This window comes from Nicotiana tabacum, chromosome 6, assembly GCF_000715075.1.
Source record: "Nicotiana tabacum cultivar K326 chromosome 6, ASM71507v2, whole genome shotgun sequence".
NCBI lineage: Eukaryota > Viridiplantae > Streptophyta > Magnoliopsida > Solanales > Solanaceae > Nicotiana > Nicotiana tabacum.
This window is the reverse complement of record NC_134085.1, coordinates 159,798,579-159,870,667: the sequence shown is the minus strand read 5'-3', so window position 1 is coordinate 159,870,667 and position 72,089 is coordinate 159,798,579. Positions and strand designations below refer to the sequence as shown.

The 72,089-nt window shown below is 38.2% G+C and overlaps 1 protein-coding gene across 10 annotated transcripts; it reads left to right on the top strand.

Moving 5' to 3' along the window:
* The first annotated feature begins 22,951 nt into the window (after positions 1-22,951).
* LOC107798456 (protein virilizer homolog) lies at positions 22,952-71,557 on the top strand. 10 transcript variants are annotated; one of them, XM_075255710.1, is made up of 20 exons: positions 22,953-23,141; positions 23,326-23,411; positions 23,491-23,539; positions 23,774-23,840; positions 24,009-24,487; positions 24,573-24,672; positions 26,657-26,790; positions 27,225-27,292; positions 27,392-27,608; positions 29,564-29,671; positions 41,318-41,481; positions 41,627-41,826; positions 41,989-42,144; positions 42,417-42,613; positions 42,706-42,775; positions 44,161-44,841; positions 68,178-68,314; positions 68,930-69,104; positions 69,181-70,578; positions 70,706-71,557. In XM_075255710.1, the coding sequence occupies exons 1-10, from the start codon at positions 23,130-23,132 to the stop codon at positions 29,609-29,611; spliced, it is 1,260 nt and encodes a 419-aa protein (XP_075111811.1). In that variant the 5' UTR covers positions 22,953-23,129; the 3' UTR covers positions 29,612-29,671; positions 41,318-41,481; positions 41,627-41,826; positions 41,989-42,144; positions 42,417-42,613; positions 42,706-42,775; positions 44,161-44,841; positions 68,178-68,314; positions 68,930-69,104; positions 69,181-70,578; positions 70,706-71,557. The 10 variants fall into 10 exon arrangements, with proteins under 10 accessions (XP_075111814.1, XP_075111815.1, XP_075111811.1 ...); XM_075255709.1 differs by lacking the exon at positions 44,161-44,841; XM_075255711.1 differs by lacking the exon at positions 44,161-44,841 and having other exon boundaries at positions 41,315-41,481.
* Positions 71,558-72,089: the final 532 nt, after the last annotated feature.

The following is a 72,089-nucleotide window of genomic DNA, read 5'->3' as shown; positions in this document are numbered from 1 at the left end:
CCAACCCCTACTTCGTCTAGTTCACAATCGTCTAAAAGAGCTGCGGGCTTAAAAGCACTTAAATCTTTGACGGAGTTCAGGGGTTCTCAATGTGATAATTATGATGAAACTTCACATCTAAATGAGCTTCAAGTTTATTTGTCGCAGGTACTTGAAAAGGAAAATCCAGACGACACTTTTGATCTTTTCGAATGGTGGAAGACAAGGGAAAAACATTTCCCGGTTCTTGCAAGGATGGCTCGGGATATTTTATCTATTCAAGCTTCAACTGTTGCATCAGAGAGCGCTTTCAGTCAAGCAAGACTTCAAATAGGTGATCATAGAGTGTCAATGAGGGAGATCTTGGAAAATCTGTACTGTTTAGAGATTGGATCCGCTCGGAAAGAAGGAACTTTGGAATTGCGGAATCACAACTGGCGATAGATGAAGCTTATGAAGAAATGATGGCGGAAATTGCGGAGGATGCTGCTTCGCCCGGAAGTGGTGATGAACAAGCTTCTTTTCCACCACCACCAACGCAACCTCCTCCGAACCTTGAAGGATTTATGAAATTTGTTAGAGATACAATGTAGATTATGGTGTACCTTGTACTTTGGCATATCTTCTTTTAGTTTTTTTCCCTTTTAATGGTGGTATTAGTACCTTGTTGTGCTCATTCCATTGGGGGGAGGAAGACTAAGAAAGATATGTCATTTTTGGTAATAAAAATTATAAGACATGCCCTTGAATATATTTTTGCAATATTTTTTTGGTCTTTAACTTGCAATTATTTATAAGCTATAATATATATACATAACATACAATATATACTACAAGAAAATATATAAGGTAATATATACACATAACATACAATATATACTACAAGAAAATATATAAGGTAATATATACACATAACATACAATATATACTACAAGAAAATATATAAGGTAATATATATACATAACATACAATATATACTACAAGAAAATATATATATATATATACATAACATACAATATATACTACAAGAAAATATATAAGGTAATATATACACATAACATACAATATATACTACAAGAAAATATATAAGGTAATATATATACATAACATACAATATATACTACAAGAAAATCTATCTATATATATATATATATATATATATATATACATAACATAATATATATAATATACTATACTAGTATACTATAGAAGTCTTCAAAACAAGATTTTTCAAAATTCAAAATGAGGGCCCCACCTCCAATGACCACCAACTGCCATATTGCACAAATAGCCATTTTTTTCAATTTACAAAAATGATTTGATTTCTATGTATTGAAGCACTTTAATAATTTGATTTCTACATATATATTATTTATATAGCCATGATATGGTTTACAAGAAATTGCCTTAAAAAAAACCCGGAAATCAAAAGGCCCGTTAGGCCCGCTAAGCCCACGAGCCCGGCCCGTTTAGCCCAGGACCATATGGGCTTAGGCCCGTCACGGGTTGGTTCCACTCGTTGAGCCCACGAAGCCCGGGACCATGAGGTTCGGGACCGCCAGAGACCGGGACCGCTAGGCCCAGGCCCGTTAAACCCGCCCCGTTTGGCTCATTTAGGCCCGGCCCAAGGTACAACATTATCCAGAAATATAATATCTGCAACAAATCTAGTTCCTTTTTTTCCGAAAAAAAGGAAGACAAAAACCAAACAAATGAAATTTAGACTTATAAAAAACAGATGTTTTTAATCTCCTTACCGAGTTCCATATTGAAGTCATTCTTAGAGTTATCGTGAACGCTATCCTTCTGAGGTTACCGATCACTCTGTTGGGTTATGTTTCCCTTTGCTCTTACCTTTCTTTGATTTTCCTGAAAATCTTGTTCATTGCCCTTCTTGTTAATAAAATTTTGTATAGATAACTAGTTTTGTCAAATCTTTACTCTTTTATTCCTTCTTCTTCTTCTTGTGAGTAGGTAAGGGGTTTCCTCCCTTTGTCTGTTGCTTTGTTGTCATCTTCCGCGTTATGGTCTGACACAGCCTGCACGGTGGACTTGTTTGTGGATATTGTATCATACTTTCAGGCCATTGTTCTTTCTCCTCTTTCTACTTGCTCAGGTTTGATTTATATCAGTTGATAGGTTCGATTTTTCTAACTGAGTTCTGAGGCAGTGTTTCTTCAAAAACCTCAAAATCTTTTGTTATATACACTTATTCACAAGAACCTGAGAGTAATTGGTAAGCAGCAACCCAATATGCACTCAGCTGCAGTCTATTCAGAAACTCTCTTAGCCCTTTCTGCAGCTGATAATCACTTAACCTCTCTCAGATCCAAACACCCATATTCCATATATCTCATATGTTCTCTACATCTTTAACTAATAAATCCCATTACTCAACTCCTGAATACAGATTAAGGTTGTCCAACAGGCCGGGCCGGGCCGGGCCGTCCCGCGTCCTGTCCTGGTCCCGTCCCGTCCCGCTCCAAGTTAAATGGGATGGGTCAATGTTAAACGGGATATGGGATGGGACGGGACGACCATTTCGTCCTGTTTATCCCGTCCTATTTCGTCCCGTTTTGTCCCGTCCCACCTGTCCCGCTTGTCCCATCCCATCCCGTCCCGCCTGTTCCAGCTGTTCCGCGAGTTTTTATGGTATATTTGTGGAATTTCTGTTGTATTTGGTTAGCATAAAACAAATCCAACTTATGCACCGGCCATTAATGAAATGATTGCAAAATTTAAAAAGTATTTTTTTCTCTATTCCCCAAGTTTATTTAATTTCCACAATACTTAATCGATATTTAAAATTAAGAGGTGCAAAGGGACTTGTTCGTAAAATTTATCAAAATTTAGCAATTCAAGAATATGAACAACCATCTCTCGAAGACTTCCAAGCTAACATATATTCTTATGTTAGAATCTAGATCAATGTTTGATAAATATAAATCTATAGAAATAACAAGTGGTGAAACTGCTCCTTCTACTTCTAAGTCTAGAGTAGAAATTCTTATGGGAAGATATTGATGATATAACATGTTTTGATTCCTCTATTGATGATGAACTTAATTCTTAGCACCGGAGAATGCTTTTAGCTCAACAATATTTCAATTCGGAGATCATAGACATTCATTAGCAGAGGACAACCTAGAGATTTCCGTATTATTTAGAGATTGGATTAATACAGAAAGAAGAAATCTTGATTTTGAAAAATTAACACTAGGGAAGAAGAAAAATACAATGAGATACTTAGCATTGGGACCGATGATGGCATGGAACTCATAGAACATCAATCAACATTCAACACTGCCAATTCCAGAACAATGTCCGAGAGATATTATTGATAAGTTACAATATAGGAGCTTACAAATATTAGTATGATAATTTGTAATTGGCTACTAAGAGGCCTAATTCAAACAGAGCCCTTCCTAGAAGGTGGCTGCGTAGATTAGGTGCTCTTCAAAAGAATTATATTCGTATTTGAGATTTGAAAGTTCCATTAATAAAATAAAAGGCTCTAAGCATTGAATTTTTTTTATGAATTGTCTTAGTTACTTAATAGTTAATACTTTGAAATTATATCAAATAAATTATAACTCTATTATAAATTTACAATTACTAGAATATTTCATTAAAAGTCTTTTGTTTAAATATTTTATAGTAATTCTTTACTTAGTTTTCTAATTTTTGTTTTAACATAAAAACATTTAAGTTTATTAAATAAGTCAAAAATCTAGCCGTTGCTAACTTTAAAAACATAGTAATTTTCAAAAAACTAGACGTTTTTTTTAAAAAATACACTTAAGGCCCACGAACCCGTCCCGTTCTGTCTCGTCTCATCTCTTCTCGTCCCGTCCCGTCTCGTTTGTTAGCGGGACGGGATGGGACGACCGCTTTGTCCCGTTTGTCTCGTTTCGTCCCGTCCCACCACTGTCCCGCTTAAATGTCGTCCCGCCCCGTTAATTTCGTCCCGTCCCGTTGGACAGTCATAATACAGATCCCACAAGAACCTGGCTCAGGAACTCTGTTTCCCTTCAACAGTTTTCCCCAACTGCATGCAGTCACCACAAGAACCTGCAGACAGTTGTCAATCAGAAAACAATGCTACCATGCTTTCCCATGCACCCACACTCATTCCCAGATCCCACAAGAGCCTGGGGATTGAGTGATTGTTCACTAACATGTTTGCTACTTTTTGCAGGTTTAATAAGAAGACTTGTTCATTTAAGGCACTTTCAGTCAGTGGTATTACCATCCCAGATGCTCATTCTATTTAAAGTGCAACAAATGGCCCAAGTCCCTTATCTCACCTTCACACACAGTCTCTAGATTCTGTGCTATTAGGTACAATACAACACACACAACATGCCTCCAGTACCCAATCAACAAATGCCCCAATTCTGTTGCAACAACTTTCAGGAAACTTCACATGCTCCTGAATCATTACAGCAACCTCGTCAGCAACAAAGCTTCAGCACAGCTCTTAGGCAGGAAACTCCTAGGGGCCAAGACCTAACAATCATGCTCTGCACACTTAGCACAATCTAGCAACAAATAATCTACCATGGCTTTGACTTAGCCAATCACCAGAATCCACCAGAAGACCATTGGCTAATTAGGACAAATAACGCAAGCCAAAGCTCACTCTCCCATATCATCAGCAACAAGCAGCAAACTTTATGCTCAATTCATCATGCCCCCCTTTTTTAATACAAATCTTCAACCTGGATTTCATGGATCTCATTGTCAAAGCAAGGTTGAAGATAGCTCCCTCCAGTATCACATGTAATTTGTCATTCTCTCTAGGGAACTTCTACATTTTCATTAGATGTAGACTTGTTTGTATTTGGAAGATAGTCTTTCAACTCAAAATCTTGGTAGAATTAGGTTTACATGTGCTCTTTTGTATGGTTGACCTAGATTTACTTCACTCTGATTTTGTACATCTAATTGATTATCAATGTTTGATAGTCAACTGGATCATCATCATAGGTCTAATTCCGGGTTCTCTCAGGTCATTATGTTTACATGACCAAGTGCTTATGTATTATATTTTTGGAGGTCAGGTTTATGTCCCCCTCCTATGTTGTACTTCGCTTATTATTTATGAAATTCAACCCTAGGCACAATTCCTAGTGGATTCAACTAAAAAAAATATACACTTATTCTGTTTTCAGGGTTGATTTTCCTCGGTCGCGACCTTGAAGTTGCCACTACAATAATTCATGCCTTAAAGGGTGTTGATAATATCACGACCCAACCCGGTACCTTACTCAATCGAGTACCAACATAACATATCTTTCTTATTATACTATCTTGAGTAAATGAGCCAGAAACTCGTCATGAGATAACAAGAATAAAACGTAAGGGAATACTCAACATATGACAACCCAACATGATATACAAACTTATACATGTGACATACAGGCCTATAAGGACGACATGACCATTTGTAAACTCAACACATAGGCCAACAAGGCCATATAATAAGGTCGACATGACCATTTGTAAACTCAACACATAGGCCAACAAGGCCAATCAAGTATCCATAAACCCGACATCTGTCTACAAGCCTCTAAGAGTACATAAAATAAAAAAGGTCAGGACAGGGCCCGCTATACCAATCAATATATATCCAAAGCATACTGACCAAATAGGCAACTCCGGAGCAAGTGGAGTGCACCAACACCTCCACTGAGCTGATAGCCTACTAGGAAAACTGTCAACCTATCAATCGGGAACTACGGGCATGAAACGCAGCGTACCCAAGCAAAAGGATTGTCAGTGCAAATAAAGTATCGAGTATGTAAGGCAGGAAAGTATAAACAAGAACATTAATGTAAAGAGAGATAGAGGAAATACAACCTGTAACATATGAGTGCCTCTGGGGATACTAACATGAAATGCATAATACATATATATACATAAACTTTTAAAACATAAGCCTCTATAGGAATCATCATCATCATCATATCGTACCTGGCCTCAAAGAGGACTCGGTAAAAACATACCCGGTCATCATAAGGCTCGGTAGAATCGTACCTAGCCACGTGGAGCTCGGTAAATCCAACTGATCAGTAGTTTCACAATAGGTGCCGTACCCGGCCGACTATAGTGAGGCTCGGTAGAGTAAAATAGATACTATATATAATGCATGCTAGACTCATGGAATCACGTTCTAATCCTTTTGGAGTGACTTAAGATCGTTGCACCTTCGATTAACATTATTGACATCCATACCCTAAATATGAACCTCACTAGGATTCAAGGATCATACACACTTGCTTAGAATAACTTTATAATGAAAGAACAACATGGACAACCTTAGTTCCTAGGAGTAGATACTTTATGAATTAGCGTAACGTTTATGTTCATGTCACTTTAGATCATGCCAAAAAAAGAAGTAAGTGCCTTAACATACCTTAACCACGTTGAGTCCTTAATACCTCCCAAGCAACTCTTCAAACAACTCAATTCAATCTACCATTGCATAAGGAGATTCAAAATCAATATTGAATAAAGGCTAAGTTTGCAACATAAACTTGTAGCTCGTTTATATAAATTCGGGCAGCATCTCCCCTGTAACAAGAGCCTACACCAATACCATATACCCACAACAATTACCAGAGAAATCCAGCAATACATAATTATCAATAACAAGACACCATAAAACAACAATAAGTCACAACTATTTTACGACGAGCGGCAAACTCCAATTGGAATTAGTATATCCCATATCACCCCTTATAAACTTTTTACTTTAACTTAATAGTATCATTAATATGATAATAAAGTCATTCATCAATAATTCCAGCCTCATACCATATATCCATAACAAAGAAAACGATCCACAACTCCAATTATTCTCAATTAGCAACTTTATCCACTAGTTCATGTCTAGTTCATCCATTTAACTCAACCGATGCCAATATAACCTTAAGCACCTGTATGAACACAATATAATTACCTCCTACAGTAGATGCAAGTCAAAATTCATGTTATATTTGTCACACCTCCTTTTTCCGCACCCGCGGGGGCGCAGGGGAGTTTTTTCCAATTAAAGGACAATAGAAACAGGATTTGTTTATTTATTTCAGAGTCGCCACTTGGGAGATTTAGGGTGTCCCAAGTCACCAATTTTAATCCCGAATCGAGGAAAATAATGACTCTATATTATAGTCTGCGTACCAGAAATCCGGATAAGGAATTCTGTTAACCCGGGAGAAGGTGTTAGGCATTCCCGAGTTCCGTGGTTCTAGCACGGTCGCTCAATTGTTATATTCGGCTTGATTATCTGATTTTATACAAGTATGAACTTATGTGCAAATTTTAACTTTTAACCGCTTTATTATTATTGTTTTTACAAGAATGTGAACATCGCTTAAAACACGTCTTTGGACTGTGTCACATGAAATGCACCCACAATCCGGAACGCATCTTATTTGATGTTTTGAGATTTGGCTTTGGGTTGCATGAAATGCACACCCGAGCTTAAGAAAGTAAATTATTAAACACGCGCCTAAAGAGACTATCGCGTTATTATTTTGCGGAGGCCGTGAAATTCGCTAAACGACCCTCCTGAATTCTAAGTAATTTTAAACAAGTATTTACTGAGGGCCCCGCAAGTTGCATTTTTTTGTTTGTCGAGGCTCGTCCCATTTGTTATTTTAAAAATGAATTTGCAACGTCATGAAAATGCATCTCAGACCACGTCACAGTCAATGCACCCGTGATTAGAGACACATTTCGATTTCGTTGAGATTTAGATTTGGGTCACATAAATGTGCACCCGAGTTTAGGAGAATTAAATTATTAAAGGCGCGCCTAAAGCAACTAGCGCATTATTATTTTGGGTAGGGCCGTGAAATTTGCTAAACGGCTCGTCCCGGAATCTAAGTATTTAATATATACATTTAGAGGGCCCCGCAGCTTGTGCATTTTTCGAGGCTCGTCTCATTTTTATTAAAGGCAAGCCTAAAAACAATTATGATTTTCTACCCATGACGTCATTTGAGGTTGAATGAAAACAACGATTCTAATAAGTAATAATATCCATGGTAAAATGAGAAAAAACGATTCAACCAAGAAGACTCACAGACCGTTCATACGTTCTCACATTTACTTTAAGCATGCGGTAACTATCTATAAAATAAACATTTTTTAACAAAATAACAAAAATTGCATTCGACATTCATCAATATCAAATACTCTCATTCGCGTTGAATCATAACATGCAAAATGAACAAATTAAACAAAGGAACGAAGAACACCAACCTTCGAACCTCGACAATTCTAGAACGGCAAACAATGCCTCCTACGGAACTCGAACCGGACTTCACTCGACGAGGAACAATGATGAAACCTCGGACGAACACCTCGACGTACCGGACCTCGAAGAACCAAAGTCGACCTCGATGGACTGCACGACGATAGTGAACGACCAACGATAACTGGGCTGATTGGCCGTCGACTGGTGGTGTTTGACGACGAGGGGTCAGCTGGGGCGTTGCTGGATAGGTAACAATGGTGGGTCGTTTGGTGGTATTCCGGACGTGAGGATGGGTGTTTGATGGTGTTCCGACGTTGATGGATTAGGGTTCCTTGCTAAGTTTTTCTTGGTGAAGAAGAAACAGCTATGGAGGAGTGGTCATGGTCGACGGAACTGGCGTTGGTTTTGGACAGTCGACGATGGAGGGGGGGGAGCTGGAGGTTGACGGTGAATTTGACGAGTGAAGCAGCGAGGGTGGACTGCCGGTGGTTGTAGGACGTCGGGTGGTTTTTGCGTTGGGGGGGGGGTAGGGATCGTTTACAGTAGGTGTTTGGACGTGGGGGGTGGTGGTTATGGCGTTCGTTTGGTGGTGGTGCTGAACTGGGTTGGGGTCACTGGTTTTGTCGGACGCTTGGTGGGTTTTCCTTCTTCTTCTTTAGGAAGAAGAAGCTTGAACAGTGGAAGGGTCGACGATGGATGAATTAGGGTTCAGTAGGTCTTTTTGGTTTTCAAAGGAGGAAGAAGAAGCATGAACAGTGATTTTGGTTTTTTCTCCCTCTTTTTCAAAAGTCCGTTTGTTGGTCCTCTTTGTCTGTGTTTTGTAATGCTTTGCCAAGAAAAATGAGCCCCACGCGTGGTGGGGTTCAAGGTTTATGTCCCCCACGCGTGGTGGGGTTCCCCATGTGTCCTGGATACGATTTATTATGGGTTAGGTCCGAAATTAGGCCTAAAACCGGGTAGTTTGAACCCGAATATTATTCTTTTGCCCGGACCCGAGAAATAGAAAAACGTTGCTTAACTAGTCCTATGTAAGCAAAATAGCTACTAAAATAAGACTAATTATTTAAAACAAAACTATATTATTTTTTTAATATTTTTTCAAGATTTAAAATAACTACAAAATATTAATAAAACTATTTTTTTTGTAATTTTCGTTTTTTATATAAAGATAGAATATAAAGTAATATTTTTGTATTTTTCCAAAATTAAAATGACTATAGAATATTAATAAAACTATTTTTTGTAATTTTCGTTTTTTAATAAAGACAAAAATATGAAGTAATATTTTTTGTATTTTTCAAAATTATAATGACTGCAAACATTAATAGAACTATATATATATTTTTTGTAATTTTCGAATTTATATAAAGTACCAAAATAAAGTACAATTTTTGTATTTTTCAAGTTTATGAGAGATACATAAACTAAAATTTATATATATTTTTTGAAATTTTTCTTTTTGCAACGAAATAAAGTAAAAATAGTTAAAATAGCTATACTAGACCCAATTTCACATATTCACGCTAAAAATGTGAAAATTCTCGGGGAGGGTCAAAAATCACGTGCTTACAGCTGCCCCTCTTTGACTGGAAACACGAAGAGTTTTCCGACAAAGAACGACTAGACGTGTTTTTGACCCGACCATTACTTGGACGGACTACACTTAAGGAAAGGGAGGGAACGTGACCGAGCCTTGGTATCTGAGCTGCCTACATATCCTTGGTTATACAGGAATCAGGCCACGTGTAGTTCGGGATGAGAGAGATAGTGAAGTGTACCGAGGTGAAGAGCCGATCGAGGTGCCGTTCCGTTGAGGTTCCGGTCCGCGGTCCTGTCATTACAACAAAAATGAAAACTGAAAAAGACTAACTAAGCCTATTAGCTACTAGTTACAATGATTCCTATCTCTTAAGTCTTCTGAAACTTGGTCTTGAGTCTTGAATGGTGCTTCATACAGACTTTGGATTTGAACCTTGATACTTGCTAGTTGTAGGTGTTAGTTCTTTGAGCAGACCACATCTGTTCTCCACTTCCGTATTTTCTCCTTTTTTGTTTTTCTCTTTTCTTGTTATTCTTCTTTTTTTTTCTTGTTTTTTTTTTGTGACCAGCTTCTGTTGATCATCCCAGACTGTTGATTCGCGTTCTTGAGGCGAGCTTCTATCTTGGATTGAATGCTGGGGATTTTTGTTGTAACCCTCTGCTTTACAGTGGGTCACTGCTTGATCTTGAAAAATGTTTCCCCGTTCTACAGGCGGACTCCTGACTTCTTCTATCTTCGACACGCAACAACCTTCGTTCTACAGGCGGGTCCCTGACAATCAAAACAAACAAAACAAACAAAATTTCCTAACCCAGTTTGTACTGGGAAGATTTGTGAGTCGTTAGCAAAATCGTAACTCACTTACACTACTGATGCAATGATGAGAGTAAACTAAAGACTAGGCTAGGATGTGCATCTCCTATGAGTAAAACCAAAACTCTTGCTAGCAAATGTGTCCGCTAAAATAAAAACCTCAATGACTCAAACTAGAAAGTGTGTCTTCTATGGTTGAATCGGAATGAGCTAAACTAGGAAGTGCGTCTCCTAAGGGTGAAAACTTCAGTGACTAGAACTAGGAAGTGCGTCTCCTATGAATACAATCTCTATTAGGAAGTGCGTCTCCTACGGGTAAACTTCAAAAAAACTGGACTAGGAATTGTGTCTCCTATGGTCGAACTTAAAATGAATCAAACTAGGAAGTGCATCTCCTAGGGGTGAAATCTCAATTCCGGAAGTGCGTCTCCTGAAATAAAATATAATCTAAAAAGCCAAACTCGGGAGTGCGTCCCCTAAAGCAAAAGTATAACCTGAGTGAACCAGACTAGGAAGTGTGTCTCCTAAAATAAAATAGTCTTAGGAAGTGCGTCTCCTATGGGTGAAACCTTAATGATTTTGAACTAGGAAGTGCGTCTCCTATGGATACAATTTTTCTTAGGAAGTGCGTCTCCCACTGGGTGAAACTATTCTTAGGAAGTGCGTCTCCTACTGGGTAAAACTTGCTTAGGATGTGCGTCTCCTTGGGAAGTGCGTCTCCTATGGTAAAACTGAACTTAGGAAGTGCGTCTCCTATTGGTAGAACTGAACTTAGGAAGTGCGTCTCCTATGGTAAAACTGAACTTAGGAAGTGCGTCTCCTATGGTAAAACTGAATTTTAGGAAGTGCGTCTCCTATTGGTACAACTATTCTTAGGAAGTGCGTCTCCTACTGGTAAAAACTTGCTTAGGAAGTGCGTCTCCTATTGGGTGCAATAAACTTAGGAAGTGCGTCTCCTACTGGTGAAACTAAACTTGGGAAGTGCGTCTCCTATCGGTAGAACTGAACTTAGGAAGTGCGTCTCCTATTGGTGAAATTTAACTTAGGATGTGCGTCTCCTTAGGAAGTGCGTCTCCTATTGGTGAAACTAATCTTAGGATGTGCGTCTCCTGTTGGTACCTGAACTTAGGAAGTGCGTCTCCTATTGGGTGAAATAAACTTAGGAAGTGCGTCTCCTATTGGTACAAATGGATCTAGGAAGTGCGTCTCCTATTGGTACAATGGATCTAGGAAGTGCGTCTCCTATTGGTACAATGGATCTAGGAAGTGCGTCTCCTATTGGTACAATGGATTTAGGAAGTGCGTCTCCTATGGGTAAAAATAAACTTTAGGAGGAAATACATCTCCTATGGGTAAAGACGTGGAATGTATGCCTCTGTTATCTGGGCGGGCTCCCAACTTCAATACTTAAAATAAAAAGACTGAATGTATGCCTCTATTATCTGGGCGGGCTCCCAACTTCAACACTAAAAATAAAAAGACTGAATGTATGCCTCTATTATCTGGGCGGGCTCCCAATTTCAACACTTGAAATAAAAGACTGAATGTATGCCTCTGTTATCTGGGCGGGCTCCCAACTTCAACATTTAAAAGTAAAGACTGAAATGTATGCCTCTGTTATCTGGGCGGGCTCCCAATTTCAACACTTGAAAAGTAAAAACTGAAATGTATGCCTCTGTTATCTGGGCGGGCTCCCAATTTCAACACCTAAAAGTAAAAAGACTAAATGTATGCCTCTGTTATCTGGGCGGGCTCCCAACTTCAACACTTAAAAATAAAGACTGAAACCAACATATCCTATTTGAGGGCGGATGAACCCAACATATCCTATTTGAGGGCGGACGAACCCGACATATCCTATTTGAGGGCGGATGAACCCAACATATCATATTTGAGGGCGGATGAACCCGACATATCCTATTTGAGGGCGGATGAACCCAACATATCCTATTTGAGGGCGGATGAACCCGACATATCCTATTTGAGGGCGGATTAACCCAACATATCCTATTTGAGGGCGGATGAACCCAACAGATCCTATTTGAGGGCGGATGAACCCGACATATCCTATTTGAGGGCGGATGAACCCAACATATCCTATTTGAGGGCGGATTAACCCAACATATCCTATTTGAGGGCGGATGAACCCAACAGATCCTATTTGAGGGCGGATGAACCCGACATATCCTATTTGAGGGCGGATGAACCCAACATATCCTATTTGAGGGCGGATGAACCCGACAGATCCTATTTGAGGGCGGATGAACCCGACATATCCTATTTGAGGGCGGATGAACCCAACAGATCCTATTTGAGGGCGGATGAACCCGACATATCCTATTTGAGGGCGGATGAACCCGACAGATCCTATTTGAGGGCGGATGAACCCGACATATCCTATTTGAGGGCGGATGAACCCAACAGATCCTATTTGAGGGCGGATTAACACGACATATCCTATTTGAGGGCGGATGAACCCGACATATCCTATTTGAGGGCGGATGAACCTGACATATCCTATTTGAGGGCGGATGAACCCGACATATCCTATTTGAGGGCGGATGAACCCGACATATCCTATTTGAGGGCGGATGAACCCAACATATCTTTAAGACTTGAAAATGTCTTACCTCGAATACTTGCTGGGGATTGGGATGAATTTTCATTTTCTACCTTCCCCATTTTTTATTATTATTCTTTTTTATTTATTTATTTATTTATTTATTATTATTATTATTATTAGCTTCCTCCTTTGAAGTCTAACCGCTGAGGATACCGACTTTCCAACCTTGTGTTGGACCCCTCGCAACTGCTAGGGATAACACTGTTGAGGAATTATTTACTTACCTGTTGGGGGGTAAAATGTTATCAGCTGGGGGTACCTGACTTCCAGAAAATTTTCTAAATGGAAGGAAAATTTTCTGCCCCAGTTTGATAATATCCCTTGTGGCATGCGTTTCTGCCTCAATGTCATTTCCCTTACCTGTTTCAAATCAAACAAAATTGTTAGTTTAAAACATGGTGGTTGGTTGTGATACTCCTGCTGGGATGGTTTTCCCTTTCTCCCTCCTTGCTATGTGTTCCACAACTTGTTGGGGATGATATTATGTGCTGGGGATAATCCCTTCCTGCTGGGGATATCCATCTTCTTTTGTGGCATAGCTCGGAAACTGGCATTTTCCCGACCTTTTAGTCTAGTATGGATTTCGCCCAATCATGCTCACTGCTTTCCTTGCTTTGTTCATGGGCCTTGGCCTTGAGGCTTATAACTTTTGATTAAGGCAATGGTATCCCTCTTGACGCTTGTCAATCCTTCTGTCAATTCCCTTTGCTGGGGATATCTTTTTTGACACTGGCCTCGCGCTTGTTCCTCGCTGACTTTACCATTTGGATATACTAGTCAGATCTCATCTTGGAAAGCTGATGGCATATTTTGAAATCATTTCATACTTGTTCTGACCGGACAGACTCTATTGGGGAAATTTTTTATGAAAGGAGAAAGATAAAAGATACAAAACAAAAGACAAAGGAAACGATGACTCTTTTACAAAAGAAACTATAAATAAAAATCTATCAAACGCAGATACCGACTCTAATGGCCATGACATGCATATAGGGCCTATCCTTTACCGTCAATCATCTTTTAAGATCTTCAATTGGCGATTCCCCCTCTGATTCTCAATCTTATTCGACTTGTAGTGCCCGAAGGGTTTTCACTATCAAGTCTCTCTCATTTTTGGGTTCTTCTCTCAGCTTTCCTCGCCTTATGGTGCCTGTGAAGGTTTTCACCAATAAGACTCTCTCGTTTTATATCTCTCTCCAGCTGGGGGGATTTGGAGTGTTGCCGGTATGACTCTTTCTGTTGGAGATTAGAGTCCTTTCTGTTGTGGAACAGAATGTTATGTTCACCGGTAAGACTCTTCATTTGTCCGACTTGGCATTTTTTAAAGACTGATCAGAAGGTCTTTCTTTGGACCGTAACGTGGGTTTTGGATAGGCTAGAAAGAAAGGGTATAAAAGGCTCAAAAATATATGAATTTTGGGTTATTAGTTACAACCTTCGGAATTAGATTTATTTACAACAAACGCAACTTTTGCCCCAGTTTCTTGCTTGGGGATATTTTAATTGATTTTTTCCATTTTTCAAAACTATGACCGAGCCGTGAAGCGCCTACGTATCCTCTTTGAGGAATCAGGTCAAACGTAGTTCCCAATTCCTCTTTTCCATTTGACTTTCTTTTTTTTCTTTGTTATCAATTTTCTCATTTCTTATCTTTCTTTTCTTTTTCTTTTGCTTTTTTTTCTCTTTTTTCGTTTTATTGTTTTCTTTCTTTCTCTTTTTTTCGTTGTTACTGATTCCGAACGAGGGATACGAAAGAAAAATAGATAAGGCTCAAAAGGGGTAACGAAGGATAAAGTGTTTAGGTAGAAGAACAAAATGCCTTCGTCATTTCAGTCTTCAAAACATGCCAAGTGCAAACAACACACTTTAAATTTGTAGTCTCTTCTGATGGTGCTGGACTTGACAATTATGTTAAACATTTTATTTTTCCTTTGTCATTTCTAAGCACCGTTGGGCGACACTCTCATTATCATGACCGACCCTCATGCCAATTTGGCGAATCTTGCTTTTAACGGTTTTCTTTGTGCTTAACTTGCCCCAGTTCCACATGACTCGAGCTCTGAATAATCTCAAACCGTCTTTGTTTTCTTTAAATGGTCTGATCGCCTTTCCAGGGTTTGGATTAACTTTTAAGATTAGGCCCAAACTGGGTGCGCATGTTATGTCCCTAGAATCGGCATCGAACAAAAAATGGTAAAAGGACTAAACAAAAAGATGACTGGAAATAATAAAAGACCGGACTTTGTATTAGACTACCGGTGAAATGGTTTAAATAACAAACAAACAAAACAATCCAGAACAAAATCCTAAAAACAAACTGGACAAGACAACATCCGACCCATAACCCTAATAATCCGAACAACAGAAATGACAACAAAATGATCCACCACAAGCTTCTCTCTTGCTGACCCAGGAACAAAACGTCCTCCCACTTTATCAAAATTGGCATTTTAGCCACTGAGCTTTGCATCAATACTGCCGAGACCATTACCAGCTTCAACCTCATCAACCTCCGTCGGCAAATTCTCGAGGAGGTTCGAGTGCTCCATGTCACTGTTATTAATCGCAACCCGCCCTTCTCGGATCATTTTCTCTACTTCCCTTCTCCAGCTATGACAGCTCTCAATGTTGTGCCCTATGACATTGGAGTGGTAGGCGCATCATGCTGCCGGATCAAAGCTCCTTGCAAGCGAATTTATAGTACATGCGGGGAGTGGCTCAATCGAACCAGCATGCCTTAGCCTTTCAAACAGACTGGCATAAGATACCCCGATGGGGGTGAGAGCCTTTCCTCGTTTCAGCAACCTCTTCATTCTTGCATGTTGACAGGGCCGGAAACCTGATCTAGATGGCTTTTGATGGGCTTGTATGGGTGGGTAAGCATTTCGTGGAGTCGGGTCCCTGGGAAATGAGGTATGGCTTTTAAGGTCACGGGGAAAGAAATGGTGTTGGGGAGCGGAGAAGCATTGAGGAGTGATGGAGCTACTCGGATAGCTAGGAAAGCTGCCATAAGTGGGTTGGGATGGAGAGTATGGGGGATCTTCCATTATGGTGTTGGGTGCTTGGGAATTGACCGAGTTCAAGAGACTTGGCGGTGGAGGGGGTGGTGCTTTTCCTGTTATCCATGCCTGATACATGTCTGCCACATGCTGTCTCAGCATTTTCACTTCTTCTACCAACCCGTTGTTCCGTTCGACCAATTGTTGTCGGTCATCAGTACCGACCCACTCGGTTCTGTGGTTCTGAGCCATTGTCCTTTGATTTTGCTTTGCAGGGAGGAGTTACCACAACCAACCACTCTCTATATATGGACATATCAAAGGGAAGTCATCACGTTAGTGTTAGGGCATTGGACAGACAATCATATATCAAAAATGTACCCAAGCAGTTAGGCAATTGTGCCCCCGGAAAATCTTCCACACTCTCTTTTATTTATTTATTATTATATATTTATTTTATTTTATTTTTTTTATTTTATTATTTTTTCATTTTAGTGGTGGTCGAATCTTATGGAGATTGCCTACGTATCATGTCCCCGCATGAATCAGACCTTGCGTAGTTCAGACCATAAAAGATAAACAATAATGAACATTTTTTCAATTTCATATTAAAACAAACTGGGTTTCAAGGATTTAATTATTAACCCACAACTTGAAAATCGAACAAACCGCATATTCTAGTCAAAAGATTTATAAACTTCAAAACAAATGGCCAACTTCCTTCCTCCGTTTGCTAATTTTAACCAAATGGTTATTTTTTGCAAATGTGGCCCCTTCCAATTTTCACATGAATTTTGAGGCCGGGGAGGGGTATTTTATAACACTTTACACATTTGTCCATTCTTTTACGAAAATAACCTTTTGACAACTGAAAGATACTCTAAGGCTATTTCGGCAAGAACGGTTTAAGACGCGGCCGAAGCTGGCTCGGCTTATTATGACAAAATTCAAACGGTATTCACCTTACCGCTGACTCTTTGTTTTTTTTCCAAATTATAATGAAAACTTAGTGCTGCAAACACGGCCCTTCAGCGCCTCGGGGACGAAGATTTTTAAGGTTGTGTGGGTCAACTGGACCAAATCTTAAAAAATGACCCAAAGATGGCTGTTTATGCAAAGTCAGCCTTCCGGCGTCCCTTTCGGGAACATTCGGCTATGTCTTGATAAAACAGCGTCACCCGACTTCTTTATGGCAAAATTAAAATTTTGACATGTTTTTCTTTTTATTTGTTTTTGGCTATTTAGCAAAAAGGTGGGTTGGACATCACCCGACTTATTTATGACAAGATTAAAATTTTGATTTTTGGCTATTTTAGCAAAAGGTGGGGTTGGACCCGATGAGGGTTGCCTACGTATCTCACATCCAGTGAGAATCAAACCCGCGTAGTTCGGGCAATCAAGAATGAGTAGAGAAACTAACTCTTTTTTTTGTGAATTTGTGAAAGAACTGCTTTAAGAACTATTTAAAAACTGTTTGATTGGTTTTCTTTTAAAAAGAAATACTTCTAAGATATATTTTTGAATTTTCATTTGCTTTTTTTTTATTCTAAAGAAGAAGAAAATATTTTTCGGAATTTTACCTTTAATAAAAGAAATGCTTTTTTTTTTGAATTTTGAATTTTCTTTTCAATTTTGAAAGAAGAATCAAAATATTTTCGGATCTGTTTTTTTTATTATTATTATTATTTACACAATTAGCGAGACTTTCTAAAGAAGTCAATAATGGAAAATATATTCGAATTTTTTTTTTGTTTTTGAAAATTGGGGTTCTAACAACTTCTCTAAACCTTTGGCAAGACAAATGTACTTGCAACACATGAAGATATATATACATTTTTGGAAATAAAGGAAAACTTTTTGGATTTGTTATATATAACATATATTTGCAATAATTAAACCCCTTTCAACGCCCAACTCTTTTTTTTTTATAACCTAAATAAACTTTTGGACTTTTTGACATTTTTTCAAAACAAGACTGCTAATAAACAAACTAATAAGACATTTTTCTTTTTTGAATTTTCATGCTTTGTTTTATTTGTATTTTTATTTTATTTTTTATATTTATTATTTCTTTCAAAAATGTGGCATGGGAGACATAATGATTTCCAAGACTTTTTGGATTCCGCAAATGCTCCCCATGCGCTTTTCCCAACATATGAAGCGTGGGGGACATATGGGAATTCCAAGACTTCTTGGATTCCACAAATGTTCCCCATGTGCTTTCCCAAAAAGCAAGCGTGGGGGACATAGGGAATTCCAAGGCTTCTTGGATTCCACAAATGTTCCCCATGCTTTGATTAAAATAACATCATGCTGGAAATGACCAAATGACCCATTCGCCCTTGACTAAATACAACATGTAGCACATAGGATGCCGAAAGATGGTCTATTATTTTCAGGTTGCTTGTCCTAGACGGACCCAACCCCTATGTTGAGTCCCCTAAGTCAAATGCACATGATGCAAATAAACGTTCCTACTAGGGATCCGGCATGTGGCTTTGTTATACTAGGTTCAAAAACCTAGGTCGGTGTTCTAGACAGTGTACCCGAGCGGACAACTCGAGCTGAGGAAGGAGCTCCTTTCCGGGAACCAAAAGGCCAGCCGGCTTAGAAACTTTCCGAGCCTCTTTTATTTAGGGTATGACACTAACAGAATAGGGAGTCTCAACCAGTAAGCACATCCCCGGAGGTAAGAAGAGAAAGGTTTCGGCACAGTTTATATACAGTTCAAATAATATCAAAGCGGTAAAAGCAGCATTTAGCACATTAGGCTCAAAACATGTAATAATCAGATAATAAATAAAGCCAAATAATAACAATTATTCTAAGCTTGAATTCTTAACCCTGAACCAGTGGTTCTAGGTGGACAATCCCCAGCAGAGTCGCCAGAGCTGTCACACCTCCTTTTTCCGCACCCGCGGGGGTGCAAGGGAGTTTTTTCCAATTAAAGGACAATCGAAACGGGATTTGTTTATTTATTTCAGAGTCACCACTTGGGAGATTTAGGGTGTCCCAAGTCACCAATTTTAATCCCGAATCGAGGAAAAGAATGACTTCATATTACAATCTGCGTACCAAAAATCCGGATAAGGAATTCTGTTAACCCGGGAGAAGGTGTTAGGCATTCCCGAGTTCCGTGGTTCTAGCACGGTCGCTCAATTGTTATATTCGGCTTGATTATCTGATTTTATACAAGTATGAACTTATGTGCAAATTTTAACTTTTAACCGCTTTATTATTATTGTTTTTACAAGAATGTGAACATCGCTTAAAACACGTCTTTGGACTGCGTCACATGAAATGCACCCACAATCCGGAACGCATCTTATTTGATGTTTTGAGATTTGGCTTTGGGTTGCATGAAATGCACACCCGAGCTTAAGAAAGTAAATTATTAAACACGCGCCTAAAGAGACTATCGCGTTATTATTTTGCGGAGGCCGTGAAATTCGCTAAACGACCCTCCTGAATTCTAAGTAATTTTAAACAAGTATTTACTGAGGGCCCCGCAAGTTGCATTTTTTGTTTGTCGAGGCTCGTCCCATTTGTTATTTTAAAAATGAATTTGCAACGTCATGAAAATGCATCTCAGACCACGTCACAGTCAATGCACCCGTGATTAGAGACACATTTCGATTTCGTTGAGATTTAGATTTGGGTCACATAAATGTGCACCCGAGTTTAGGAGAATTAAATTATTAAAGGCGCGCCTAAAGCAACTAGCGCATTATTATTTTGGGTAGGGCCGTGAAATTTACTAAACGGCTCGTCCCGGAATCTAAGTATTTAATATATACATTTAGAGGGCCCCACAGCTTGTGCATTTTTCGAGGCTCGTCTCATTTTTATTAAAGGCAAGCCTAAATACAATTATGATTTTCTACCCATGACGTCATCTGAGGTTGAATGAAAACAACGATTCTAATAAGTAATAATATCCATGGTAAAATGAGAAAAAACGATTCAACCAAGAAGACTCACAGACCGTTCATACGTTCTCACATTTACTTTAAGCATGCGGTAACTATCCATAAAATAAACATTTTTTAACAAAATAACAAAAATTGCATTCGACATTCATCAATATCAAATACTCTCATTCGCGTTGAATCATAACATGCGAAACGAACAAATGAAACAAAGGAACGAAGAACACCAACCTTCAAACCTCGACAATTCTAGAACGGCAAACAGTGCCTCCTACGGAACTCGAACCGGACTTCACTCGACGAGGAACAATGATAAAACCTCGGACGAACACCTCGACGTACCGGACCTCGAAGAACCAAAGTCGACCTCGATGGACTGCACGACGATAGTGAACGACCAACGATAACTGGGCTGATTGGCTGTCGACTGGTGGTGTTTGACGACGAGGGGTCAGCTGGGGCGTTGCTGGATAGGTAACAATGGTGGGTCGTTTGGTGGTATTCCGGACGTGAGGATGGATGTTTGATGGTGTTCCGACGTTGATGGATTAGGGTTCCTTGCTAAGTTTTTCTTGGTGAAGAAGAAACAGCTATGGAGGAGTGGTCATGGTCGATGGAACTGGCGTTGGTTTTGGACAGTCGACGATGGAGGGGGGGAGCTGGAGGTTGACGGTGAGTTTGACGAGTGAAGCAGCGAGGGTGGACTGCCGGTGGTTGTAGGACGCCGGGTGGTTTTTGCGTTGGGGGGGTAGGGATCGTTTACAGTAGGTGTTTGGACGTGGGGGGTGGTGGTTATGGCATTCGTTTGGTGGTGGTGCTGAACTGGGTTGGGGTCACTGGTTTTGTCGGACGTTTGGTGGGTTTTCCTTCTTCTTCTTTAGGAAGAAGAAGCTTGAACAGTGGAAGGGTCGACGAAGGATGAATTAGGGTTCAGTAGGTCTTTTTGATTTTCAAAGGAGGAAGAAGAAGCATGAACAGTGATTTTGGTTTTTTCTCCCTCTTTTTCAAAAGTCCGTTTGTTGGTCCTCTTTGTCCGTGTTTTGTAATGCTTTGCCAAGAAAAATGAGCCCCACGCGTGGTGGGGTTCAAGGTTTATGTCCCCCACGCGTGGTGGGGTTCCCCATGTGTCCTGGACACGGTTTATTATGGGTTAGGTCCGAAATTAGGCCTAAAACCGGGTAGTTTGAACCCGAATATTATTCTTTTGCCCGGACCCGAGAAATAGAAAAACGTTGCTTAACTAGTCCTATGTAAGCAAAATAGCTACTAAAATAAGACTAATTATTTAAAACAAAACTATATTATTTTTTTAATATTTTTTCAATATTTAAAATAACTACAAAATATTAATAAAACTATTTTTTTTGTAATTTTCGTTTTTTATATAAAGATAGAATATAAAGTAATATTTTTGTATTTTTCCAAAATTAAAATGACTATAGAATATTAATAAAACTATTTTTTGTAATTTTCGTTTTTTAATAAAGACAAAAATATGAAGTAATATTTTTTGTATTTTTCAAAATTATAATGACTGCAAACATTAATAGAACTATATATATATTTTTTGTAATTTTCGAATTTATATAAAGTACCAAAATAAAGTACAATTTTTGTATTTTTCAAGTTTATGAGAGATACATAAACTAAAATTTATATATATTTTTTGAAATTTTTCTTTTTGCAACGAAATAAAGTAAAAATAGTTAAAATAGCTATACTAGACCCAATTTCACATATTCACGCTAAAAATGTGAAAATTCTCGGGGAGGGTCAAAAATCACGTGCTTACAATATTTAGCTTACAACAGCTCAACACACCCCAATCGATTCATACCCAAAATGGCGACTATAGTAGTGTCAAACACCCCGAAAATATTACAAAGAATGACTAATCCATCATTTAGTCATTATGTGGTGTTTCTCCGCACCATTTCTCCTGCAGAAACTCCATCAAATATCAGCAAAATATACAGCCCCAAAATATACACGAAACAGCCCACAAAACAGTCCATTACAAATCAAATAACTCGAACTCACGACTTCCGATCACCGTCCCGTGAGTTCTAACTATTATGTAATGACTTAATCAACATTCCTTGATATTTAAGATCTTACAACCAGAAATTAGGCATTTTTATTAATTTCAAAATACCTTCTAAAACTCAAACTATAAAGAAAAAAAGGTGATATAGCGATACTTACGTCGCAGGGATCATTTTGATGTTATCGCTACTTGATTTCGCGCCCCGGATGGTAGTATCGTTGAAAATCCTTATGGAGGACTTGAGGGTGAGTTTAGGGGTGTTATATAGTTGAGATCTCTGGAAAAGTAAAGTAAGAGACGAGACAGAGAGATAAACATCCCATTTTCTAAAAGTCAAAAAGGTACCACATGCCACTTTCTCACTGGCCCTTTTTCAAACACTTATATCTTTTTATCCGGATGTCGTATGAACGAACTGTTAAGAGCGTTGGAAACTACATTCAAAGACCTTCAATTATATGTCCCAAAAAAACATTATATAGCACACGAAATATATTTCTCAAAAAAATTCAATTACAAGGCAAATCCTTAGCCGGTTTTTCCGCAACATAGATCCGATTTTTCTCAAACTTTATACTTCATATACAAACATCATATATAGTTATATCATGGCTTTAAACTCATTTAAATTATGGTTAACAAGTCTCATATTCATCTTAATTTACTTAACACTTCGGCAAACCTTTCTTATCCTTGTAGAAGGATTTCATACTTTTTGAGTTTACATTAGATAATCCTATAATGATAGTAACGTCTGAAGTACGGGGTGTAACAACATGTACCCTTATGAACATTTATCCTTGAATATTAACTCTCAAAGGCTTGCAAAAAAAAATATGGGACGTAAAATCACTTTATATAATTTCCAAGAGGATCTGCTTACATCAACGGACTTACGGCGTACTTTCACGTGAAGTTGCACTGATCATTGAGATGCATTTGAAGGTAGTGAGTTCTGGTTATTGTTGAAATCAATATGTTCCTTGTTTCTCTGTTCCTCTAAACCCTTCTGCGTTATAGAGACAAGAAAGAAAGCAACGAAACAAATCTTCTCCTCATTCCTCAAAGTTCTTTGTGTTTATATTTTCTCTCCAGTAATCAACTGTATTTCCTCTTGTACATGTCGCAGATTAATGCCATAGACCGTTTAACCACATCAAGTCCAAGCTCTGAAGATTTGTTGTGGGTAGTATGGCAGCTTTGTGGTCTTGCCAGGTAGGAACCTTTTTTTATTTTATGCTGAAGGTTTACAATCTCTCAGCCTTTTGACTAATGCTTTTGGGATGTTCTTCAGATCTGATTGTGGGCGCCAGGCTTTGTTGGCTCTGGTTCATTTCCCAGAGGTAATAGGCTCCTATTCTGCATCAATCTAATAAAGTGGAAATGTTTCAAAAGCTTCATGTGTGAGTTTTACTGGCTAACGCAGTTATTATCGTTAACCTTAATATCCATAGCTTATCATTTAGTGCTTCATTTTGAAACTCTAAAAACAAGTTTTCCCTTGCGTCGAGTGATATGCATTTGCCCATCTCTGGTATTATATTTACATGACCTGGAATTTCTTTTGTCTTGTGTAGGCTCTTTCAGCTTTAATTGCGATACTTCACTCAGTCAGGGAATCGGATCCAGTTGCCCCAAATTGTGGTACTTGAGAACTCCATTTAGCAGCAATTTTCACCTCAAGAAAAAATGGAACTGATGCTACTTTACTTTTTAAAAAAAGGGAAAAACTGGAATTGATGCTACTTTATGCTGATTACATTGAATTTTCAAAGTGTTCACCTCATGTCTATTAACTTCTTGATTTTGTAGGAGCTTCACCCTTGAACCTTACTATCTTTCACTCTACTGCTGAGATTTTTGAGGTCATTGTTTCGGACTCAACTGCGTCTTCTCTGGGGGCTTGGATTGGACATGCTAAAGAACTTCATAGAGTCTTACATTCCTCCTCTCCAGGATCCAGCAAAAAAGATGCTCCTGCAAGACTTTTGGACTGGATTGATGCTAGTGTGGTGTACCACAGGAGTGGAGCAATTGGTCTTTTACGATATACAGCTATCTTAGCTTCTGGAGGAGATGCTCACATGGCCTCAACAAGTCTTTTGGCATCTGATGGTATGGACGTTGATAATGTCATTGGGGATTCTTCCTGTACTGATGGTAATATCATAGAGAATATGCTTGGGAAACGCATCACCGAGAAGGATTTTCCTGGGGTTGTTCTTCGTGACTCATCTGTTGTTCAGCTGACGACAGCATTTCGAATTTTGGCGTTTATTTCCGATAATTCGGTATGACATTATAGGGGTGTCATTCTGATCATATTACATGTCATTAGGAAAAACTCATCCGTAATATTGTTGTTTGTTAGTGAAGGCTGTCACTGCTGCTCTTTATGATGAAGGTGCAGTCATGGTTATCCATGCAGTTTTAATCAACTGCAGGCTCATGCTTGAGAGGTCCTCAAACATATATGGTCAGTTTTTCCAACCATTATGTTTGCTTGAATTATAAGATTCAGCTATACTTCGGCAGCTACATATTGCTTTCCTAACTTCTGACCCCATATTGGATGTAAAAGTTTTCATTACGTACTCTGGACATCACATTCTATCATACACTGAAATTATCCGAAAATACAAAAGAAGAAGAGAATAAAATAAATGTTCGACCATATTTTGTGATATGGAACACTAGTAAAAACCCCAATCAGTAGAGCTTAGGTTTATGATGCACATAATCTGTTTAATGAATTGGTTATGCTTTGGAATGAAGTATCAACTTCTCTTATGAAAGCAGAAGTTTTACATTGTTTAATCAAATCAAGTATTTTGTGCTTTCTTTGTGTTGCTCGGAGTTTTTTCGTGTTAATTTGGTTAAAACATTTGATATACGAACTTCTTTTGGGTAATAGTGGTGTCAAGGTCAATCAGTGTGCAACTCAATTAATTCATTGGGTATATCGGTTTGAGACTTTGAGTGGTTGTGAGATGGAAACTATGGGAGAGAAATATTGACAGAGGGGAGAAAAGGTTTGCAGTGGTTTTAGTTTTTGGTAATCCTACTCTTCATTTCTTTTTTCGGTTGTTTTTCCTTTATTGAAGTGGTCAGGGAGTATGATGGCCAGTTAATTGAAGACTGGTCGATGACCCATCAAGTATCCAAAAGGGAAAATAATGTTGGAAGTGTCTATTGGTGAAGATGCCTTCTTCTTCTACCTTTACCTTCCTCCTTTAAACGCTTGGTAGTTGATCTTACCATGGAACTGGGGAGAGGATTGGTACTCCCTTATGCCAAAAGAAAAAGATAGTGGAACATGTGGATGCACCCGTCTTTCCTGGATATGGTCCATGCTTTGTTGAGAGGGGATGGTGTCCAGTAGAGAATTTAGATCTTTCTTGATTGTCAAAAAAGTATGGACCATTTTTCGGTTTGTGTCTATCATCCTTGCTCCAAGTGTCATATTTATCGTTTTTCCCATCTTCTTAACGCCATTCAATGAATCTACTTAGTTAATAAGAAAAGGTCATATTAATCTTTATCATTCCAATTTTATCTGACGTCTTGAAGGGACAGTAGAAAATATAGATCTTAAATCTATTTTTGGAGTCGCTCCCATTATGCAGTGACACGCGAACAGGGCCAAGCTTCACATGGTCTTAACACAGTGTTTCTGTAGAAAATATTAGATAGCAGTTCCCCTAATTCTCTTCCACTGTGACCAAGAGTCCCAGAAAAACAAAAGAGGAAAACTCATCCAGCTTATTTGTCAGCTCTATTGTTCAAATCATATTAATATGCAAATTATATGCTTTTCTTATTTGATGGTAGTAAATGGGCATGCTTTGGAGCTTCTTTTTCTGACAGATGTCTCTCAGTTTGACCCTAATGCTCTATGGATTTCGTTCTTGGAGAGCCATGTAGGAAGATCAAGCCAGTGTTGTCAAAGGCGCGCTTAAGCCCTAAAGCGAGGCTCAAAACATGTTGAGCGCATCGCCTCGCTTTGCAGGCACTTCAGTGTCGCATCAAGGCTCTAAGGCATACTTTCCTAGCCAATGTGTGTAATCCTGAAAATGCAATACTGAATAATTGATATTTCACTTTATCTTTATTTTTTCTTCAATTTTTTTGTCCATATATTTGTTATTCATGCTTATAATTATTGGTCTTGGACTACATATACATATTTCCAGTTGCGCCTTTTTTCATTAAAGCCCACGCTTTATTTGCGCTTTCCGCTTAAAGCCCCAACAGACCTTAGAGCTTTTTTGCGCTTTTCGCCTTTGATAACACCGGATCAAACTTAGGAAATCCTTTATCATGAATATTTTGCTTTTATTTGATTGTGACATCTATCATCAATTCCCTTCTCTATTTTACTTTCCCTTTTTTCCTGACTTCAGAAAGTATATGTTGTCATACTTTACAAAATTTTCGTGTTTCTATTTTTCCTTGAGCAGATTACCTAGTTGATGAGGGTACAGAATGCAATTCGACTTCGGATTTACTACTGGAACGTAATCGTGAACAGACCCTTCTTGATTTGCTAATTCCCTGTCTGGTGCTGTTGATTAATCTGTTGCAAAAGCTAAAGGTTTGTAGTGACTATTTTAGGGGAGAAAGTACTTGCTGTTATATTTTCAAGTTGCTTCCTCCAGTGCTGGTCTTCAAATGCTTGCGCATCATCTCTTCGGTTCCTCATCGAAACTTGGTCGACCTTCCGAGGGCATTGCTGTATTTATGTCTTCAAACAAGGACATCTCTATCCTTCATAAACTATTAGTGAGGGCTTATATTAGGACATTTTGCTCCTGCCAATTCTAATGCAGAAGTGTTATAGGATGTTTGGAATAATTGCTGTCTATAGTACTGTTAGATCTACTTCTATGAGCAGCATCCCTTTTTCTGCACATTTGTGGTTTGGTGGTTACCTTTTTATAAGCTAGATGATCATTTATCTTTTCCCAAGTTCTGCATTGCACAACATATTCCTGACAGAGGCAAGTTGTTTTCTTACTCAACTTGTAGGAAGCTAAGGAGCAGCATAGGAATACTAAACTAGTAAATGCTCTTCTACAGTTGCACAGAGAAGTGAGGTAAGGAAACGTCTTACACTTTCATCTAAGTTCCAGCAATTCTTTTCACCTAGTTTCTCCTTCTTTCTCTATTTAACTATTTTTATTCCTTTATTGCAGTCCAAAGTTGGCCGCCTGTGCAGCAGATGTATCCTATCCTTACCCCAGTTTTGCACTTGGGTTTCAAGCTGCTTGCCATCTTCTTGTTTCTGCATTAGCATGTTGGCCAGTTTATGGTTGGACCCCTGGCCTTTTTCATTTCCTCCTAGATAGTCTTCATGCAACTTCAGTATTGGCGTTAGGTCCCAAGGAAATCTGTAGTCTGCTTTGCTTATTGGTATGTGATGCTTGATAACTCGGATTCTTGAGCAGCAAGCTTGATATTCATTTTTTTTTCTTCTCTAGATCATATATGTGTTAGGGATATAATATATATGTCCTAGATCCAATATCATATTTGATGATTTGAACATATTTTTTATATATGACATTTGATATTCTTTTATCATAGTTATTATTAATTATTTGATTAACTTGATAATGTCATTGATTAAATTATTGAGATTTGACATTGTGATGGAGATCATGATAATGAGAGTCAAGTTTCTTATAATTTAATCTAAATTTGTTCTTGATCATAGGATTATTAATTTGGACATTGGTAATCTGGTAAGATCAATATTTATGTGATCGTTTTTATTGGATAAAGATTAGTTGATCTCATTAACTAATTCGCATAGATAGATGATGCATATAAAGATATGATTCATTGGATAATTCCTAATGGTTAGAATTACCATAAATTATTAATAGGATATTCTCTTGAAGAATGTGATGTAAGAATTTCCTTTGACCTGAGATCGTCATAGTAATTGACAAGTTATTTATTGTGCTTTGATACTAGACACATATGGCCCTAGGGCAATAGTTGAAAGGATATTGGGTACGGTTAAATACTTGTAGAAATAGTGATTGATCCAAGATGGAATCTGTCAACTCTTGGTAATGAGTTTAAGCTTCATGTTGTCATGAATTATAAACGACCAAACTACGACCTTGGTCAGGGCAATAGAATGAAAGAAGAAATGAGTTTCTTAGGTCATTCAATGGTCGATTATATTTGACATGAACACATGATTGCCTATTTGGATTTGAAAGTTGAACCATATCCTAGGGTGATCCAGAGCTATAAAGACAGAAGGAATTACTACATTATTCTTCTACTGGTTCTTGAGAGTAAATATACTTCATGCTATCCGGTCGTTAAGGAGTGTTGCTAGACGTCACCCTTGATTAGTATGTTGATGTGATCAATTTGCTACTGGTTTAGTAATGAACTTATGGGGGGTCGCACACTAACGAGTGTTCTGATCTTTGCTAAAGGTTTAATTGCTTTATTATTTGGTAATTAAATTAAAGAATTTAATTAGTCAAATAAATTTAGTTATTAGTCCAAATGAAATATTATTATATTCTTTGCTAGCACAGAGGATATAATTAATATTGTGAATAAACTGAAGTTTTCTATTTGGAATAGAAAATTAAATTATATATATGGATTAATATTTAGTTGCATATATAATATGATTAGTTGGTTCTATAATCTAATTTAGAATTGGATTAGAAAATCACATGTGGCTTTCATGAAACCCATTTGAAATGGGATTAAGTTTTCCTACAGGAAAATAATAATCCAATTATGAATTGGATTATCAATTGAAAGTCCATAAGGACTAACCACGCCTGCCGACAATTCTTTTGATTGGAATTGAAATTTATCCTAGGGCAGAAATCCTATTAATATTGTGAATTGGTTTTCACACTCATCATGCATATATGAAAGTGATTGTACCTTTACTATATAAAACAAAATTGTAAAGAAAGAAAAAGGTCCAATTATTATGTGAATTGGTTTTCACACTCATCATGCATATACCTTTACTATATAAGACAAAACTGTAAAGAATGAAAAGGTCCAATTATTATGTGAATTGGCTTTCATACTCATCATGCATATATGGAATGTGATTGTACATCTACTATATATTGTAATGAAAGAAAAAAAATTCAAGACTTGTTAAGACAAGTCTGTCTTTTTGCCCAAACCGTATAGGAAAAAGTTGGCAACTTAGGCGTATAAATATCATACAAAATAAAGTGTTAAGACACTTAATTTTTTTGGAGTGAGACAACAAGAGATATATTTGACAAAGTAATTACTTTCTTTGTCAAGAAGTTGGCTTGAAGTTTTGAGAAAAATTTCAGCACACAATTTATTCAATTTGTTTGCAGGTTTTAATTGATCTAAGAGTTGATAGCAAAGAATCGGTCTCGGTGTGAATACACATAGAGTCTTCGCACAATCGAAGAAAAATTTTGAAACGAGACTTTCTTCACCAGGTATGTCTTAGATCCGATCTTTGACCTGTAAATATATTTTAAACACGAAAAGTTCTTCCTAGGATTGTTATTATCTTCTGTTGCGTGTTACGAACATATATATGCAGTCCTACAGTGGTATCAGAGCCGTGGTTTATTGTGTCTAAAATTTATTTACGAAATATTTAATTATTATATTTGAAGAGTTCAAACCATAATACATGTGTCTTATGCAATAGTCAAATCGTTTGAATGTTGATATTATTTTATTGTGGATAAAATATGCATTCATATAACTATTGAGATAGTTCATAACTTGAATTTGAAATTTTGTATTAGATACAATGGGAGTCTATAATAGGTTACATGATTCTATTGTTAATTTTTTAATTGTTATTAGTTCATGAGATGTAAATTAATAATAATATTCTAGCAACAACAATAACAACAACTCAGTATAATCCCACAAGTGGGGTCTGGGGAGGGTAATATGTACGCAGACCTTACCCCTACCCCGAAGGGTAGAGAGGCTGTTTCCAGGAGACCCTCGGCTCAAAAAAAGCAACAGGAGACGATATATTAGTACCATAAAAATGCATAATAAAATAACAGCTTTATAAGAGATATGAAATACAGAATACGAAATACGAAATAGATGGCTGGTATAGTAAAAACTAGCAGGTAAAGCCCTGCATCAATAGACGACCAATGACATTCTTAGTCTAACTCCTAACTGGCTAGTCTCACTCTATTGTGCTGTAGAAATATTCACAACTTTCCCCTAACCTACAACCTTAATGCTCGACCTCCATAATTCCTTGTCAAGGGCCATGTCCTCAGTAATCCTAAGTCGCGCCATGTCCTGTCTGATCACCTCTACCCAATACTTCTTAGGTCGCCCTCTACCTCTCCGCGTGCCCACTACAACCAGTCGCTCACACCTCCTCACCGGTGCATCAGTGCTTCTCCTCTGAATGTGCCCGAACCATTTGAGTCTTACTTCCCGCATCTTGTCCTCCATGGGGGCCACGCCCACCTTCTCTCGAATATCTTCATTCCTAATCTTATCCATCCTTGTATTCCCGCACATCCACCTCAACATCCTCATCTCTGCTACTTTCATCTTCTGGATGTGTGAGTTCTTTATGGGCCAACATTCAGTTCCATATAACATGGCAAGCCTAACCACTGCTCTATAAAACTTACCTTTTAGTAACGGTGGCACTTTCTTGTCACATAAGACTCCTGATGCTAACCTCCACTTCATCCACCCCACCCCTATACGGTGTGTGACATCCTCGTCAATCTCCCTGATCCCCTGAATAACCGATCCAAGGTACTTGAAACTACCCCTCTTGGGAATGACTTGAGAGTCAAGCCTCACTTCAACTCCCGCTTTCGTCGGCTCAACCCCAAATTTTCACTCGAGGTATTCCGTCTTCGTCCTGCTCAACTTGAAACCTTTAGACTCAAGAGCATGTCTCCAAATCTCAAGCCTCTCGTTGATGCCGCCTCGTGTCTCGTCAATTAGAAAAATATCATCAGCAAATAGCATGCACCATGGCACCTCCCCTTGAATATGATGAGTCAGTGCATCCATCACCAGGGCAAATAGGAATGGGCTGAGCGCAGACCCTTGATGCAACCCCGTAATAACTGGAAAGTGTTTAGAGTCGCCTTCTACTGTCCTAACCCGAGTCTTAGCTCCAACATACATGTCTTTAATCACCTTAATATAGTCAACCGGGACTCCTTTATCCTCTAAGCATCTTCATAAGACCTCTCTAGGAACCCTATCGTACGCTTTCTCCAGATCAATAAACACCATATGGAGATCCTTCTTCCTATCCCTGTACTGTTCCACCATCCTCCTAATAAGGTGGATAGCTTCTGTTTTAGATCGCCTTGGCATGAACCTGAACTGGTTGTCTGAAATAGACACTGTCCTTCGCACTCTCATTTCTACCACTCTCTCCCAAACTTTCATGGTATGACTTAGTAATTTGATGCCCCTATAGTTGTTATAGCTCTGGACATCACCCTTGCTCTTATACAACAGAACCATTGTACTCCACCTCCACTCTTCAGGCATCCTATTAGACTTGAATATAACACTAAACAATCCAGTAAGCCATTCCAAGCCTGCTCTACCCACACACCTCTACAGTTCATTCGTCTGGCCCGGTAGCTCTGCCCCTTCTCATCTTACGCATTGCCTCCATGACTTCATCGATCTCAATGTCCCTACAATTACTTAATTCATGGTGACTGTCGGCATTCTTCAATTCCCCAAGTATAATATCCTAATCCCCTTCTTCACTTAGAAGTTTATGACAGTAGGTCTGCCACCTCCCTTTAATCTGGTCATCTCCCATCAAAACTTTGCCGTCATGATCTTTTATGCACCTCACTTGGTCCAGATCCCGAGTTGTCCTCTCTCTTGCCTTAGCGAGTCGGAATAACTTCTTCTCCCCACCTTTGTTCCTTAGTTCCTCATACAGACGAGCAAAAGCTGTCGTCTTAGCCTCCGTCACTTCCATCTTCGTCTCCTTCCTAGCTACCGTATACCTTTCACTGTTCTCTCTCTTCTCCTCCTTGTCAGTGCTCCCTACTAACCGCAGGTAAGCCGTCTTCTTTGCTTCCACTTTACCTTGGACAACTGCATTCCACCACCAATTTCCTTTGTGGCCACCATTGTGGCCCATAGATATCCCTAACACCTCTCTCGCCGCCTTTCTTATGCAGTCCACCGTCGTCGACCACATTGTGTTTGCGTCTCCACTACTTCTCCAAGCTCCCATTTCCGATAACCTTCCTTCCAACTCCTTAACTTTATCCTTAGTTAAGGCGCCCCACCTAATCCTGAGGCGTCCTTATACTGACCTCTTCTTCCTCCTTATCCTAATACAAATGTCCATCACCAAAAGCCTATGCTGCATTGAGAGGGTCTCACCTGGGATAACCTTGCAGTCCTCGCATAACCTTCTGTCGCATCTCCTGAGGAGGAGATAGTCAATCTGAGTCTTCGCCACTGAACTTTGGTAAGTAACCAAATGTTCATCCTGCTTCGTAAAACTCGAGTTCGCAATGACTAGATCGAAAGCCTTGGCAAAGTCCAACAGCGAAATGCCCCCTCCGTTCCGCTCCCCGAAACCAAAACCGCCATGCACCTCAGTGTACCCACCTGCAGATGACCCAATATGATCATTGAAATCCCCTCCTATGAATAACCTCTCAGAAGGCGGTATACTACGAACAATCTCATCCAACCCCTCCCAAAAGCGCCTCTTAATATCCTCATCCAAGCCTGCTTGCGGTGCGTACGCGCTAACGACATTTAAAGTACCCTCACCCACCACCAACTTAATAGTCATTAGTCTATCATTCACCCGCCTGACCTCTACCACGGACTCTCTAAGATGGCTATCTACCAGGATACCCACTCCATTCTTACCCCTCAGGACACCAAAGTACCACAACTTATACCCATCCAAGTTTTTCGCCCTCGATCCGACCCACCTAGTCTCCTGGACACACGTTATATTAATCTTCCTCTTTTGAAGGATTTTCGCCAACTCTATGGATTTACTTGTTAGTGAACCTATGTTCCATGACCCGATTCTCAACCTATAGGCTCCCTTGCCCCCTCTACCTCCCCTGCTACCCGTCCCACCCCCTAACCCCAACCCCACACTCTGCCCCACCCGAGGACATGCCCTTATTCTATCATCCCCGACTGCAGCCACTACACCTACAACAATCTAGAGAAGACTCGCTAGTGCACAACAAATCAAACTAGAAGGAAACAAGTGGTAACTAGTATCCTAGTTGGAAGGTTTAACTATTGTGAAGTAAAGTATCAGTAATTTAGCTAACACCAAAAGGGAAATAGTAAAACAGGAGGTACCAACTCCCGATAACAAAACCTGTGGCTGATTTGCTGTACCCAATGTAGTTGTACGCTCACGCACCACTTCCTATCGCCCTTTGCTGACACTCGCCCAGGTTGCTCTCCTTCGCCAGTGCTCGTATGCCCAACTTGTCTCCAATACTTCGAGAATTCCTAAAAACACAGAAAATACCATTACCCAAAAACCAGAAGAAGCTATCACCGCTACCACTGGTATAGCCCCAACAATATAAAATGTACAAAGAAAGGAGAAGAAGAAAACGAGAATATAAGGGGGTGGGGGCAGATTTGGGACGCAAAAGGAGTGGGGCAAGAAGACCCGATACAGTCAGTTAAAAAACAATATGTACTCCTTTAGATATGTCTACTTGAATATACAGAGAAGACTGCTGAGAAGCACTTGAAAATTGGAGAAGAAATCGCAGATAATCGGCAAACAACCACACTTGGGATCGTTTTCACTAGATTGGAAGCCACCCACACTGATTCAACTCCAAAATCTAACTAAATATGACTGAAAAATCACCTAAACTAATTTATCATAAATTTCTACACTATAACCCTAAGATTTCTATGTAAATCGAAAGAAAATCTTAGGGAAAATGGGGGAAATAGTGAGAGGATTTGAGGGAGTTCGATCTCTCTCGATCTGAGAAATTTCTATACTAGGTTTCTCTATTTCTACACTAGGTTTCTCTTTAATGAAAGAGAAATGGGAACTCACTAGGTTGAAAATTTCTATGTTTCTCTCTTTCTACACTAGGTTGAAAATTTCTACGTTTCTACACTAGGTTTCTCTTTAATGAAAGAGAAATGGAAAGAGAGAGTGTGAGTGTGTATGTGTGTCGCTGGTGGAAAGGGAACTCACCGGAGAAGTCGCCGACGGTGCTGGGATAGCTGGAAGAGGGCAACGACTTGAGCGAACTGGAAGAGATTTCGAGGAAGAGTTTAACAGTTACTGACCTTTTTGCGGGCAGTGAACTAGGGTGTGCCGTTATCGGATTCTAACCTCGAACTTGTTGTACTTAGGTAGTTGTTTTATGTGATAAACATGTTAGAGGATGTTGAATTTCATTTTTATGTCATGTGATTGTTCATTACATAATTTTGAATTATTTATTACATGTGATGTAAATTAATTTAGGACTAAGCATGTAGACAACCTGAACTAAATTCACATACTATAAAAGATTTGATCTTCATGTTATTAAAAATTATTTTAGTAACAATTCCCTCTTACTAAAATTTGAGTTCTTAAATAATAAAATATAAGATATTTTATTATAGAGCTATCCATCAAGGTAAATAATTTTACTTATTTCTTGTTTATAAGGAGCGGCCTGACTACCAGGAGACTTATAGTTCGAGAATATGTTAAAATTATTTATTGCATTAGATGTATGGATTGAAAGAATTATTCAATTTTACACTAGACGCCTGGACTACCCGGAGGAGTATAAAATTTAATAAGTTCTTTGGTGTCATGATGGTTGAACTCAACTATACCAATAGGATCGACCTGACTACCAGGGGACTATTTGACATAGAGCTATTTAAGGAAAATTGTATGGGGATACAATTGGTAAGAGTACCTACCTTTAAAATATATATGAGAAACGACTTGACTTCCAAGGGGCTCATACATATTGTTAAAGGATTTCTTTACTCCACTAACAGAAATAAAGATTTCGTAAATTATAATGAGGGCAAATAGTTTAAAATAATTAGTGGAAAAATCATATAGATAAAAGTCCATGTCTTTATGATATATGCAAATATGTTCTTATATTATTGCCTTTTATTTTCTATATTTTAGATTTCTCAATATGTCTGTTATATCACTGCGCGAAATACTTGAGACCAACAAGTTGGTAGGACCAAACTTTGATGACTGGTATAGAAAATTTGAGAATTGTTCTCATGCATGAAAAGCTTATTCATGTGATCGATAAGCTTGCCAAGGAAGTCCCAGATGAGAATGATGATGATGCCACCAAGATTTATCAGAAATACTTGGAAGAATGTCTTACTACCAAATGCATCATTCTTGCTTCTATGAATTCTGAACTACAGAGGAAACATCACGATATGGATCTAACTGTAATCATTGAACATCTTAAGAAGATGTTTGGTACACAAAGCAGGACAGCTAGATACCAGCTATCTAAGGCTTTAGTTGGATCCAAATTGACTGGAAACTCTCCAGTTGGACCCTATGTCAATCGTATGATTGATCTTATTGAAGAACTTGAGAAGTTGGGGTGCAAACTGGGTAAAGAGCTTTCTCAAGATTTAATCTTACAGTCACTATCAGAATCCTTTTCACAATTTGTTGTTAATTTCAATATAAATAAAATGGATTGTGATCTTCATGAGATGCTCAACATGCTGATTGATTATGAGAATCAACTTGCATCTGAGAAGAAGAAAGGAACCGTTATGTTGGTTGGAAACTCTTCTAAGAAGAAGGGTAAGAGTAAAATTAAACCCAAGAAGAAACCTATTGCGCCTAAGGGTGGTGTGACCAAACCCAAAGGCAAAAGAGGCAAAGGTAACCAATCTGACGTTGAGTGTTTCCACTGTAAGAAGATAGGACATTGGAAGAGAAACTGCCCGAAGTATCTTGCAACTCTAAATGATAAGAAACAAGGTAAGACTCAACGGAAAAATGATTTCAAAGTTTCTTTAACTACTACTGATGTTTCATTGTGGGTATTAGATACTACCAGTGGCTATAACATCTGCAATATGTTGCAGGGGTTTCGAATAAGTAGAAGGTTGAAGAAATGAGAAATTAATCTACAAGTTGGAAATGGTGCAAAAGTTGTGGCTATAGCTGTAGGATCAATTTTTTTAATAATGCCTACGGGCAAAGTACTTATGTTGGATGATTGTTATTACGTTCCTAAATTTGTTTCGAACATAATTTCAGCTTCTATGTTAGATAAACGTGGTTTTCACATAAATATAGGCAATGGTATTTGCTCTATTTATTATGGTGATAATTTATATGTGAATGGCTATCTCCAACATGATGTTTATATCTTACCTAATGTGAATTCTAATTCAATTATGCATGTCTCAAGTCTTAAGAGAAAAGGAGATGATCAAGTAAATCATACATACCTTTGGCATTGTAGGCTTAGTCATATTGGAAAGAAAAGAATTAACAAGTTGTACAAGGAAGGGTACCTTGACAAATATGATTTTGAATCATATCCACCTTGTGAATCTTGTCTCAAAGGAAAAATGACCAAATCTCCATTTACTGGAAGTGGAGAAAGAGCTACTGAATTATTGGGACTAATTCATACAGATGTTTGTGGTCCCATGAAAATTCAAGCTAGAGGTGGATATTCTTACTTTATCACCTTCACTGATGATATGTCAAGATATGGATATGTGTATCTTATGAAACACAAGTCTGAATCTTTTGAAATGTTCAAAAGGTTCCGTAGTGAAGTTGAGAAGCAGACTGGTAAAAGTATCAAAGTACTAAGGTCTGATAGAGGTGGAGAATATCTTAGTAAAGATTTTACTAGATATCTCAAAGAGAATGGGATTCTCTCACAGTGGACACCTCCAGGAACACCACAACACAATGGTGTGTCTGAAAGGAGAAATCGAACCTTATTAGATATGGTGAGATCTATGATGGGGTTCACTGATCTTCCAATAAATTTATGGGGATATGCTTTGGAAGCAGCAACATACTTACTTAATAAAGTTCCCACTAAGTCAGTCTCTACAACACCATATGAGATATGGAAAGGATGTAAGCCTAACCTTAAACATATTAAAGTTTGGGGTTGTCCAGCTTATGTTAAGAGACTACAGTCTGATAAACTTGACTCAAGATCAGATAAGTGTAGGTTCATTGGGTATCCCAAGGAAACAATGGGATATTATTTCTATCACCCTTCTAACCATAAAGTGTTTGTGGACAGAGGAGCAACATTTTTGGAAAGGGAATTTCTTTTAGAAGGAAATTATAATGGAGAAATAGAACTTGATGAAGTTTAAGAAACTAATGAATCAACACAATGTAAAGATCATGAGACCCAAGTTGAAGAACCTTTATTGGATGTTTTGAAGTTGCCAAGAAAGTTTCCATCTTCAACGGTTGAAGTTCAAGAACTAAATGAGGTTCAAGAACAGGTTAATGAACTAGTTCCAAACCAAATTGAACAACAACCAAATCCAGCCCAAGGTGAACAGGTTGTACAAGTACCTCTTCGAAGGTCTACACGAGAACGTCATGTACCAACTAGATTAAATTTATTGGTACAAGATGATGTATCAAATGAGGTTGATCATAGTGATAATGACCCTAAGACCTATGAAGAGGCTATACAAAGTTCCGATTATGAGAAGTGGCAAAAGGCCATGGAATCCGAAATGGAATCCATGAAGGAAAATAAAGTATGGACTTTAGTTGAACCTTCAAAGGATATAAAACCTATAGGTTGTAAATGGGGTTTTTAAGAAAAAGATTGGAGCAGACGGAAAGGTGGAGACCTACAAAGCCCGTCTTGTTGCTAAGGGATGTCGTCAAAAAGAAGGAGTTGACTATGACGAGACTTTCTCTCCCATGGCAATGCTCAAATCTATTTGGATTTTGCTAGCTATAGCAGCATACTATGATTATGAAATATGGCAAATGGATGTAAAAACAGCTTTCCTTAATGGTGAGCTAGAAGAGGATGTGTACATGACACAACCTGAAGGTTTCACATCTTCGTCTGATCATAATAGAATTTGTAAGCTACAAAGCTCTATTTATAGACTAAAGCAAGCTTCTCGAAGTTGGAATATTCGCTTTAACAAGACAATTGAAAAGTTCAATTTTGTAAGATGCGAAGAAGAACCTTGTGTGTATAAAAAAGTTAGTGGGAGCACAATTATATTCTTAGTATTATATGTTGATGATATATTGCTCATAGGGAATGATATACCGGCACTGCAAATTACCAAGATTTGGCTATCGGAACAGTTTTCCATGAAAGACTTGGGAGAAGCAGCTTATATATTAGGAATAAAGATCTATAGAGATAGATCTAGGAAGCTGCTTGGACTTTCCCAGTCTTTGTACATTGATACCATCTTAAAGAGGTATAACATGAATAATCCCAAAAGAGGCTATCTACCGATAGGCACTGGAATTACTCTTAGTAGGGAGGATTGCCCTAAAACACCTGAAGAGAGAGAACGCATGAGTAGGATCCCATACGCTAGTGCAGTAGGAGCTATCATGTATACCATGACATGTACACGTCCTGATGTGGCTTATGCACTTGGAGTGACTAGACGATATCAGGCAAATCCTGGTGAGGAATATTGGAAGGTGGTGAAGACCATTCTTAAGTACTTAAGAAGGACTAAAGACTAATTCCTCATCTATGAAGATTCTGAGTTGAAACTTTAAGGTTATACTGATGCAAGTTTCTCTTCAGATAGAGATGATAGCAAATCTATTTTTGGTTATGTATTCACCTTAAATGGTGGTGCGGTGAGTTGAAAAAGTTCCAAACAAGCTACAGTAGCTGATTCAGTGAGTGAAGCAGAATATATAGCAGCTAGTGAAACTACTAAGGAAGCTGTATGGATGAAAAAGTTCTTAACTGAACTTGGTGTGGTTCCTTCAATAGAAGGTGCGGTTCCACTGTTGTGTGACAATACTGGAGCCATTGCTCAAGCAAAAGAACCAAGATCACACCAAAAAGTCCAAACACGTTCTGCGAAGGTATCACTTGATAAGAGAGATCATTGAACGTCAAGACGTCGAGATTCAAAAGGTTGATGGAAAGGAAAATGTTGCAGATCCATTCACTAAAGCTCTTGGCGCAAAGGAGTTTGACAAACACAAGTGGAAATTGGGGATGAAGTACAAGAGCGATTGGCTCTAATGCAAGTGGGAGATTGTTAGGGATATAGTATATATGCCCTAGATCCAATATCATATTTGATGATTTGAACATATTTTTATATATGGCATTTGATATTCTTTTATCATAGTTATTATTAATTATTTGATTAACTTGATAAAGTCCTTGATTAAATTATTGAGATTTGATATTGTGATGGAGATCATGATAATGAGAGTCAAGTTTCTTATAATTTAATCTAAATTTGTTCTTGATCGTATGATTATTAATTTGGACATTGGTAATCTGGTAAGATCAATATTTTTGTGATCGTCTTTATTGGATAAATATTAGTTGATCTCATTAAATAATTCGCATAGATAGATGATGCATATAAAGATATGATCATTGAACCAACTCATTGGATAATTTCTAATGGCTAGAATTACCATAAACTGTCAATAGGATATTCTCTTGAAGAAAGTGATGTAAGAATTTCCTTTTACCTGAAATCATCATATTAATTGACAAGTTATTTATTGTGCTTTGATACTAGACACCTATGGACCTAGGGCGATAGTTGAAAGGATATTGGGTACGGTTAAATACTTGTAGAATTAGTGATTGATCCAAGATGGAATCTGTCAACTCTTGGTAATGAGTTTAAGCTTCATGTTGTCATGAATTATAAACGACCAGACTAAGACCTTGGCCAGAGCAATTGAATGAAAGAAGAAATGAGTTTCTTAGGTTATTCAATGGTCGATTATATTTGACATGAACACATAGTTGGTTGCCTATTTGGATTTGACAGTTGAACCATATCCTAGGGTGATCCAGAGCTATAAAAACAGAAGGAATTACTACATTATTCTTCTACTGGTTCTTGAGAGTAAATTGTATACTTCATGCTATCCGGTCGTTAAGGAGTGTTGCTAGACGCCACCCTTGATTAGTATATTGATGTGATCAATTTACTACCGGTTTAGTAATGAACCTATGGGGTCGCACACTAACGAGTGTTCTGATCTTTGCTAAAGGATTAATTGCTTTATTATTTGGTAATTAAATTAAAGAATTTAATTAGTCAAATAAGTTTAGTTATTAGTCCAAATAAAATATTATTATATTCTTTGCTAGCACAGAGGATATAATTAATATTGTGAATAAACTGAAGTTTTCTATTTGGAATAGAAAATTAAATTATATATATGGATTAATATTTAGTTGCATATATAATATGATTAGTTGGTTCTATAATCTAATTTAGAATTGGATTAGAAAATCACATGTGGCTTTCATGAAACCCATTTGAAATGGGATTAAGTTTTCCTACAGGAAAATAATAATCCAATTATGAATTGGATTATCAATTGAAAGTCCATAAGGACTAACCACGCCTGCCGACAATTCTTTTGATTGGAATTGAAGTTTATCCTACGGCAGAAATCCAATTAATATTGTGAATTGGTTTTCACACTCATCATACATATATGAAAGTGATTGTACCTTTACTATATAAAACAAAATTGTAAAGAAAGAAAAAGGTCCAATTATTATGTGAATTGGTTTTCACACTCATCATGCATATACCTTTACTATATAAGACAAAACTGTAAAGAATGAAAAGGTCCAATTATTATGTGAATTGATTTTTATACTCATCATGCATATATGGAATGTGATTGTACTTCTACTATATATTGTAATGAAAGAAAAAAAATTCAAGACTTGTTAAGACAAGTCTGTCTTTTTGCCCAAACCGTATAGGAAAAAGTTGGCAACTTAGGCGTATAAGTATCATACAAAATAAAGTGTTAAGACACTTAATTTTTCTAGAGTGAGACAACAAGAGATATATTTGACAAAGTAATTACTTTCTTTGTCAAGAAGTTGGCTGGAAGTTTTGAGGAAAATTTCATCACACAATTTATTCAATTTGTTCGCGGGTTTTAATTGATCAAAGAGTTGATAGCAAAGAATCTGTCTCAGTGTGGATACACATAGAGTCTTCGCACAATCGAAGAAAAATTTTGAAACGAGACTTTCTTCGCCAGGTATGTCTTAGATCCGATCTTTTACCTGTAAATAAATTTTAAAGACGAAAAGTTCTGCCTAGGATTGTTTTTATCTTCCGCTGCGTGTTACAAACACATATATGCAGTCCTACAATATGTACATTCAAGAACGACTTATTCGCAGAGGAAGGTGTCTGGCTCTGGGAAAATGGAACACCCACATTGAGTGTCCTTAGAACCTTGGCTGTGAGGACCTTATTAGTGCCTAAGAAGGAGAAGGAGATTAATTGGTTCTTGCAGGCTGGATTCCGGGAGAAGCTGCTTGCCCAGTTGAATCCGCACTTGAGCAAAATTGCTCAGATTATTCTATATTGCTCTGCCAGTGTATGTAATTATTTGTCAGTCCCTTTCTATTATTACGTCTGGCTTTAGTGGTTCAATGGGCAGTTCGGAGAAAATTCCCATTTATCCTTTTTTTTGGAGAATGAATATTTTCATTTATCCTTGATCTGCAATTTGTCTAATGATTAAGGTGCAATTTATCAGACATTGGTGGTCATCCAAGACATGCTTCGAGTGTTCATTATTCGTATTGCATCTATAAGCGCTGATAATGATTCAGTACTTCTACGGCCAATGATATTGTGGATTCGTGATCGTCTTTCTGAAGAATTGCCATTGTCTGATTTGGATTCTTACAAGGTCATATTACTTTCCCTCTTTACATGCGTCTTGGCAACAATATTGTTTCTGATTTTTTCCAGGCTGTAAACTTCAACTTGTTTTCGTATGATTGCAAACGATTTTCTTTCAGGTTCAGCAATTGCTCTCCTTTCTGTCTCTACTGCTAGAGCACCCACATGGAAAGGAGTCTGCATTCACAATAAATTGAATCTGCATTAATAGTTTTACATATGTATCTGTTACTAAGCAGCTGAATGCTATATGCTTACTACATTTCTTGTGTTCATCAGCGATAATTCTTGAAGGAGGGCGGCCTTCAGATGCTAATGAAGGTTCTTGAAAAGTTTTCAGCTGCTGCTAGCTTTGATGCGAAACAGTCAGCTCAGAAAGGGTTTTCACTTCTTAGTTGGTGTGTTCCTGTATTCAAGTCTATTCGACTAGTTAGTGAGTGCAGGGCTTCTCCGCAAACCCCAGGAATAGTTGAGAGGTTAGCTGGGGTTGCATGTACAGCAATCTGGTTTCTTGTTTAGCTCTTTCTGTTGATGCTTATGTTTCTAGTGTGCTTGTTGTATTTTCCAGACACATCCTTGAAGATATGACTGCTGAGGAACGTTGCTTGCTTTTGTCATTGCTCCTTCGATTTTGCAAGGTATTTCCTTTTTTGTTATCTGTTTTGTTTATGGCTTAGATGTGGTACTCATGGGCAACTGTGCATCTATATGAAACCGTGGTTTATGACTATTTATTATTTGCTTTCTGGAGTTCAGTTCAAGATTTTGGTTCAGCTTCTGAAGTTTGGCACGATTCAAATTTCTTTGGATTTTAATTTGTAGGTTATGTTGCACTGTATCTAATAGTGAGGGAACACTGACATTTTCTTCCTTCTCTCTTGTTCGATTGGGCTGGATGGGGGCCATCAGTTTTAGTTTTCTTGCAATTTATTTCGCTTTGTAATTAGTGCATTATAGTATTTGCTTCTTCCTCGGTCCTTTGGGAAAATTAAAGCCTTTCGACCCATGAACTAGTACTAATAATTGCTGTTTTTTTTCTAGTTGAAAATCTTGATTCTGCTGATATGACTCTTTATGTTGATATATTGATACAGGCGTCTTTTTGGTTGACCAACTTTCTTTTTTTCATTCTCACACTATTATATTTTTAAATTTTCTGTTTTTATTTTCAAAATGTGCAAAGTTTTATAGTAATGGTTGCAGACTTCTCTATATCTGATTCCTAAAGGGAGGGGTTTAAGGATTGGGGGAAAACAAAGAAGGTAAATAAGATTCAGATTTAGGCCTTTAGATGTAAGCTCCAAGTTAGAGCAAAAGGTATTATAAGACGGAGTACAAAGAATAATGGAAGGGGTGTATTGGGAAAAATTAGAGTTTGCATATTGAAGGTGACGTGTCATGACACGTGGATTAGTCAAAAAGTCAAAGAATTATAATTAGCCAAGAGGCACGAGCAACAACAGATACGAGAAAAGGGGATGAAAGAGATACAAGTAGTTATTCAAATAGTTCGGCGCCCGTACCTATTTAAGTCATTCAAAGCTCAAAGATCAAGAAGAATCAAGGAAATGAATCTGACAACGCATGAGAGTCCAAATTCAGTATTTAATATATATTAAATACCTGGTACGTTAGAGAATTTGTATTTGATATAAATGATTGAGTAACGTTTCTTTTATTGTCATTTATTGCTCATAATTGCCTTATTAAGACAAAGGCAATACACATATCTCCAAAAAACCATTATAAAAGGGAGAATGCTGAACATTTGTAGACACAACATACTATTGGAATACATTGAACTACTTTCTTCTGCTCATCTTGTTATTAAAAGTCAATTTCTTTTATACATTTCTTCGATTATCAGTAACCCGTGTTCTTCTAAAATTCTAGCTTTGACTAAGATTCTATTTTTTGGTTAAACAAATTGGTTCCGTTACCGGAAATCTGATAATCGATTTTCTTTGCACTTAACCTTCTTTGTTGCATCAACTATGTCGAATAACGATGACAATACTCAAAGAAACCAAGAAACCCAACAAAACTAGGGAGATCCACAAAATATCAACATTCACGATCCTGCTCCACAAGATTCTCTACGACAATCTCGCGAGGGTTCTCCTGATGAATCTCAAACAAACGAGTATGCTCAATTTCAGAACATAGAAGTCATTGATGAAGCCTTGCAGAAATTAATTGCTGCACAGGTCAACAAAGCTATTGCGGTGCTTGTTAACCAGTTACCTGTTGCAATACCCGCACCTACTCCAAATAATAATACTGTAGAAATCCCTCGTTCCGGGCTCGTTAACTCAGGCAGCGGTGGAACCCCCAATAACTCACATGAGGGAGAACCAGGTAATACAATTAATTCTGATTTGCAAACTTAAGTACTAACCTTGCAGAAACAGCTCAAGGAGCAAAGTGAACGCATAGAGCAGATATCTGGGGTGCCACCTATAATGAAGGGGGTAGATATGGATAGATACTCACAACAACCCTGGAAGCCAAGTGCTGCTCCGCTCCCAATCCCAAAAAAGTTCAAAATGCCTGATATTCTAAAGTATGATAGAACAACAGATCCACGAGACCATGTGACTGCCTTCACAACGGGTGTAAAGGGCGACGATTTGACTAAGCAGGAGATTGAATCGGTTCTAGTCAAGAAATTTGGCGAAACACTCACCAAAGGAGCACTAACATGGTATTCTCTTCTACCTGAAAATTCTATAAATTCTTTTACTGAGCTTGTAGATTCTTTTATCAAAGCACACTCGGGAGCTCAAAAAGTGGAAAAGAATGGAGGATATTTTCAAAATCAAGCAAGGAGATTCAGAATTGCTTAGAAAGTTCGTGGACAGATTTCAACGTGAAAGAATGACATTGCCTCGCGTACCCGACAACTGGGCAGCTATAGCCTTTACGAGCAATTTGAATGAAAAAAGTTCGGAAGCTACGAGGAGGCTCAAGGAAAGCCTTCGTGAATTTCGAGCTACAACATGGAATGATGTTTACAACCGGTATAGCACGAAGTTGAAAATTGAGGAGGATACTGTGCCACGATCTCAAAAAGAAGAAAATGTACGTTCGAAACGGGCAGAGACCGACAAAAGGTTCGGTAAAAACAGGTACGAGCCTTATATGGGACCTGCGGGAAAAGACTCACGATCAAAACAGGACGACCAAAGGCACGATCACAGACCAAGGAATAGAGAAGCAGGTTCTTCATCGAGATTTAGGAACTAGCAAAACCGTTATAAGTTACAGGATGATGACAGAAGTTTAAAAGCGAGATTTGGAGGTTACAACTTTAACGTTAGCACTTCTGAGCTCGTAGCCGTTTTGAGAATTATGGGAGATAAGGTTCATTGGCCAAAGGAAATAAGATCGAATCCAGACAGGCGCAACCCTGACCATTGGTGCGAATTCCATAATGACCATGGGTATAAAACAGCAAATTGTAGATTTTTACAAAGTGAAGTTGATCATTTATTGAAATAAGGATATCTCACCGAGTTATTCAGTGAGAAGGGCAAACAAGCTTATATGAAAAACAGGCAGGAGCCTCAAAAGCCCCTCTCTCCCAAAAGAACTGTTAATGTTATAAGTGGGGGTGAAGACATCAATGGTGTATCATATACTGCAGCCAACAAAGTTTCCAAAGTAACTATTACCCAAGGGAAATGGATGCGGCAGGTTCTAGAAGAAGATATTACATTCAATGATGCAGATGCTGATGGCGTATTAACTCCTCATAACGACGCACTGGTAATATCTCTAATTGTGTTTGATACTAATGTGAAACGAGTTTTAATTGATCCAGGTAGTTCCGTGAACATTATTTTGCTGCGAGTATTACGTGAGATGCAAGGTGAAGAGAAAATAATACCAAAGGCGCATACTCTATCTGGATTTGATAATTTCAGTGTCGTTACAAAAGGAGAGATAACACTCACCACATTTGCTGAAGGGATCGTGAAGGATACAAAGTTCCAAGTAGTAGAGATGGAAATGGCTTACAACATGATTCTTGGGAGACCGTGGATCCACGAAATGGATGTTGTTCCTTCAACCTTGCATCAGGTTATTAAGTTTACCTCGCCATGGGGAATCTGTCAAATTCGTGGAGATCAACATACGTCCAGGACTATCAACTCCGTTGCAGACACAAGCACAAGAAGTGAAGATAAATAGCAATTACAGAAGGTAGTTGAGGACATCACAACACAAACCTCAACTGAACAAGGACGGACAGATGTAGATTCAAGGCCTGATACCATACAAGAACCAGAAGTGTATGAAAATATCAAAACAACGATAGAGGAATTAGAGCCTGTCATGTTATATGCTCAATGGCCTGATAAAAAAGTCTATGTTGGGGCTAATCTTGACAAAGGAATGAAAGGTAAGTTAATTGAATTTTTGAAAGCTAACATGGATTGCTTTGCTTGGTCCCACTCAGACATGACTGGAATTCCACCGGAGGTAATGACTCATAAACTAAATGAGGATCCATCATATCCTCCTGTGAAGCAAAAGAAGAGAAAGCAGGGATTTTTCAAGAATCAAGTGATTCAGGAAGAAGTCCACAAATTGTTAAAAATTGGTTCCATTCGAGAGGTAAAGTACCCTAATTGGTTAGCTAACACTGTTGTGGTTCCAAAGAAAAATGGTAAGTGGCGGGTCTGTGTAGATTATATAGATCTTAACAAAGCCTGCCCTAAAGATTCTTTTCCGGTACCACATATAGATCAATTGATTAATGCAACTGCAGGTCATGAATTACTAAGTTTTCTAGATGCATATTCAGGGTATAATCAGATCAAAATGGACTCGGAAGATTAAGAGAAAACTTCATTCATAACAGACAGAGGGACTTACTGTTATAAAGTAATATCCTTTGGTTTAAAAAATGCAGGGGCGGCGTATCAGAGGTTGGTAACTAAAATGTTTCAAGAATATTTAGGAAAGACTATGAAGGTATATATATATATGATATGCTTGTTAAAACTCAATATTCGAAAGATCACATATCACACTTATCTGACACATTTTCAATTTTGCGTAAATTCAATATGAAGTTAAATCCCGAAAAATGTGCATTTGGCGTTACATCAGGTAAGTTTTTGGGTTTTTTCGTTCCTAACCGTGGAATTAAAGTGAATCCTACACAGATTAAAGCCATTGAAGAAATCCCTGATATACTTACAAACAAAAAAGAAGTTCAAAGGTTAACAGGGAGAATTGCGGCTTTGGGGAGATTCATATCAAAATCATCAGAAAAATGTTTCAAATTCTTCTCAGCTCTTAAGAAGCATGATCATTTTGAATGGAACGAAGAATGTCAGTAAGCACTTAGAAATTTAAAAGCTTACTTATCAAATCCACCTCTGCTGGTAAAACCAAAAGCTGGGGAAAAGCTACTCATCTACCTCGCTGTTTCAGAAGTGGCGGTAAGCGCTGTTTTGGTCCGAGAAGAGCAAGGTAAATAATTCCCTATCTATTACGTGAGTAAATATTTATTAGATGCGGAGACAAGGTATCCACAATTAGAAAAACTTGCCCTTGCATTAATCATGACATCTAGAAAGTTAAGACCTTATTTTCAGTGTCATCCTATCATTGTGGTAACTACCTACCCTTTACGTAACATATTACACAAGCATGAGTTATCAGGTAGGTTAGCTAAGTGGGCAATAGAGTTAAGTGAATACAAAATTGCATATCAACCAAGAACTGCTATAAAATCACAAGTATTAGCAGATTTCGTGGCTGATTTTAGTCATGGAATACAGTTAGAAGCAGAGAAAAAATTGCAGGTGTTCAATGGGGCTAACCCAGGAACTTGGACTTTATTCACTAACGGCTCGTCTAATATGAGAGGGGCAGGATTAGGAGTCGTATTGGTACCACCTACGGGCGAAACCATTCGGCAAGCTATCAAATGTCATTCCATAACTAACAACGAGGCGGAATATGAAGCTATAATTGCAGGTTTAGAATTGGCACGAGAGCTTGGCATAAGTCAAATTATAATCAAAAGTGATTCACAACTCGTGGTCAATCAAATACTGGGGACTTATACATCCAGGGAGGCAAGGATGCAGCAATATTTGGAGAAAGTACGGGAGTTCATAAAACAATTCCAAGATTGGAAAATTAGACAAATACCCAGGGACGAAAATCTTGAAGCAGACGCCCTAGCTAATCTCGCATATGCGACTGACGTGGCAAATGATGCAAATGCCTCAGTGATACATTTGTTTCATTTAGTTATTGATCACGATGATAACGAGGTAAATTTTAGTAATTTAACTTGGGATTGGAGGAACGAAATGTGGCTTTTTTGCAGAATGGAACCGTTCCTAATGACAAGAAAAAGGCTTGTGCGCTTCAAAGAAGAGCTGCTCGGTACTGCTTAAAACAAGGCAATTTGTATCGTAAAATGATTGGTGGTCCATTAGCAAGATGTCTTGGACCTGCGCAAACAGAGTACGTAATGAGAGAAGTGCACGAGGGTCATTATGGGAATCACGCAGGTGGAAGATCACTGTGAGAACCTTGATTAGGGCAGATTATTACCGGCCCAAAATGGAAGAGGAGGCAGAAAGTTTCGTGGCTAAATGTGATAAATGTCAAAGGTATGGTAACAATATACATAGACCCGTGGAATTGTTACATCCGGTCACTGCACCGTGGCCATTTATGAAATGGGGAATGGATATCGTGGGTCCACTACCGCAAGCAAAAAGACATGTAAATTTTTTTACTTGTTCTCACTAATTATTTTACTAAATGGGTAGAGGCAGGTGCATTTAAACAGGTGTGAGAAAAAGAAGTTAGAGATTTTATTTGGTGGAATATCATATGTCGATTCGGCGTGCCAAAGGAGATCGTATGTGATAATGGCCCTCAATTTATTGGAGCTCAGATCACGGAATTTTTTCAAAGCTGGCAAATTAAAAGGATTACGTCAACACCATACCATCCAGTGGGTAATGGGCAGACAGAGTCAACAAACAAGATTATCATTAACAATTTGAAGAAGCGCTTATAAGAAGCAAAAAGTAACTGGCCTGAAGTATTACCTGGGGTTTTATGGGCATATCGAACAACTGCTAAAACAAGTACGGGTGAAACACCATTCTCGTTGGTTTACGGAGCCGAAGCCTTAATTCCAGTTGAGATAGGAGAGTCGAGCACACGGTTCATGCAGGCAACGGAAGAGTCTAACAACAAAGAGATGCGGGTCAATATTGATTTACTCGAGGGAAGAAGAGAAGCTGCATTAATAAGGATGGCAGCACAAAAGCAAGTCATTGAATGATATTACAACCGAAAAACGCGCCTCAGATTCTTCAAAATTGGGGACTTCGTGCTTAAAAAGGTCTTTCAATATACAATGGTAACTAACTCAGGGAAGTTAAGTCCAACATGGGAAGGACCCTACAGAATTAGTGATGTTGTAGGAAAGGGACCATATGAACTGGAAACAATGGATGGCAAGATACTGCCTTCACATTGGAATGCTGTTCATTTGAAGAGATACTATTTCTAAGGAAAACCCACGGTCAGGTATAATCATTTTAAATTTCATTTTTGAAATTATTAATTTTACTAACGATTTTAGATGATAGACAAAAAGCTAACCCGTGCTAAATAATGAGTCACGACCTGTAAGGCACACAGAGTAACCTAAAATTCCTGGCCCAGGGTTACAATTATTCTGATAGAAACAAAAATGGGTTATGCAGTCTTCATCTATAATCGTTCCTCCGAGTCCCGTGTGTTTTTCCTTTTTTAGGAAGTGGACCAAGATGAGAGAAACAAATAAGTGCTCGAGGCTTCAATCTTCAATGCTCAACCACTTGGGGGACTACCTAATACACACAGACATATGTATAAATCTCAAACAAAGATTTGAAGAAAAAATCAAGTTTAGAAGAAACAAGTGTAGAGCAGAAGTTACAAAGTTACGACATTTATAACACTCATCATAGTGTTCTTTCCCATTAAGACAATGAAGAGCTATGGAATTTATCATAGTGTTCTTTCTCATGAGAATAATGGTGTAACTTCTCAAATCTTGTACTGAAACGGGTTATAAGGACAAACCTTGTGTGTATTATTTTTCTATTAAAAAAATCTGTTACAAGAAAAACAGTTATGAGAAAGTTATAGATTTAATCCAAATACATGTAAAGCATTATTTAACTTGTCAAGGTTCATAAATAGAAACCTGTCAAAGTTATTTCAAACAAAACCTGTGTGTTCCCATTCCTTTCATTATATTATAACATCATTATGAAGTTGAGACGTCTCCTTCATTAAGTGTCGAAAATATAAAAGGGCCCTCTTTTATAAAACTCATGTTATTAAGTCATGAGATTAATCATAGAGCATTTTCAAAGGATAAAAATGCAAGCTATTCTTTAAGTCCTTAAAAATAAAAGGCAAGAATAGAACGAATAGAAGTAATAAAAACTTCTTAATATATTTAAAATCTAAAGACTAAGTATAAACTTAGTCATCAAAATTATTTTATACAGATAAGAACTGGGGACTTTTTCCTTCTAAAAACCCCTTAAAACAAGCTAAGGGTTTGATCATTGTCTTCCAAAAAGAAAAAAAAACAAAAACAAGTTAAGTTATAAAAACTAGTCACTGAGAGGCAGGAGCATCAGAAGTAACGGTGCCAACATCAGAAGGAGCAGCCACAAGCACGGTGTCAACTTGACTTGAAACAACAGGCTCGATTAGGGGAGCAAGAGTCACGGAAGCTTCACCTTCGGGAGCTTGATCCACGGTAGCTTCAGCAACATCAGTTTCAGGAGCTTCAGCCACGGGAGCCTCAATTGCGAGAGATTTGTTGAGCCTTCTAAATAGTCTCCATGACTTTAGCCAATTCTAACTCTAAATTAAAGTTCTCTTGGCTAGCCTCGATTAAGGCATTACGACGAGAATTCAGAAAAGTCCAACTTACCTCAACAACCATTTTATCCTCGAGAAGCTCGTAATCTCTTTCCCAAACAACAATTTCACTTTTGAGCTCTTCATTTTCAGCTAAGGTGGAATTGAAAGAGATTTGAAGAGAGGCATTGGAACTTTCCAAAGCACGAATTTTATCAGAGGAGGCCCTCAAGTCCATTTATGTTTGAGTCAAGCTCTGTGCAAGATCCTTCTCATAAACCTCCTTTTGACTCAGAAGTGCCTTCAATTCCTTAATCTCTTCATTTGCCTTAGATAGCTGATCTGAGAAAGAAGATTCAAGGTACTCTTTGTCCTTCTCTGCTTGGCTTGAAGAAGCCTTGGCCACTGCCAATTCCGACATCAATGCCCGCACTTGCTGCTCCATGTTACTCCTATTCTCTTACATATCTTCAATAGCAATTTGTGCACTATCAAATTGCCCTTTCCAATTAGCCGCTTCTAGTTGAGCCTCATGAGTCATTTTCTCGGCCTCAAGAATTATTTTCTCAGAGTCACGGGCCACCTTCTCTAAAAGAGAAATTCTGCCCATCAACTCTGTACCAATGAGGTTGGCCTGAAAATAGTAAAGAAGGAAAGTAAGAATCCAAAAGTAAAGAGAAAAAAAAATTAAAGGAGGAAAATAGCTTTAAAGTGGCATGAACAATGTCGTTCATCAAAGTCAAGCAGCTATGGCTATTCATCTTCTCTTTTTCAATTGAGCCAATCAAAGGCTCAAGCCAAACGTCTGCCTGACCAGATTTTCTCAAAAGGCTGCTATTGGCGGGAACTTCAATAGTCACGCTCCTCATAGCAGTAGTTTTGCTTGTAGAACCAACTTCAGTATGATGAACAATAGGAGGGGGAATAATCAAAGGAGGATCCGGAGAAGAGGTAAGTGTAGTAGAAGAAGGAACGAAAATAACAGGGGCTGGTAAAGAAGGAATCATAGGCACGGGTGATGAAAAAGACGATAAAGGCACTTCATCTAAAACAGGCCCGAGATCACCACTATCGAAACCACTAGCAAAAAGTTGGTCGGTGGATTCACGAGTATCTTGGGGGGTAACATCGTCATTAGAAACGAGATGAACAGGCTCGGCAAAAGAGGCACGGGGAGAAACTTCAGCCTCATCATCAAACATAACACGTCTTCTAGCCCTTGGCCTCTTTATCAAAGAGCCATCTTCATCTTCCTCCTCGGAATCTTCATCAATGGTCTTCCTCTTCACAAGTATGTCCTGAGCTCTCTTTAAAGTGAGTTGAGCTCCTGTAGAGGTTCGAGAGGCCGCAACTGCTTCAGCAGAAACGCCTCGAATTGAAAATCCTAACAAAAAGAAGGATGAAAATTTAAGCAATAAATAGAAGATTTTACATACAAGAAAATAAAAAAAACTCTTACCATGAGTTTTCACTTTCCAACCGTACTAATTGGAAATAGATTTCCAGGACCTGGCCTCCATAGGTGCGGCCTTCAATAATTTTTCTACCCAACCACGAAAGTCGGGAACTTTATCCACAACTCCCATGATTGCTACAAAGAGGAGAGGGAGAGAATTAAAAAAAATCAAAATTGAAAGAAAAAGGTACGAGAAGAATAGAAGACTTACGTGCAAAATTCCACTTCTCAGGGAAGGGAACATTATCTTCACCCACTAAACCAACAATGGGGACAGCAACAAATCGGGCATACCAGCCGCGATCCTTGTCATCTTCGGGGCTCACCAGAACCCTCTTACTCCTGGCTACTAGTGCGAAAAATCCTAGGTGAGTAAAGATGAATCAAGTGAGGAAAAGTAAAAGGGCCTTAAGCCCTAGTGGCAAAATGCCTCAAACAGGCAACAACCCTCCATATGATTGGGCCAATTTGACCCAAACAGACATTGAAGAAACGACAAAATTCAAGAATGACTGGATCGATTGCTGGCCTAAACCCTAAAGTAAAAAAAGGTAAGTATAAACAAAAGAGAACCCAGTCAGATAAGAAATAATTCTCTTATTCGGGTTAGGGATAATAATGGGAAAATCATTACTCCAATGATAGTCCTTACAAACTATAAAAGTCAAAACCTCTGTAATTTGAGTGGGATAAGTATCGACATGGTTTAAAGCAGAAACCTGGTTTCTAAGAGATTCCCTGTCATAGTGAAAAGATAATTCTGAAGGGACTATCTCCTCTACTAAAGGCTCGCGTAAAGGTTCAGAGTGATCCTTACTCCTAGAAGAAGATCTCTGAGAAAGGGAACCTTTGGTTCTAGAACAAGGACCAGAACTAGAAGAAGGCATAGACGAACCATCTCGAGTAGACCCTAAGCTGCGAAGTCTACCTCCCCTTCTATGTCTAACAGGGGCATTGGGGAAGTTATCCAAGATAGGAACTCTTCTTGGGTTAGGGTTTGAAGAAGACATGATGAAGAAGGTCGAATTAAGGGAGAAGAGAACAATGTCGAAGAGTAAAGTATTCGATAAAACTTTATGAAGAAGAGGATAAGAGAAAAAAAAGTTATATTTATATGAGAAAACAACCGTCAAAGGCAAGAAGTGTAATGATGGAAAGCCTATAATAAAGGCAACTAGCTCTTCGTGAATAGTGGAGCTGTAAAAGCCTTAGAAAAGGCTGCAAAACTGCAGACCCGATGAGAGAATGACACGTGTATAGATCATTTAATAGAAGAGACAATTGAAGCGTCAATGTTGTCATAGCATTAATGATGACATAAATTCCTTTTTTTAATGAACTCCACTTTCCAAATATTGAATTGATAAATAAACGGAAAATGGGAGGACTATCTGTATTGGGAAAAATTAGAGTTTGTATATTAAAGGTGGCGTGTCATGACACGTGGATTAGTCAAAAGGTCAAAGAATTATAATTAGCCAAGAGGCACGAGCAACAACAAATACAAGAAAAGGGGATGAAAGAGATACGGGTAGTTATTCAAATAGTTCGGCGCCCGTACCTATTTAAGTCATTCAAAGATCAAGAAGAATCAAGGAAATGAATCTGACAACGCATAAGAGTCCAAATTCAGTATTTGATATATATTAAATACCTAGTATGTTAGAGAATTTGTATTTAATATAAATGATTGAGTAACGTTTCTTTTATTGTCATTTATTGCTCATAATTGCCTTATTAAGACAAAGGCAATACACATATCTCCAAAAAACCATTATAAAAGGGAGAATGCTGCACATTTGTAGACACAACATACTATTGGAATACATTGAACTACTTTCTTCTGCTCATCTTGTTATTAAAAGTCAATTTCTTTTATATATTTCTTCGATTATCAGTAACCCGTGTTCTTCTAAAATTCTAGCTTTGACTAAGATTCTATTTTTTGGTTAAACAAGGGGTGTAGTGTTCTCGAATAGAAACTGATACGAAACTGTTAGTATAGTATGTAAGCATCCCCAAGATATTTAATACCATATCTCCAACAAGCATCTCTTTCCCTTCATTTTTTTCTATCGTAAATATGTTTCACATATATATAAAGAAAAAGAGAGATGGATTAGGGGGAAATATTTTGGATGAGGTGGGAGACCCATGATCACTACACACTCCAGGAGAGAGAAGGGATAGGTGAAGGTTTATCTTTGGTGGTAGAAGAACCAGCAGGTGCCATGGATATTTGATATGTTCGAGGAGAAGAAAAATAAAATTTTGAGGTTTGACCAAAATTATTTGGTTGATTATGAATATTTTGAAGCCAGCCCAAATTTGATGGGTAAACTGATATGGTGTCCATCTCATTCAATTGATTTGGTAGCCAATTTTATTGACTTGGTTTGGTTTGGTAGTCAACCTTGTTGAATTAATATAATTTGGTAGCTAATTTTATTGACTTGGTTTGGTTTGATAGCCAACCTTGTTGAAATTGTGAAAAGGGTGTGTAAATTATCAAATATTATAGGCTTTAGAGAGTGAGGTTTTGGCTATAAAAGAAGAGCCTTATGTGATGACCGGCCATGTCATCATGCCACATAGGCGCCATTTGGCATATATTAATGCTATGTGGAAGCTTATATAAGAAGAAGGCTAGCATTTGTAAGAAGATTCTAGAGGTATGGGCATTTCCTTAGGAAGAACCTAGATCCTTATGGATTTGCTAGGAAAGTCCTTGGAATCTTCTAGGATTGTAGAGAATTCTAGAAAAAGTCATTATCTTGTAGATATCAAGGACTTGTGTAATAATTAATATTTACACACTAGCCCCTATGAAACTAGTATATAAAGGGGGCCATTCATTTGTAATTCACCAAGCAAACAATTCAAGTTCTCTCTAATACAAAGCTTCCTTTAACAATTCTCTTGTATTCTTTCTTCCATTCTCTTAGCGATCTTGAGTATAGTAAGGCTGACTTGACATAGCAAGAATGTGAGCAAGTTGTGCAAGATCGTGAGCGAGTTGTCAAGTGTTGCACGTGTACTTAGTTAACAACTAAGGACATGACAAAACTCTCATTTCTACATACCAAAAAAGAGAGAAAAGAGAGAGAGAAAGGTATTCTATAAACTATAAGAAAATAGTTTGTGAAGAAAAATAGAGTGTGAGAGATATTGTAGTGAGGTGGAAAAAGCAAAAGAGTGTTTATTTCTTTTGAGGGTGTAGTGGTCTTAGGAGTATTCGTACTCGTTACTACACAGTGTAAAATTCCTCGCTATAGTGATATCAGTTGCTCTTCTTGACCGTGGTTTTTCCCTTATTCAGAAGGATTTCCACGTAAAATCTTGGTGTCATTATTGCTGCATTTCTATTCTTGTTAATTTAACCATAACTTAGTGTTCTGTGTTTATCACTAATACCGTGAATACTATTTTTACGGGGCTTATTCCCAACAAGTGGTATCAGAGCAAAGGTTCTGTCTGAGTATGCTCTGTGGTTGCAGCACAGTCTGAACTTCCATATCAGAAAAGAATTACTTTGGTCTCCTAATAAATAGTATTTGTATTTGTGATAAACTATGGAAGCCAACACTAGTAGAATGGTTACTTAAATGGGACAAATTATGCCTTTTGGAAGGGCAAAATGGAAGATTTGCTTTATGTCAAGAATTTTCATCAACCTGTCTTCACCACTATAAAGCCTGATAATAAATCAGATGAAGAGTGGAATTTATTACATAGGCAGGTTTGCGGTTTTATTAGACAGTGGGTTGACGATAATGTTTTGAACCATATTTCTGGGGAGACATGATGCTCGGACCCTATAGGAGCACCTTGAAAGTCTGTATGGTCGGAAAACTGGAAACAACAAGATGTTTCTGATAAAGCAGATGTTGGGTTTAAAATACCACGATGGTTCCGCGATGGTGTGATCTCTATGGATCTTGCCAAGAGCAGCCTTCTAAATGAAGAGATGAGAAGAAAATCTCAGGGTTCCTCCTCATCAGATGTCTTGGTGACTGACTCTAGGGGGAGAATCAAGAATCGGGGTTCTCAAAATAGAGAACACAATAGAAGCAAATCCAGAAGCAGACTTAAAGATATTGAGTGCTATCATTGCGGGAAGAAAGGGCACAAAAAGAAGTTCTGCCAGATTTTAAAAAAGGAGAATAGAGACAAGGAAGAATAGAAAGAAGATAGAAATCGTGTGGCCACCGTCACTATAGAAGATCTTGTTACAATCCTTGATGCGGATCTGATAAATATTGCTTGTGATGAGTCAATCTGGGTTGTGGACAGTGGTGCCACATCTCATGTGACATCAAGGAAGGAATTTTTCTCATCCTATACTCAGGGTGACTTTGGAACTTTGAGTATGAGTAATGAGATTGTATCTAGGGTGGCTAGTGTTGGAACGATTTGTTTGGAAACTAGTATTGGAACTAAACTAGTTTTAAACAATGTAAAACATGCACCTGATGTTCGTTTGCACTTGATCTCTGTTGGTGTTTTGGATGATGAGGGATATGTCAGTACCAATGGTGCTGGAAAGTGGAAGCTCACTAAGGGCTCCATGATTGTGGCTCGTGGGGAAAAGCGTCGTGGTCTATACTGGACTACGGCCTCTACCTGTGTTGATATGGTGAATGTCGTTGAGAGTAATAACAACGTTATGGCATAAGAGGCTTAGCCACATTAGCGAGAAAGGACTAAATGTTCTACCCAAGAAAAAATTGTTGTCACATTTTGAAAGTGCAAAATTAGAAAAATGTGAGCACTGCTTGGTTGGAAAACAAAAAAGAGTTTCTTTCTAGTTTCATCCTTCTTCAAGAAAGACAGAGTTGCTTGAGTTAGTGCATTCAGATTTATGTGGTCCAATGAAGACAAGAACTTTGGGTGGTGCAATTTATTTTGCAACCTTTATTGATGATTGTTCAAGGAAACTTTGGGTCTACATCTTGAAGACTAAAGACCAAGTGTTGGGTGTCTTTAAGCAGTTTCAGGCTTCAGTTGAAAGAAAAACTGGAAAGAAGCTGAAGTGTATTCGTACTGATAACGGTGGTGAATATTGTGGACCGTTTGACGAATACGACAAACAACAGGGTATCAGACACCAGAAGACTCCTCCTAAGACTTCTCAGCTTAATGGTTTAGCACAAAGGATGAATAGAACCTTGATGGAAAGAGTCAAATGTTTCTTTCTGAAGCAAAGTTGCTGAATTCCTTTTGGGGTGAGGCTTTATTGACCGCCGCACATGTTATTAATCTATCCCTTGCGGTTGCCTTGCAAAGTGATGCTCCAAACAAAGTTTGGTATGGCAAGGATGTTTCCTATAACCACTTGAAAGTGTTTGGTTGCAAAGATTTTGTACATGTGCCTAAAGATGAGAGGTCAAAATTAACTGCCAAGACAAGGCAGTGCATCTTCATTGGTTATGGCCTTGATGAGTTTGGTTACAGGCTATATGATCCAATTGAGAAGAAGGTCGTGAGAAGTCGTGATGTTATCTTCGTGGAGGATCAAACCATTGAAGATATTAACAAAGCGGAGAAGCTAAAATCTCCAAGTTCTGAAGGTTTAGTTAATCTTGATGAAGTTCCTCATACAAATGCGGATAGCGTTTGTGGGCTCAATGATGATGGTGATGCCCAGAACCATATTCCAGATCAACATATTGATGGTGATGGTGATAACAATGCTAATATTGATGAGGTATATGCTCATACTCACGAACTTGTGGACGAGTTAGATATTCCACTTAGGGGGTCTTCTAGACCTCGTACTCCTTCCTCCCGTTATTCACCCAATGAGTATGTATTACTCACTGATGGGGGAGAACCTAAATGTTATGCGGAGGCCATAGAAGATGAGCACAAGGATCAATGGATTGAAGCCATGCAAGATGAGATGAAATCTCTACATGAGAACCATACTTATGAGTTGGTGAAATTGCTTAAGGGCATGAGAGCTTTGAAGAACAAGTGGGTGTTCAAAGTTAAAGCTGAAGAACATAGTTTGAAGCCCAGATACAAAGCTAGATTGGTTGTCAAGGGATTTGGTTAAAGGAAAGGTATTGACTTTGACAAAATATTTTCTCCTGTCGTGAAAATGTCCTCCATTAGGACAGTTCTTGGTTTGACTGCTAGTCTTGATTTGGAGATTGAGCAGATGGATGTGAAGACTGTTTTTCTTCATGGTGACTTAGAAGAGGAGATTTATATGGAACAACCTGAGGGATTCAAGGCAAAGGGTAAGAAAAATCTTGTATGCAAACTTAAGAAGGGTCTATATGGATTGAAGCAAGCTCCCAGACAGTGAGACAAGAAGTTTGAGTCTGTTATGTGGGAGCAAGGCTACAAGAAGACTTCTTCAGATCACTGTGTGTTTGTACAAAGATTTTCTGATGACGATTTTATCATCCTCTTGCTATATGTGGATGATATGTTGATTGTGGGCAGGAATGCTTCCAAGATTGATGAGTTGAAGAAACAGTTGAATAAGTCTTTTGCAATAAAAGACTTGGGTCATGCTAAGCAGATTTTAGGCATGAGAATTACACGTTCGAGAAACGAAAGGAAGTTTTACTTGTCACAAGAGAAGTACATAAAACGTGTACTGGACCGCTTCAATGTGAAAAGTGCTAAGTTGGTTTGCACACCCCTTCCTGGTCATCTGAAGTTGAGCAAGAAGATGTGTCCAACAACAACTGAGGAAAAAGAGAGAATGGCCAAGATTCCTTATTCCTCTGCCGTTGGAAGTTTGATGTATGCAATGGTATGCACTCGGCCAGATATTTCTCATGCAGTCGGTGTTGTTAGTAGATTTCTCGAAAATCTAGGAAAAGAACATTGGGAAGCTGTAAAGTGGATACTCAGGTATCTAAGAGGAAGCTCACATGAATGCTTATGTTTTGAAGGATCAAATCCAATTTTGAAGGGCTATATAGATTCTGATATGGCAGGTGACCTTGATAACAGCAAATCCACTACTGGATATTTGTTTACTATTTCAAGGGGAGCTATATCATGGCTGTCGAAGTTGCAGAAGTGTGTCGCACTATCTACAACTGAAGCGGAGTATATTGCGGCTACTGAAGCTGGCAAAGAGATGATATGGCTCAACAGATTTCTTCAAGAACTTGGATTGTGACAGATGGAGTATGTTGTCTATTGCGACAGTCAGAGTACAATAGACCTGAGCAAAAACTCCATGCACCATGCTAGAACAAAACACATTGACGTCAGATATCATTGGATTCGTGAGCAAGTGGAGAACGAATCATTTCAAGTCAAAAAGATTCACACAAGTGAAAATCCTGCAGATATGTTGACCAAGGTGGTACCAAGAGACAAGTTCGAGCTATGCAAAGAACTTGTCGGCATGCACTCAAACTAGAAGATAGTGCTACCTCCTCTAGATGAATGAGACCGGAGGGGGAGATTGATATGGTGTCCATCTCATTCAAGTGATTTGGTAGCCAATTTTATTGACTTGGTTTAGTTTGGTAGTCAACCTTGTTGAATTAGTATAATTTGGTAGCTAATTTTATTGACATGATTTGGTTTGGTAGACAACATTGTTGAAATTATGAAAAGGGTGTGTAAATTGTCAAATATTGTAGGCTTTAGAGAGTGAGGTTTTGGCTATAAAAGAAGAGTCTTAACTCTCATTTCTACGTACCAACAAAGAGAGAAAAGAGAGAGAGCAAGGTATTCCATAAACTATAAGAAAATAGTTTGTGAAGAAAAATAGAGTGTGAGAGATATTGTAGTTAGATGGAAAAAGCAAAAGAGTGTTTATTTCTTTTGAGGGTCTAGTGGTCTTAGGAGTATTCGTACTCGTTACCACACAGTATAAAAATCCTCGCTATAGTGATATCAGCTGCTCTTCTTGGCCGTGGTTTTTTCCTTATTCAGAAGGGTTTTCACGTAAACTTTTGGTGTCATTATTGCTGCATTTATATTCTTGTTGATTTAACCATAACTTAGTGTTCTGTGTTTATCACTAATACCGTGAATACTATTTTTACGGGGTTTATTCACAACATAAACCTCTTTAACAGTATTCATCTCTTTCTATACCAAGTGAAAATTAAAAAAAAAAAACCTCCATTTAATAGGTATCCAATTGTATTATCCAAGTCGGAAATATTTGGATATTTTCCAAATAAAACAGGGAAGTGAGGAGACACGCGTCCTGAATTAAAAAGGGAAATCTAGACTTCATTTCTGGTGTTTTGTTATATGTTAATACATGGGAAATGTGTAACAGAAAAAGAAAACAGAATAGGCTTTTTAAGGCGCAATCCTTTGTCAGCTCAGGTCTCTCTGCTCCTGCTCTATATAACTTGTTTCCACAGTCCTAGACAATATCATACTCTTTTACAGCAATCACCAAGTACCCCCCCCCCTCCCCCGCTTGCGCCACCTGCACTTACTATCAAATGATATCAACCGTTGTGCATAACCAAACCCTCAAAAACTGATTTTCCTAGGTCGGCCATTTTCCACATGATTCTTGATGAGCGTCCTCCTCGAACAAATTTTTAGAGGATAATATTTTGGCCTTGGGGATCTTATTACCTTATAAAAAGTTTTTGGCCTTCCGATTGGTTTCCAATAATCACAACTTATTCTGTAGGAAACCTTGTTATGTCATTCGGAACTCAGCCCATGTAAAATATTACTGGTTTGTTATTGGTGTCCCCAACCTGTGTTAGTATTCGGAACTCAGCCCATGGAAATATAATTAGTACTCCCTCTGTTCCAATAAATCTATTTCCTTTTTGGTTCGTTCCAAAAAGAATGAAACCTTTTTAAATTTGGTAATAATTTAGCTTAAACTTACAACTCTACCCTTAATGAGAAGGTTTTATAACCACACAAATACTCTGGGTGTCATTTGGACTTGTTTAGGACCACAAATTTTAAAAGTCTTTATTTTTTTCTTAAATTTCGTACCCAGTCAAACAGGTTCACATAGATAAGAACGGAGGAAGTATTCTTTTTCCCAACTAGTTTTTTAAGATGATGTGGCTGGTCAAGTACTTTTCTTGCTTTCTTTTTTGAATGTAAGTTAACAAGTATATTTCTTGCTTTCTTTTGCTCATTCGTGAATCTTTGACATTACTTCCTTCTCCTGGATAAACATATCAGGTCCTTCCTGCTGGAAAGGAATTGCTTTCCTGCCTGCTAGTTTTGAGATTATTGTGGTCATCGGCCAAGGGAAAAGATGCTCTGCTTTCACTTTGTCTGCATGTTCAGTCCTTGATGAAGCCAATGTGTATAGGATTTTTCTACTTGTGCTTAGTCAAATTCTAATATAATTTAAGATATCGTCCCATATAAATTGGAAAATCTATGTTACAAACTTGTAATATTTTAGCTACTATTTGAGAGAACTAAATTGATGAAAAAAGTAGGATTTTGAATTTGTAAATTACTTAATAAAAAACAACTTGTGGAAAATTTATATTTAAAAAGTGTTGGAAATCATTGAATTCACTTGACAATATTTTTATAATGAAATCTCAATTTCTACATATATTTCACTAATGAATAATTGCTTATTACTAATACAATTATGTTTTGCTCACTAGAAAGTAAACAATTAATAATACTCCTTGAGATTATATCATTAACTAACTTACGACTAGTGACGATAAGACCGATGTCTTGCCTGAATTGTGCTAAGAGGTAGTAAAAACTAGAGAATATTTTTACTACAAAATCAATGATATTGCTTATAACAGTTTCTCCGTGAGAATTAAAATTGAAGTAAGCAAAAATCAAGATTTGGAATGCTAGATTGCTGAAAATTACCCTCTATCTATTGATTCACACTAGTTAGTATGTATCGATTTTGCTTCGTGAGAATTACAAAATCAATACAAGTAACTTGAGAAATAAATAGATAGATGTGGCTAATTAAAATCTAACACCCCAGCACAATATAAAAGTGGAGCTAGAGAAGCTCAGGCCAAGTATGTAATAAGTTTGAGAAAACTATTGTAAATATATATATCAAGCTTCATCAACTATCCCAACAAAAAGACACTACTCCATTATCGAGTATTTGAAAAAGAAAGGACTTCTATAATATGGCCTATATTGCCAATACTACAATGAAATCTAAAAATTATAAGAATTAATGAGAGAAGAACAAGAAAAAATAAGTGACCAAAACTTTAGAAAATAAAGTGGCTCTTTTGTTCCTTTTTCCTCTATGCTTCATACGCAGAGAGTAGCCTTCTATTTATAGAAGTACATTTCTTCTTGAAGTGTTGTGATCTCAAGTGAGGAAGATGTATCTTGAGGAGAATATGTCTCTGTTGCGGAAGCCAAATGTATAGAGTGTGAATAAGTCACAACTACTATACCAAAAATTATGACAGCCACCAAATAATAAATAAGACAATAAAGCAATAATAAAGGGAACACCAGAATTTACGAGGTTCGGCTAATTTTGCCTACTCCTCGGACACAACCAATATTTTATTCTACTCCAAAAATACAAGTGAAATAATACTAAAGAGAGAAGATACAAATGCCTTAAACAGATGAGAAGGCAAATGAGAGGTGTGTTTCAATCCTAAACATTAGGCCTTCTTTTATAGGGGAAAAATCCCCCCAAACTTAACTCCCAACCAATGTGGGACTTTGGCATTTTGCCAAACTTCAACAAATCTCCACCTTGGCAAAATTCCACATTTTCAATTCTCTCTCAATAACAAATTTTGGTTGTGTCTTCATCTTCAATCTTCAGTGTTCAACAATGTTGATCAAATCCAAACAATGTTGAAACTTGACCGCAGTCACCACCTTTGTCAGCATATCAGCAGGATTCTCTGTAGTATGAATTTTCTTCACCGTGACTCCACCTTCTTCTATGATTTCTCGTACGAAATGATACCGAACATCAATGTGCTTCGTCCTTGCATGATAAACTTGGTTCTTCGCTAATTGAATAGCACTTTGACTATCACAAAAAATTGTGATACCTTTTTGTTCAACACCAAGCTCCTTTAGCAATCCTTGAAGCCAAATTGCCTCTTTCACAGCATCTGTAATAGCCATGTACTCTGCCTCTGTTGTAGACAAAGCAATTGTTGACTGCAAAGTAGACTTCCAACTAACTGGTGCCTTTGCAAAAGTAAACACATAACCAGTAGTTGATCTTCGTTTGTCCATATCACCCGCAAAATCTGAGTCACAATATCCAACTACAAACTGATTGTCTTCCTGCTCAAAAACTAACCCGACATCTACAGTATTATGAATATACCGTAGAATCTACTTCACAGCTTGCCAATGCTCCTTCCCTGGATTGTGCATATATCTGCTAATAACTCCAACAGCTTGTGAAATGTCAGGCCTTGTGCAAACCATTGCATACATCAAGCTACCAACAGCATTTGCGTATGGTACCTTTGACATATACTCTCGTTCAGCTTCATCCATTGGCGACATAGTAGTACTTAGCTTAAAATGGGAAGCAAGTGGAGTACTAACTGGCTTAGTCTTGTCATCTATGCCAAAACGTTGAAGTACTCTCTTCAAATATTCCTTTTGAGATAAACAGAGTTTCTTTGAACGTCTATCTCTAATTATCTCCATGCCAAGAATTTTCTTTGCCTCACCCAAATCCTTCATCTCGAACTCCTTCTTCAGTTGAATCTTCAACTTATCAATTTCTTCCGAATTCTTGGAAGCTATCAACATATCATCAACATATAGGAGAAGATATACAAAGGAACCATCTTTAAGCTTGTGCAAATACACACAATGATCGTATTTGCTTCTCTTGTACCCTTGCCGCAACATAAACTCGTCAAATCGCTTGTACCATTGTCTAGAAGATTGTTTCAATCCGTACAACGATTTTTCAAGTTTGCACACCATATTTTCTTTTCCAGCAACTTTGAATCCTTCTGGCTGAGTCATGTAGATTTCCTCCTCCAAGTTTCCATGTAAAAACGCAGTTTTCACATCCATCTGAACTAGTTCCAAATCCAATTGTGCTACCAAAGCCAACATAATTCTAATGGAGGAATGTTTTACAACTGGAGAAAACACTTCATTGTAATCAATTCCCTCCTTTTGAGCATATCCTTTGGCCACCAATCTTGCTTTGTAGCGAACATCTACTTGGTTAGGAAATCCTTCCTTCTTTGCAAATACCCATTTGCACCCAATTGCTTTCTTTCCCTTCGGGAGATTGGCCAATCTCCATGTATGATTCTGATGAAGGGACTGTATCTCATCATTCATGGCAATCCTCCACTTATCTTCTTCTGAACTTTGAACAGCGTCTTTATAAGTAGTAGGAACATCATCAGCTACAATTGAGGTTGCACAAGCAACCGTCTCTATGAGACGAACAAGTTTCGTTATTGTTCTTTTTGGCCTGCTGGTTGCTATTGATTCAAGTTGTTGTTGAGATTCCTGAGTTGGAATCTCCTCTACTGGCTCTCCTTCCAGAGGGTAATCTTCATTTGTTTCCTCCTCTGCTTCTTGTGTAGGAAAAATAAATTTTCCCTCAAACTCCACCTGCTTAGAAGCACCTTCATTTTGTTTGGTATCTTCTGTTACCTTATTTACCATAGCAAATTCATCAAAGGTAACATCTCTGCTGAATATTACTTTCTTTGTCATAGGGCACCATAAGCGATATCCTTTGACTCCAGAAGTAATTCCCATAAAAATAGCCTTCTTTGCCCTTGGATCCAATTTTGACTCCGTCACATGATAATATGCAGTTGAGCCAAACACGTGCAAAGAGTTATAATCTACAGCAGGTTTTCCGTACCATTTTTCAAATGGTGTTTTGCCATCAATAGCAGCAGATGGTAGACGATTAATGAGGTGGCATGCATATGTAATTGCCTCAGCCCAAAATTCTTTGCCCAAGCCAGCATTGGACAACATACACCGTACCTTCTCCAGCAAGGTCCGGTTCATACGTTCTGCCACTCCATTCTGTTGTGGTGTATGTCTAACAGTGAAGTGTCGGACGATGCCATCATTTTCACAGACCTTATTGAAATGATCATTTTTGTATTCACCTCCATTGTCTGTGCGAATACACTTGATCCTCCTGCCTGTTTGATTCTCCACCATCGTCTTCCATTTGAGAAAAATTCCCAGCACTTCATCTTTGTTTTTCATTGTATACACCCACACTCTTCGAGAAAAATCATCAACAAAGGTTACAAAATAGTGCTTCCCACCCAATGAAGGTGTTTTGGAAGGACCCCAAACATCAGAGTGTACATAATCCAAAATGCCTTTAGTATTATGGATCGTTGTACCAAATTTAACCCTTGTCTGTTTCCCTTTGACACAATGCTCACAAAACTCCAAGTTGCAAGCCTTTACTCCTTTTAACAATCCTTGATCTGATAGAGTTTTCAAGGATTTTCCTCCAGCATGTCCCAAGCGCATGTGCCATAGCTTGGTTGCTTCTGCCTCTTTGTCGTCACTGGATGTCACTGTCGCTGTCCCAATAACTGTATTGCCACGATAGCGATACATATTATTATTCTTCCGATTAGCCTTCATTACCACTAGTGCACCGGAGCATACTCTCATCACTCCATTTTCTGCAATGATTTTGAACCCTTTTGATTCTAGGGCTCCCACAGAGATGAGATTCTTCTTCAAATCCGGTACATATCGAACATCTATCAATGTTCTGATCATTCCATCATGGTTCCTTAATCGTATTGAACCAATGCCATATGAGGTAAGAGGGCTGTTATCCGCTGTGTGGACGACTCCATATTCTCCTTCTTGAAATTCCACGAACCAGTCCCTGTTGGGACACATATGATAGCTACAAGCCGAGTCCATCAACCATATGTCTGAAGATGTTGATGACTCTGTTGTAACTAATGAGAAGTCTGAATCATCACAATCAGCTACATTTGAATCCATAATGGCCTTTCCATTGTTATGTTTGGCCTTATTCTTCAACTTCGGACAGTCTTTCTTCCAGTGCCCTTTTTCTCGACAAAAGGCACATTCATCTTTGCTGGGTCTGGATCTTGACTTGGATCTTCCCTTCTTTGTCCTCGTTTGATTTTGAGGACGACCCCTCACAAATAGTGCTTCTCCTTCTCCGCCCTTCTGTTTTTCTCGCTTTCTTTGTTCATAGCTGTACAAAGCCGAACAAACTTCTCTGAGAGAAACTTCGTCATTTCCATGGAGTAGAGTAGTTTCAAGGTGCTCGTACTCATCAGGAAGTGACGCCAACAACATCAAGGCCAAGTCACCATCATCATAAGTTGTATCCATATTTTGCAAATCTGTAACCAACTTATTGAAACTGGTGATATGTTCATTCATCGTGGTACCAGGAACATAGGTGAAGTGAAACAGTCTCTTCTTCATGTACAATTTATTTTGACTGTTTTTCTTCAAAAATTTATCCTCCAGTGCTTTCCATAATTTACTTGCAGAAGTTTCCTTTGTGTATGGATATTTCTGCTCTCTAGCAAGGTAGGATCGAATGGTACCGCAAGCAACACGGTTGATAATTCTCCAATTTTCTTCTCCAATAACATCTGGTTTCTTTTCTTCAATGGCCAGATCTAGCCCTTGTTGAAAAAGGACATCTAGAACCTCGCCTTGCCACATCCCAAAATGTCCGGACCCGTCAAATATTTCGACCGCAAATTTCGCATTTGACACAATTCTTGTCATAAGCGAAGATGCCAATGATGACGTATTGTTGACACTTGATGTAGATTCTTCTTGTTTATTGTCTCCCATCTTTGACACAAATATTATTTAATAGCTGACGACACAAATCAAGATTATTTCCTTTCTGGTGTGGAAGATCAGACTAAGCTGCAACCACAGAGCATACTCAGACAGAACCTTGACTCAGTTACCAAGATAAATCTTTTCTGATGTGAAAGATCAGACTATGCTGCAACCACAGAGCATACTTAGACAGTACCTTGGCTCTGATACCAATTGTTGCGGAAGCCAAATGTATAGAGTGTGAATAAGTCACAACTACTATACCAAAAATTATGACAGCCACCAAATAATAAATAAGACAATAAAGCAATAATAAAGGGAACACCAGAATTTACGAGGTTCGGCTAATTTTGCCTACTCCTCGGACACAACCAATATTTTATTCTACTCCAAAAATTCAAGTGAAATAATACTAAAGAGAGAAGATACAAATGCCTTAAACAGATGAGAAGGCAAATGAGAGGTGTGTTTCAATCCTAAACATTAGGCCTTCTTTTATAGGGGAAAAATCCCCCCCAAACCTAACTCCCAACCAATGTGGGACTTTGGCATTTTGCCAAACTTCAACAGTCTCGAGGAATATGTGTCTTGAGGAAGATGCATCTTGAGGAAGATGTATCTCGAGGAAGATATGTCATGAAGAAGATGCGTCGTGATCTTCTTGCATTGTGGAGTGAATATGTTACGACCTTCTTGTTACTTTCATTTTCTTGCTTAAATAATAGCATTCTTATCTCCTGCAAAACATTGTTAGAAAATATAGAGAATTGAAATATTATATAAATACTTTATTTAAAATAGTATATTTTTAAGTATATAATATATGAATATTTCAGTCCTCTAACATTGAGGATCAGGAGTTTGAGAAACAATTTGAAAATGATCTAAACCGTGATTTCAATCTTGACTGGAAGGAGCATCCTCCATTGCTATGTTGCTGGGAAACTCTGTTAAGGACAACTGCTTCAAAGGATATTCCACCAGCTTATACCGTTCAGAGCATCGGGACATTATCCTCGGGTGCCTTGTCCTTCTGAATTGACGGGGAAAGGTCCGTTTGTTCATGTACTATTTTTACATTTTGTACGCTGGGGACTGCGGGTGCTTGGTTAAGTGTGAAGATTCCACCTGTTTCTCCGGTGCATGGCCACTGTTCAAATCCTTCTAGATGCATGTTTATCATTGTAAACCTTAAATCACATGGAAAGACCTGCAATATTTTAAAGTCCATATAGACTCGGCAAAAAATGGGAGATAACTGAAGAAAAAAGATCCTTATATATATAGGCGATACGAATTAGTTGGGGTTAAGCTTTAGTCATGTTAGCATATTTAATTTATGTCCAATTTTTGCTATGGGTCTTTTGTCTTGTTAGAAATTTATACGCCATTGAGAACTCCTAGTGCTAAAGAATGTTTTTTCTTTTTGTTATAGTTTTCTTTATTTTATTTTATATAACATAGAATTGAGATGAGCTTAAATATAGATACTGAACAATGAGGATCCATATAGCTGACCGTAACTTGATTTGTTATCCTATGCGGGCAAATGTTGTTAGTCAAAATCGGCAACATGACCTGTTAAGCTTTGCATGAGATGTCACTGTTGACCAATTTTCCTGTAATTTGGTTTGCATTTTGTTCTTAAATATTGTTAATTCTTTAGTGTGAACTTGGAGAGGGTTGCTGCAATCAAGTACCTCTTTGGATTTGAAAATGGCAATGTTGCCATGGATGGGCTTGTTGAGGGGACCATTGAATCTATAGAGGAGCTTGTTAATTTGTTGAAGGCAAGTGACAGTTCCTTCTTGCCTGGATCGGACAAGACTTCTTTGGACCAGGTATACTTTTCCTTTCCTGTTGATGGTTTGTTCTAATTGTTACCTCCTTGTATGTGATTGGATTTTTATTGGACAGATCAAGGAGGCAGCAAGATCATTAATGCTTCTGCTTCACAAACCTACCAGCACAGTTGAGGCAGATGATATAACGAGCAGTATTATTTTCCCTTCACCAGCTGGTACTCCATGTTCCTCAAAGATACACACCATTGTAGATGGTGGTACTGAAAGGATCGAGGATTATGACTTAATTGAATTTGGAGTCAAGTTTTTGTGGGAGTGCCCTGAAAATTTGCGTGATAGGTTGACGCAGACAGGTCTTACTGGTAAAAGGAAGATCTCCTCAATGGAAGGGCCAAATAGTAGGCGCTCCAGGGGAGATGGTATCTCTGCTGAGAACGCCATACAGGGTGCATTCCCACGGGGATCTATACCTACCATTGTCCCTTCAAGTCCTACTCGTAGGGACACTTTCCGCCAGCGCAAGCCAAACACGAGCAGGCCTCCTCCTATGCACGTGGATGACTATGTTGCAAGGGAAAGAAGTGCGGATGGATCTAATAATCCTAATGTAATAGCAGTCCCGCGAATAGGATCTACTAGTGGGAGACCACCGTCTATTCATGTGGATGACTTCACGGCTCGGCAAAGGGAACGCCAAAATCCTCCAGGGATGGTGGTTTCTGATTCGGCTGCTGCACAAGAGAAAGCAGCACTACCTGAAAACAAAACAGAGGCAGAGAAGTCAAGTAAATCTCGTCATTTGAAGCCTGATCCTGATGATGATCATTATCCAGGGAATAGATATCGTATTTGATGCAGAGGAATCAGAACCTGATGATAAACTGCCTTTTCCCCAGCCAGATGATAATCTACATCAACCCTCATCTGTAGTTGTTGAACAAAACTCTCCCCGGTCAATTGTTGAAGAGACAGAAAGCGAAGTGAATGAAACTAGTCAGTTTTCTCAGCTGGGCACACCGGTGGCTTCAAATGCTGATGAAAATACCCAAAGTGAATTCTCTTCGAGGATGTCAGTTTCTCGTCCTGAGCTGCCATTGGCTCAACAACCTAGTGTTTCTTCGGATAGAAAATTCAGTGATCAGTACAAGGACATGAAGAATTTCCCACCTAAAACCTCCATGTGTTCGCTTCACCTGCAGCAGCAGTTAGTTCTAGTGTAGGTGATTCTGCGTTTACAAAGGCTTCTCCATCATCTGTACATGCAGCTGTTGATTCTCGAATGCCACCTAACTTCTACTCTAGAGCCACTGTACAGAAAAGTGGAGTAACTCCTCAAACCATTGGTTCTCAAGGATATTTTGACCAGAAATTGCAGCCACCATTACCACCAACTCCACCTCCTGTGACCATGTCACCCATGTTGTCTCAAAGTGCAGATCGTATAAGCCAATCTTCTCCATTTGTTAGCTCTATGATAGATGTCCAGCCACATTTACCACCAGGCTTCCATGTGAGGAAAATATGCAATATTTGTATTTCTTATTTTTACTATTAATTATTATTGTTATTGCTGCTACTTCTGTTATTATTATTATTATTATTGGTTGACTAAAATATGATGTTTTTCTCCGTAACAGGTTCAAGCTGAGTACTTATCAACTGGGGCTTCGGCCTCTATGATATCCAGTCCTTTGCGAGATTCAAAGTTTGGACGGACATCCCTTTCTTCACCTGGAGGAGCTGTTAGGCCTCTTCCACCACTTCTTCCGACTCCTCCGCCATATGCAATTAGCCTTTCTAATTTGTCCTCATTAAAAAATCCAACTTCCCAGTCTCAATTTTATAATCAAAGTGTTGGAACTAATGAGCTTCAGCAGACCTCTCTTGCACATTCAAGTGATGTACGACCAGGTAACCTTTCAGCATCTGGTCCTATCGTGACATCTTATCCTCCACCTCCATTAGCACCACCCTTGCTATCCAATAGGCCTGGATCAGCTGTCAGTCTTTATGGAAGTAGCTCGGTTCCATATCACGCTGAAAAGCTCCCTAGTATCTCACAGCATCTTCCGGCCATTCACTCTATACCATCTATTACCCAGCTGCAGCCACTCCAGCCCCCTCAACTTCCTCGTCCTCCACAACAGCATCTTAGGCCACTTGTTCCAGCTTCACCCCAGTCAGAGCAAAGTGGTCCTTTGCTACAAAGCCCCTGCACATGCAAATGCAAATGCAGCCACCACACAGGTGTTGATGCAGGATTGAATAGAGGTGTTCATAACACGCAGCGGAAGATAAAAACAATTCTAGGCAGATATTTTCGTGTTTAAAACTTATTTACATATCAAAGATCGGATTTTAGACATACCTTGTGAAGAGAGTCTCGTTTTTAAATTTCTTCGATAGTGCGAAGACTCTATGTGTATCCACACCGAGACTGTTCCTTGCTATCAACTCCTTGATCAATGAAACCCCGTGAACAAATTGAATGAAAATATTGTGTTGAAATTTTTCTCAAAAAATCTCAACTCAAAGGCAGAAGAACAAGAAACAATTTTCTTGTACTAGTATTTTCTATCTTGGTTTTATATTGTACTATTACTTTCTCAAAGTAATTTTCTTCTCAAGAATAACTCTCTTGGTTTCTTTACAATATGTATAAGATCTATGTCTCACTAATTCTTAATTAAGACACACATATATATATATATATACATAATTTTCATTGGAAAATACAAATCACATGTCTTATGGTAAATATTTTAAAAAACATGTAAGTTATTTATGAAATTCAATTCTAAATTGAATTCTACAACTTAGTCAACATTTTAAAATAAAAACATATAACTCATTTATGGAATTCAATTCTAAATTGAATTCTACAACTTAGTCACCATTTTAAAATAAAAACATGTAACTCATTTATGGAATTCAATTCTAAATTGAATTCTATAACTTAGTCAATTTTTGAAAATAAAAACATGCAACACATTTATAGAATTCAATTCTAAATTGAATTCT

Excerpts from the sequence above, each read along its gene's own strand:
- LOC107798456 (XM_075255714.1), top strand. Across the intron at positions 23,412-23,490 it reads CAGCTTTGTGGTCTTGCCAG|ATCTGATTGTGGGCGCCAGG; the intron begins GTAGGAACCTTT and ends GATGTTCTTCAG. Across the intron at positions 24,673-26,656 it reads GAGGTCCTCAAACATATATG|ATTACCTAGTTGATGAGGGT; the intron begins GTCAGTTTTTCC and ends TTCCTTGAGCAG.